Source organism: Halichoerus grypus, chromosome X, assembly GCF_964656455.1.
Source record: "Halichoerus grypus chromosome X, mHalGry1.hap1.1, whole genome shotgun sequence".
NCBI lineage: Eukaryota > Metazoa > Chordata > Mammalia > Carnivora > Phocidae > Halichoerus > Halichoerus grypus.
Genome location: NC_135727.1, coordinates 16,533,999 through 16,605,599, shown reverse-complemented (window position 1 = coordinate 16,605,599; position 71,601 = coordinate 16,533,999). Strand labels below are relative to the sequence as shown.

The following is a 71,601-nucleotide window of genomic DNA, read 5'->3' as shown; positions in this document are numbered from 1 at the left end:
TAACGTCCAGACTTTTTAGCTGTACTTCATGGGAGGAATAGGGGAAAGCAGATACATTCTGAAATTCAGAATTTGGGGGATTTGAAGATGGCAGCTTCAGGGACTGCATTTAAGACCACTCCCTTAGGGATATCTACTCAGTGACTCTCAACTCTGGCTTCTCATTAGGCTCACCTGATGAGCTCAATTAAAAAAAAAAAGTCCAGCCACCACCTATCCCCCACCCCTCAGATACTTTTCTTCCATCGGTCTGAGGTAGGACCTGGAAATCTGATAGCTTTGAAGGCTCCCCAGACCTTACTCATAATAGTCCAAAAGTGGAAATAACCCATACATGCATCACCTGAAGAATGGATCATCAAAATGCGTTATACCCATACAATGGAACAACATTCACCATGGAAAGGAATGAAGTACCGGTCCATGCTACAACATAGGTGAACCTTGAAAACATTCTGTAAAGTGAAAGAAGTCAGATACAAAGGGCCGCCCACATATTATGATTCCGTTTCTATGTAATGTCCGAAATAGGCAAATCCATAGAGCCAGAACTTAAGGTTGTCAGGGCTGGTGGGATGGGGAAGACATGGGCAGTGGCTGCTAATGGCCCCGGGGTTTCCTTTTGGGGCTGAGAAAATGTTCTGGAATTAGACAGTGGTGATGGTTGCTGGATTTTGTGAATGTGCTAACCACCACTGAATTGCACTCTTTGTTGTTGTTGTTGTTGTTGTTTTGGGGGGTTTTTTTTGCACTCTTTAAAAGGATGCATTTTATGGTATGTGAATTCTATCTCAATTAAAACAAATTCCTCCTACATGATACCCTGTATGTTCCAACACCCGGAGCAATGCCTGGAACAATGTCTCACATGAAGTTACAAATGTGGACAGGAGTCACGGAAATTTGTAAACCTCTAGGTACAGCGTTTGTATTTATTTCTGTAGGTCACAAATGTAGTGTCCTAAATTTATCTGATTAGAAGACTCACCTGAGAGCATGTTAAAAATGTAGGGTTCTAGGGGCGTCTGGTTGGCTCAGTGGGTGGAGCATGAGACTTGATCTCAGGGTTGTGAGTTCGAGCCGCATGTTGCATGTAGAGATTACTCTAAAAAATGTATTAAAAAATTAAAAAATATATAGAGTTCCAGACCCCTTTGGTGAGGATTTCTGGGTTATAATCAGATTCAGGTCTGGGGTGGTGCCTGAATATCTGTTCTTTTAATAAGACCTGGAGTGATTTTGATGTTCAGTAAGGTTGGCAAACACCATCCCTCTCTCTCTCTTTTTTTAATAAAGCTTCCTTTTTTATTAAAAATTTTTAAATTGAAGTACAGTTGACACAGAACGTTTTATTAGTCCCAGGTGTACAACATAGTGATTTGATAAGTCTATACATTATGCTGTGCTCCCCACAATGAACAAAACACCATCTTAAGTGAAGGGAAGCCACTGAAGGTTTATTCTCTTTTAATTGAGAATTGTTATTTTCTGAAATGTCTCATTGTTTCAATACCTTATTAGAATAAAATTAATTTAATCAGAATTTTGATTTACCACACGTTTGCCAAAGAGCTATTCAGTGCCCTTATATGTGAGCTATGTTAAACAATGGGAAATGGGCTGTGTATTTTTAAAGCCCATTTGATGCTGAGTCTAATTATGTCTCTGTAGTTGGTTCCCACAGTTAGCAGATGTGAATTGATGTCAACTGTAGATTTCTAACTGCTTGCTTATTGTTTCCCTGTCTTGTTCCTTTTTCCTTTTATCCATGCATAGCACATTTCTAACATTTACATCATTTATGCAGTGTTTCTCAAAATGGAAAATAGCTTTCCTGACAGTATTAAACACAAGTTTTTTTCACTATAAGGGAAAAAAATAAATAAAGTTCTCCAGACTTACCTGCTTCCCAGAAAGAACTTCTGTTAATGCCATTTATATATACTTCCAGACGCTTTGTGCACATATACAAAAATGGAATTATACTATGCCTCTGTCTTTTTCACTTTGGTGAACATCTTCTCACGACAGTGCTTTCAAGAGCTACCTTGTCCGTATTAATGGCTATATGGTGCAAAAATTAGACACGATCAAGTGTACCCTGTGTGGGCTAGAATGTTATGTGGGTGAAAGTTGGTAGCAAAATGTAGAAACGACCAAATGGTTTTCAATAGAGAAATGGTTAAATCAATGATGGTGTAACTGTGTAACTCTTAAAATGAATGAAGTACATCTGCACGTGCTGTCACGGAAAGATAACCAGGAAGCAATGCTAGGTAAAAAAGCAAAATTGAAAAAAAATAAAAAGCAAAATTACAGAACATAATGCGTGCTGTGATCCTAGTTTTGTAAAAAAATGTTTCTTAAACATATCTATTGTATATGTGTGTATAACGTGTACCTCTGTGTGTGTATATATTTTTATATACCTAGAATACCTAGAATACACACATATCTCGAATACACACTTGCACCCCTAGAAAAATGTCTGCAATATAACAGCAAATGTTTACAGTAATTTCCTTTGGTGAGTGAGATGTTCACTTTTTTTGTATTGTATTGTAACAAATCTGAACTTACTTATTACAATGGACAAGCAAAGTATAATTTCTAAAAGTATATATATATATTCAGAATATATGTCTATTTGGAATATATAAATTGCAGCTTGAACTGTATAATTCCATCTGGAAGCTGTGCTTTTGTGAAAGTTGGCAGTTTTTGAGGAGTTTGCAGTCAAATGCTCTACCACTGAGCTATACCCCCAGTTTTTGAGGAGTTTGAACATGATTCAGGCTGGGCTTTAGTTTAATCTGGAGAGACAAGCACCAAGGGAAAGGACAGACGGCAGAGACACCCTAGAAAGGAAAATCTATAGGACCTAATGACTAATTGTATGCAAATAGAGAGCTCAGTTACTGAAGGAACCTGGGATACCAATTGCTTGGGTAGGGAAGCTAGAGGAGGAATTTTTTAAATTTTATTTTATTTTATTTTAAGTAAGCTCCACACCCAATGTGGGGCTTAAGCTCAGAACCGTGAGAGTAAGTAAGTTCCTCCAAAATTTAGTGACTTAAAATAACAATAATCACATATCATCTGTATGGTTTCTGTGGGTGGGGAATTCAGACTGGGCACAATAGGGAAAACTTGTTTCTGTCCCATGATTTCTGCACCCTCAGCTGGAAGATCTAGAAGCCGGGAGCTGGAATCATCTGATGGCTTTCTCACTCAGGTGTCTGAAGACCGATGCTGGTGTCAGCTGGGACCTAGCTGGGACTGTCTGCCAGAATGCCAACGTGTGGCCTCTTTGTGTGGCCTGGCTTCCTCACAACATGGTGACTGAGTTCCAAAAATGAGCATCCTGACAGAACGCAAGAGAGTGTGCGTGCGTGAGAGAGGTCCAGGTGGAAGCCATATTGCCTTTATGACCTTGCCTTGGACATCTCCCAGCACTGCTTCCACTGCATGCCATTGGCCAGTGTAGTCACAAGCCCACATCCCCGGATTCAAGGGGCAGGAAGCATAGACCTCATCTCCAGTGGGAAGAATGTTAGCCACATTGTAAGAGCACGTGGGTGGGATCCATAGGTGTGGCCATCTTTGGAAAATACAATCTCTCACACCTACGTCATACCTTAAGGTGAATTAGACTATTAATCTCTCAGTGGATTATCACTTTTAGAGAGATCTGTATTTAACTAAGAACCCCAGTAGTTCCCCATGCCTTGACTTAAATGAATAAGTCGCTAAATGTGGGGAGGCTACGTCATTAAGGGTGGGAGGCATGATTTGAGGAAGAGTGCTTTGGTCTAATATAAAAGACTTAATATAAAAATAAAAAAGACTCATAGGTCTTGAACACGGCACACAAGGTTCTCTATGACCTGGCCCTTGCCTAATTCTTGGGTTTAATCTTCCAATTATTCCTAGATTCACAGCTTAAATACAAGTTATGCCAAATTTCTAGAAGTTCATCAAGAATACTCTCTCGGGTTGGGTTCCCCAGAAGTAGGGCCTGAGTGAGACAAGGATCTGGGTGCTTGTAATTTACTGAGGGAGAGCTCTCAGGAAGAAGGGAAAGAGGGAAGCACCATGGGGCGGGGAATGAGGCTAAGCAAGGATGTGGTCTCATTTGGAGTCTGGCTCTGGCCAGATCCCAGATCACTATGAAGTGTGAATGATACCACAAGGTGATCCCACTCTGAGGCAAGGGGACTGTGTCCACCAGTCATTGGCTGCAGGTTGGTGGAGGGGAGGCAGGCAGGCTGCCTACGTGGCATGGTGCCTTACCTCCGGGTCAAGGTGGCTCTCACCCCTCAGGGCAATTTTCCGGAGAAGGGAGAGAGGCTGTGAGCCTTTAGCAGCCCACATTCACAGCAGCTGTGGGATGGGAGCACTGGTTACGTCAAGGGCCATCATGCACATTAATCTGTTTCAAGACCTCAGACCCTTTATCCTGGAACACAACTGCCTCTTTTCTTCGTCACTGATATCACCTCTTCCAGGAGGCCTTCCCTGATAACTAGCTGGCTACACCCTACCCTTCCGTGCTCACATAGAATCCTACGCGACTCTCCCCGTAGCTCAGCATTTACCACGCTGTACTGAAAGTATCTGCTTATAGAACCAGCCTCCCCCATGGAGTAGACACTCACCAAGGCAGGAACCACGTTCTATTCATCTTTTTGCCCCAGGCAGTTGCAGAGTGCTTGGCAGAGCTGGCCTAAATAAATATCTGGTGAATTGAACACCAGGTAAGTGGCTTCTTAAGGTGGTAGCACAAGGCCGCCAGGTCTGCTGTCAAGAGTCTTCCATCCCCAGTAGTAGGAGGGAAAATGGGAAATCTAGTTAATATATTTGTGAAAAATTAAGTGATTTATGACAAACAAACTAGCCGTGGGGCTTCTCCCTACACCTAAGTACAAATACTGTCCTACTATTGTTGCATTTTTTTTTTAAGATTTTATTTATTTATTTGACAGAGAGAGACACAGCTAGAGAGGGAACACAAGCAGGGGGAGTGGGAGAGGGAGAAGCAGGCTTCCCGCTGAGCAGACAGCCCGATGCGGGGCTCGACCCCAGGACCCCGGGATCATGACCTGAGCCAAAGGCAGACGCTTAACCAACTGAGCCACCCAGGCGCCCCCTATTGTTGCATTTTAAAGAATATGTTCTAACATGGTTTAAATGTTGTCTATTTTAAAAAAAAAAATAGTGGGGGCGCCTGGGTGGCTCAGTCAGCGAAGAGTCTGCCTTCGGCCCAGGCCATGATCCTGGGGTCCTGGGGTCGAGCCCCGTGTTGGGCTCCCTGCTCAGTGAGGGGAGTCTGCGTCTCCTTCTCCCTCTGCCCCTCCCCCCGCTCATGCTCTCTCTCTCTCTCTCTCAAACAAATAAATAAAATCTTAAAAAATAAAAATAAAATTTAAATAATAGTGTTAAGATGAGGAGGGGAAAATGATGAAATCTCTGCTTTAGCAGGAAAAGAAGTAGTTTTTTAAAGTGGGTATGGCTTGGTGGAAGCTGGTGAAGAATTTGTCACAGCCCTAACCTTCCCCAGAGGTCCAAAGGGGAAACTGAAGGTATTTACTACTGGCTCTTCGGATGCAAAGGGCCTGAATGGAGGGATAAGGAGGGAGATGAACCTGAGTAATGTCTACAAGGTAAAAGCTCCCTGGGACGCAAAGGCCTGGTGGATGTGGAGGAGGGCAGAGGCGGAAGGCTCCAGGTTGCTGGAGGCAGGAGAGGCCTGGGCTGGTTTCCCTGCTGTTGTGCTGGGGTCCCTGTGTGTGTGGTGTTTAGCCCGGGAGCACCACACAGTGAGGATGCTCCTGCCTTGCGAGTTTCAAACTGAGGTTCCATACGCTGGGGGAATGGGGTGGTGGCCTCAGGGCTGTGAGGTGGAAGGAGGGGAGCACCGTAGAAGATCCCAGGACCTCAGCCCAGAGGCTCCTACGCCCTGACTGGTGACAGGAAGTTCCCCAAGTGGCAAAACCTGCTGGGGAGCTTGTCTGGGGGCTGCCCTGGGCCAAATTTCATCACCGGCTATTTTTACTTTTAGCTTCCCCCACCTCTCAGAGTAACCGGGTCTATAAATGTCCATCCGACTTGCTGTGTCTGAGCCCAGGGCAGAAGGGAGCCGCTGACAAGGATTGTGCTAGGCCCCTGTGCCCCGCAATCCATTGCCCTCGATTGGCAGAGGCCTGGATCCCGGACGCCCCAGGCTTACCTCACCAGCCCTCCTGCCATCAGGTTTCACAAAGAAGGTTCCCTGGGCCTGGGTAAATCAGATCACGGCCAAGCCAGGTCCCACACGACCTCATAGGATGGGTTATCGCAGGCCAGTCTTTGGGGGATGAGAGGCCAGTCTCCAGGCTGGTGGTGATGCCCTGGGGGCGGGGGGACCGCTCACACCCTGCTCTCTCCGGCCCCTCTGCACCCTGCTGGGGAGCTGATTCCTGCTGGGCTGCTTCTTATCCGTGTCTGGGCTCTCCGGCCCTCTGCTCATACCCTCTCATCCCGCTATTGTTCCTGCGGAGTGGGGAAGGAGCGCTTGGGCTCTGGGATGAATAGGCCTCACCTCGCAGGACTGCTGCCCTGAGTGAGGTGTGCAAAGCACCAAGCACCAAGCACCTTGCCAGCCCCGCACTTAGTGCTTAAGAAATGAAGCACCCACAACTCTGATGTATTCCCCCCCCCCGCCCGAGTCTGCCACAGTGGGGCGGTGTCTCCTCCCTCGGAGGCTTATTTTTATACTTGCCTAGGCCAGCTTGCCTCCTACTTATACTCGGGTGTCCCTCCTTTATTTTCTCCACAGTGTTTGTCTCATGCACTAGATATTTACTTGTTTATTTATTCTCCATTCCTGAGGGCAGGGATTTTGGCCTTTCTTGTGCACTGATGTCTGTCTAGCTCCTGGAACAATACCCGGTGCATAGTAGATGTTTAATAAACACTGTTGGCTGAGCCACCCCCAAATATGCATCTCTTCGTTCATGCCCAGTCTCAGTGTGTGGCCCCGCAGTTGCCCTGAACTGCCCTGCTCAAGCCAGAATACTGGTCCTCCTCGGCTCCTTCCTCTTCCACACACCCACATTCAATCAAGGAATAAGACCTGATTATCCTACCACCTAAGGGTCCCTGGCACCCATGTGCTTCCCCTCATCTCCTTGTTAGCATGACAACCTGACCCAGCCAGAAGAAAGAAAGAGACGCCTACTTTGTCTCCTGGATTCCATGTTTGCCCTCATCTAACCCATCCTCCAAGCCGCAGACAGAACGATAGTACCCAAACACAGTCCTTCAATGGTGCCTCACTGCTCCCAGAATGCAAGTCCAACTCCCCCGGCAGGGCCTACCAGGCCCCGCACGGCCTGACTCCTGTTCACTTCTGCCAAGCTCATCTCCAGCCACCTCTGTCCCCATCCTGCTCCCCCGCCCTCCCTCCCCTTTAATACAGAACTTCCCTTTTTTTTCTACTGGGTCTCTTTCAATGTCCCTCACCATCTTGTCCACCTCACCATTCCCTGACCAGAACACTCTCCGTCGTCCCCTTGCACCGTGCCTCACGTCCACCGGCCCACCTCCAGGCTACTTTGTTTCTTGTGTGTCAGCTTCAAAGTCATCTCCTTAGGAAACCTTTTCTGTGTGTCCCCCTGACCTCTCCACGCCCTCTAGAGCGTATGCTCCTTCCCGTGGACCCATGACACCACGCTTTGCCCCTCTCCCAGCACTCCATAGACGCCGCACCTACTCTTTTGATCATTTTCCCCAGTAGGATGTCATCTGCATGTGCATGGACTCCACCTGTTCTTGCTTTGGTTTAACACTTACCTAGAACTTACTCTGTGCTAAGCCCTTCTCGAAACTCTTTACAAATATTCATTCATTTGTTCCTCATAACAGTCGTATGAGGCACGACTCTTACTACCATTCCCCAGACAACGAAGCTGAGGCAGAGAGAGGTCAAGTAGCTTGCACAGGGTCACGGAGCTAGCCCACGGCAGAGCTGGGATTTGAACCCCCAAATCCAAGTTCTGAACCCCTGCAATAGACCATTTCCCTTGTTCACCAAGGGATTCTCGATGCCTGCCATATAGCAGGCGGGGCCAGGAAATATCTGGAAAAAAGAAAGAATGCATGAACACCAACAGGAGAAATAGCCAAGTCTTCTGCGGGGCCACGGGGGGAGGGAAAAGTGGTAGCCGCAGACTGAGACAGCAAGTGAGTTTAAGAGTCTGAGGAGTTGAAAGCAAGTCGTCCAGGGGGTAAGGAAGACACCAGTAGAAGTGGCAGGTGACGAAAGAAACGCTGGCCTGGGAGGGGGAGCTCAGAAAGGCAGGTGACAGATAGCTCCACAGTCGACAAAGGAAAATATAGAACAGACCGTTGGATCTGGCCAGGAGCTGGCCCCTGGGGACCTCGGGGCAGTTTCCAAAGAGTGCCAGGGAGAGAAAGCAGACTGCACGGGCCAGCCAAGGAGGGAGCGGGAGCGGGGGCAGCCCGGCAGATCTTAGTCCCCTCTGAGCCATGACTGGCAGGACTCAGGAACGGGGAGTAATTGGGTTAAGTAAGGTCTTTTTGTCAAGATGCCAAGGTGATTAGGCCAAAGGTAACAAATCTTTGGAGAGCGAGAAGTCAGACCGGCTCTCCCCAAAACAAAGGTGGACTGCACTGCACCATGGCCAATGCCAGGAAATATGAACATGGGACAAAGCGTGCTAACTTTTGATGTGAAGGGAGTGAAGGCCAGGAGAGCAGTGCTTGGGAGGAACTTTTATCCTGAAAGCTGTCTGGTAACCCCAGACATGAGGTAGAAAGATCTGGAACAGGGGGAGTATGGTGAGGCATTAAAATGAATTGATTTAGAGGCTTCCGGTGAACGAAAAGCAGATAAAGGGCAGAGACATGAAGAGGAAAGAGGAAACTATTTTCAAGAGCTAGCGAGTTCAAAAAGCATGAGAAAAGCAGAAAGAAGACAGGACGGTTAGTGCAGGTCATAGAGCTGCCATGAACAAAGCATCCTGTTACGTGGCTAGAGGCCTGGCAGTGAAAATGGGCCTGAGACTGGAAAGCAGGCGGGGAGAGGGTTTGGCTGAGGAAGGCAAATAGTGAGCAGTGGCCCAAAGCAGTGTCACTGCAGAAGGAAGCCTGAGGAGAACCACGGGGAAGCAGCAGGGTTTTTGGTTGGTTGGTTGGCTGGTTGGTTGGTTGGTTGGTTGGTTGGCTGGTTGGTTGGTTGGTTGGTTGGTTGGCTGGTTGGTTGGTTGGTTGGTTGGTTGGTTGGCTGGTTGGTTGGTTGGTTGGTTGGTTGGTTTGCGGGGCAGGGTGGGGATCATCAGCTCAAGGGCTTGGCCCGAAGGGGCCCCCTGGTGCCCAAACCCAGGGAGCTGCCCTGCTTGGGTGGAGGGTGGCAGGCAGGGGCCAATAAGGCAGGCCCAGGAAGACAACGAAAGAAGGGACAGCCAACAATTTCTTTCAACAACCATTTGCTGAGCCTGTACTCTGTACCAGGCATTGGTTATAGGCTCTGCCTGCTCTCCAGGACTTGACATTCCAGAAGGAGGCAAAGCCAAGGCACAAATTAACCTATAACCCAAGGGGGCTGATGGTCCGGAGCGGAAAAAGATGAAGAAAGGGCCCTTGGGGGGGGCGGGGTTTAGCGTTGATGTGTGCCAAAGACATGTGATAAAGGGGTCTACGCGGGCTCAAGCATGCCAAGCCGTTTACTTTCCTCCAGGAAGTGAGGAAGAGAGGTTTTACGCTGAGGGCTGGGGGTTTGGTTTGATCTGGATAAGCCAATAAATCCACTAGATGGTTAGTTTTTTAATATATTTTGTCACTTTTGTATTTTATAATGAGACACAGAGAGTTTTCAGATTCTATATTTACATCATTTCAATTCCATTGGCCCTTATGCTGAGAAAGATCAATAACGTGCCCTGGTAGGGGGAAAAGGAACCAGGAAAAGGCATTTACCTGCACAGGGAGCATATCCTAAGGACGGTCCTGTGGGGCCTGCATGCCCTCAACCCCGGGATCACTGCCGCACTGGAAGCACGTGTGCTTCCCCAATACTGGTAAAGCATTTCTGGAAACTGTTTCAGCAGTATTCACCTGGGAGGGATTGTTTTGAATAGTTTGTATGTCATTTAAAAAAATTTTTATTTACTTATTTATTATTATGTTCAATTAGCCAGCATATAGTACATCATTAGTTTCTGATGTCGTGTTCAACGATTCCTCAGCTGCATACAACACCCAGTGCCCAGCACATCACGTGCCCTCCTTAGTACCCACCACCCGGCTACCCCATCCCCCCACCCCCACTTTGTATGTCATTTTGTAACATAATCTCTTGCCTGACTGTAAAAGTAGGGCACACTCATTGTAGAGAAGTTGGGGGGAAAGCATAAAGAAGATTTTTTTGTGTCATCTCAAAATGCCATCGGGGTACTGGGGCATAGATCTATCTATCTAACTACCTATCTATCATCTATGATATATTATAAAAATATACATGTTTATAATTAAATATATTTATTACTATAGATAAATGTTTTTGTATAAATACAAATGCATAAATAAGGAGTGTGATCTGCCTCAATTCACAAGTGATATTTATAAATTATGTCAATATATTATAAAATATATTAAAATGTATAATAAAAAATATATTATGTATCTGATATAAACTCCTAATAGGAAACCTTTTTTAATTTTTAAAATTTAAAAAATTTTTTTCCTTTTTTTAAAATTTAAATTCAATTAGCCCACATATAGTACATCATTAGTTTCAGATGTAGTGTTCAATGGTTCATCAGCTTCATACAACACCCAGTGCTCATCATGTCACATGCCCTCCTTAATGCCCATCCCCCAGTTACCCCATTCCCCCCCCACCTCCCCTTCTGCAACCCTCAGTTTGTTTTCCAGGGTCAAGAGTCTCTCATGGTTTGTCTCCCTCTCTGATATCTTCCCATTCAGTTTTCTCTCCCTTCCCCTATGATCCTCTGCACTATTTCTTATATTCCACATATGAGTGAAACCATATAATTGTCTTTCTCTGATTTACTTATTTCACTTAGCATAATACCTTCCAGTTCCATCCACGTCGATGTAAATGGTGGGCATTCATCATTTTTTTTATTTTTTTAATTTATTCATTTGAGAAAGAGAGACACAGTGAGAGAGGGAACACAAGGAGGGGGAGTGGGAGAGGAAGAAGCAGGCTTCCCACAGAGCAGGGAGCCCGGATGCAGGGCTCGATCCCAGGACCCTGGGATCATGACCTGAGCTGAAGGCAGACGCCCAACGACTGAGCCACCCAGGCGCCCCTATTCGTCCTTTCTGATGGCTGAGTAATAGTCCATTGTATATATGAACAACATCTTCTTTATCCGTTCATCTGTTGATGGACATCTGGGCTCCTTCCACAGTTTGGCTACTGTGGACTTTGTTGCTATGAACACTGGGGTGCAGGTGCCCCTTTGGATCACTACATCTGTATCTTTGGGGTAAATACCCAGTAGTGCAATTGCTGGGTCGTAGGGTAGCTCTATTTTTGACTTCTTGAGGAACCTCCATACTGTTTTCCCATACTTTTGCATTCCCACCAACAGTGTAAGAGGGTTCCCCGTTCTCCACATCCTCGCCAACATTTGTTGTTTCCTGTCTTGTTAATTTTAGCCATTCTAATTGGTGTAAGGTGGTATCTGGTGTAAGGTGGTATCATAAATAAGGAGTATGATCTGCCTCAATTCACAAATGATATTTATATATTATATCAATATATTATAAGATATATTAAAATGTATAATATAAGATATATATCTGATATAAACTCCTAATAGGAAATATTTTTTAAAAGACTTATTTATTTATTTTAGAGAGAGAGAGAACGCCTGTGTGTGAGTGGGGGGAGGGGCAGTGGGAGAGGGAAAGAGAATCTTGAGCAGACTCTCCACTGAGTGCACACTATTCCTTCCAACCCAGAATCCCTCCCTCCTGCCTCTGTGCTCCATCCGTGAAACCTTCTGAACTTCTAGACTACTGGACCATTGCTTCCGTTGCGCTTTTTACTTGCATCGCTTGTTTGTCCCTGGTTCAAATACTGCCATGTGGCCTCTTCTGAAATCTTATTTTTCTGAAAATGTTATTGAATGTATATGTAGGTATATATATACATGTGCATACATACATATATATACATACATATATATATACACATATATATTACAAAGAACATATGAAATTGTAAGCTCATTGACGTTCAAGGATTCCACGTTGCTTATAGCATACTGCTGGGAATCACACTTCCATATTTAAAAGTTGTGTTACATGAAGTAGTCAGCCAAGCGTGGTTGGCCCCCTCCTGAGCCTCTCCATAGAGCCAGACCTGAGAATATTTCTTTTTTTTTTAAAGATTTTATTTATTTATTTATTTGAGAGAGAGAGAGAGAGAGAGAGAGAGAGAGAGAGAGAGAAACAGCATGAGAGGGGATAAGGTCAGAGGGAGAAGCAGGCTCCCCGCCCAGCTGGGAGCCCGATGCGGGACTCGATTCCAGGACTCCGGGATCATGACCCGAGCCGAAGGCAGTCGCTCAACCAACTGAGCCACCCAGGTGCCCCTAATATTTCTTTTTTTAAAAGATTTTATTTATTTATTTGACAGAGAGATAGAGAGATCCAGAGAGCAGAAGCGGTGGAGCGGGGCGGGGGGTGGGGGGAGGTGATGGCAGAGGGAGAAGGAGAAGTAGGCTCCCCTCCTGGCTGAGCAGGGAGCCCGTTTCGGGGCTCAATCCCAGGACCCTGGGATCCTGACTTGAGCCAAAGGCAGACACTTAACCATCTGAGCCACCCAGGAGCCCCTGTTTTATTTTTAAAAAGATTTTATTTATTTATTTGAGAGAGAGTGAGCGCACAAGCAAGGGGGAGAGGCAGAGGGAGAGGGAGAAGCAGACTCCCCACCGAGCAGGTTGCCCAATGCGGGGGCTGGATCCCAGGCTGAGATCATGACCTGAGCCGAAGGCAGATGCTTAACCGACTGAGCCACCCAGGCGCCTCCTCCCCTTTTTAAAGAGAGAATATTCCTCATTGTTGCCCTAATTCTGGCAAGCTGCACTTTCCCTTACTGAAAATCGAATTTAATGCCATCTACCATAATTGTTTCAAAGATTAAATAAAGCTAACATGGGTGCCTGGCACTTCATAGGTGCTCAATAAACGTGAGCTGAATCAGAACCGAGGTTGGCAAACCTCCCATGTGTAAAGGCTGTGCACACGCAACCATGGGTGGAATTATCCCTGGCAGGCCAATACTTAAAAAGCTCAATGAAACTGAAGAAACGTGTGCATTCAAAAGGCCGGTTTAGGTAACTGTGTTTAAGCTTCAGCTTTCTTTCTGAGTGGTTATATGTGGAATGCAAGGCCAGCAACCGCCTTACAAATACTAATCAAGAGTGGGGAGGCATCGAAAGGAATGCGAGTAGGTCTTGCCAGGAAAGAAGTTTGCTGCTTCTGAAATGTTTTGGTCTTAGCCAGTGGCAGGATTGATCGATTGCAGTTCGCAGAGCGTCTTCCGTGCAGCCTGTCCAAGCATCTGCTTCTGTAGTGCTGCGCAACTGTTGCTCAAATTCACTCTCCCTTTCGAATCATCATCTCTGAAGAGCCTGCGAAAATCCCTTCAAACCACCCGAAGTATCCTAACAGCTTTCAAGTCCCTTAAAGGAGGGTCCTTAACATTTCCCCTTACCCCCTGCCTGGGTTCAAACTTCAACTCCCAGGGTTCGCCCAAGTCCCTCCCCTTGCCCTGTCATCTAATGAATATGCAAATACCACATAATTGGCAGCCAATGGCGTGGGTTCTGGTCACATGGTGCCCATGGTAGGTGAGCGGACAGAAGTTGTGTGTCGGTGAACAGAGACAGCTCTCAGTCTGGGGCGAGCGCTTGAGTGAGCGTGGACGGATGCTTGGGCAGTAGTCCCTGCGGCGGCGGCGGCGGCAGTAGTGGTGGCAGGGGAGGGGAAGGGGGAGGGCCCCGAGGGCTACACACGCTCACACTTTCAAGTTCCCTTGGAGGGAGAGGAGGTGGGGCTGCAGAAAGAGGAGGCCAGGAGCAGTTCCATCCGTCCCGTCCCGTCTGCCCCTTTTCTTCTTGCGCCCTGCACCTTGGCTCTGCGAGAGTTGAGGGTTCGGGTGGTAGTCCGCGGCAGTGAGGGCAAGAGGGTCAGGAGAGTGGGCAGCGGAGCCAGGGGTGCGGGGGAAGATGCCCATCCTGCTGTTCCTCATAGACACGTCCGCCTCTATGAACCAGCGCACTGACTTGGGCACCTCCTATTTGGACATTGCCAAAGGCGCTGTGGAGTTATTCTTGAAGGTAAAGGGAGGGGAGGGGAGAGCTGGGGAGAACTCCCGAGGGATGGGGGTGGTGGTGGATCTAGGTGCTTCTGTAACGTCCGTATCGCCCCCTCCTCCCTCCTTCCCTTCGCGGCCCCCTCCGTCATCCCTCGTCACGCAGCTGCGCGCCCGGGACCCGGCCAGCCGCGGAGACAGGTACATGCTGGTCACCTACGACGAACCCCCGTACTGCATCAAGGTAAAGGGGCCCGCGAGGGCGTGGGCGGGCGGGAAGTGGGAGCCAGGCGCCCGCGGCTGCCGCCCCTGCCCCCGCCCGAGGCGGTGCTGCGGTGCCCGGCGGGGCGCGCGGGCCGGGCGGGGGCGCGCGGAGGGCTTGGCGGAGCGGCGGCGGCGCCCGCGGCCGGGGCCGGGGGACGCGGGAGGGGCGGCCGCGGGGCAAACGGCTGGGTGGGGGGGTGGGGGGGCCGCCGAGCCGGTGGCGGCGCCGACCGCAGCGGCCTCGGAACATGGCGGACATTTTGCTTTTGTATGAGCCAGAGAGGGAGACTGAGGGCGCTGCTGAGATGGAAGGGAGGGAGGGGAGGGAGGGGAGGGAGGGGAGGGGAAGGAGGGCCCGAGACCCGGAGGGAGGCCGCGGGGTGGGCCCGCCCCCTCGGGGTGCACCGGGCGCGGCGGCGGCGGCGGCCGAGAGGCCGGGCGGGCCGAGCGACTCCGCCCAGAGGTGCTGCCGGCCCGGCGCGCGGGCTCCCCGGGCGCCGGCTCCTCCTCCGGCCCTGCCTCCCCCCACTCCCCGCGCCTCCCGCTCTTCCTCCCGCTGCCCTCCCCTTCCTGCTGAGAGCGTGGCAGAGCCAGCCGCCGGCCCTCGGAGAGGAGACGGAGCCCGTGCACGACCGTGGTCTCTACCCCACCCCTCCCGATGGCAGATCTGCCCGCGGAGCGAGCCTCCCCAGCCTCAGACCCGGAGAAACTTCTCATTTCTCCCCCCGGGATCGGTCCGCTCCAGCCCGCTCGCGGGCACCTCCGCTGTTAGTGTTTCATTGCCGACTCCGGCGAAGCCGCGGCGGGCTGGGGCGGGGACGTGCTGATTGGAACTCACACGGGGCCCGAGCTTTTTAGGGACCTGGCCTACCTATTTACATCCTAAATTAGGTTGCTGTTAGCCACGTAGGGATTTGTCCCGGGAGAAGAAAGGAAGGGGGAGGACTCGACTGCGCGCGGCTGCAGTAGCCAAATTCGATGATTTGATCCACGGCACTCTGACCTACAGGCGAAAAGGAGGGAGGATTTAACCTCCGTGGGGGTAGTTAATTTATGTTCCGAATGGTGAGGAGATAAAGAATTTCCTTGCCTGCAGTGGCCCGATAAAGTAGAACGCAGACTATCAAATCAACCTGCATGAGAGTCCTGCTTGCATGTTGAAATTTCAGAAATGTATTATTACCATAATCCTTGACGTCTTTTGCTAGACGCCTTCTTTTTCTCAGAATCATCTTAATAGTGCTGGGGAGCAGCAGTCTGGATGTGTTGTAATCCGTTTTCAGGCGAGGGAGGTGTTTAAAAGAATGGAACCTACCGAAACCGAATGGTTGGCCAGAGAGAGTGTGCCTTCAGAAATAAAACCAAAGGGAGGCTTTAATCTTGTAACTCGGAGCTTGGGTTAGCAGTTCGATTGGTGGGTTCCGCTCCAAACTGTTCTGGATTGGAGGTTTTGTTTTCAGTTTTCGATTTATCTATATTAAAAACTGCAGCGAGTAGACAGCTTTCAAAATGCCATAAGCTTTTAAAAAATGTCAGTTTCCCAAAAGGGTGTGACCATTTTTTTTTCCACATAGAAAAGCAGATGTTTGTACATCCTAAGTCTGAAAGCTTACACCCTTTGAGTACTAATGCAGATAAGAACCCACCATCTGTAGTGTGGCCATTGGAAATTCTCCTTAATTTGAAGTAGTAAAAAGGATAAGCCACAAAGCAGTGTGGCTTTTTTTTTTTTTTCTTGAAAGGATAACTTATTTAACATTTTTGATACAGAAACATTTCATGGCAATATTTACAGAATCTTTGGAAAGGAAAAAGAAAGTCTCCCCCCCTCCCCCTTAACAACCATCATGCATCTTAACCACGTATACATATTACTTTGTGTTCTTGCTTTCCCCACCTATTTTGTCCCATGAATTATTCCGGGTTGCCACATAGTCTTCATACTTAAAATTTTTAGTGGCTGCGTAACTTATCCATGGTATTTTGGAGGCTCCAGATAGTTCTGGGAACAGAGGGGAAAAGTTGGATCTTGTTTTTAGTGGAAACTTCATCTGTTAGCTCATTTTATCCTGCCATGTTATAGATCACATTTTTTCCCCTTAAGGAAAAAAAAAAAAAGCGTCCTTCCAAGTTGAATTTGATCCTTGTTTTCTGCCGTAGGTCAGGTATGGGAAGGCACTTTGGGTAATGCTTTTAATTACCGATCATTAGTTGCCTTCTTATTTAGGCTTGATGCTTTTCCAAGGTTCGCTCAGGGTTTTCATTTTCATCTCACAAGATAACTCCATGTGCTAGAAGATGGCTCATGGTTAATGATCTTAATGATGTTTCTGTCATGTTGCTGTGTGTACCTGAATCACTAATGATACGCATCTTTGGTAGCATTTTCTTTTTCTGAGTCTCCTCAGCCACTCCCTCCTTGCCTTACCCCCAACCCTCCCCTCAGCATGTGGTAACTATTTGTTCTTTGGCTTTTAGGATCTAGGCATTTGGGAAGGCCTGACATTTTAGAACATCTGGTGAATTTTTCTTAAAATTTAGTTGAGTCTTTCATTAGCTGATAGCTGGGAGCCAGAAAGGTCTGTTTTCCGTCACATGGATTATCAAAAAGGTCTTTCTTTGATTGTCAGCGGGCATCTTAGTTCCTACTTGAAACTTCACGCTTTGTTAAGAGCCTGGGTCCCTTCAGCCAAGTGATGTTATATATAGGGCTTATTGGTAGCTTATTTTCTGCAGAATACTGTGTACTGTTATTTCTCAGTTGCTCTACAGTTGGAGGGCCATTGTTTATCTCTTCTCAAAATAACTGCTTATTTCTCAGGTCTTGGTTATATACAGCTCCGAACACTGCAGAGAGAATTTTTTTTTTTTTTTTCTACTAGAAGATTCAGTTCTGTTTGTGGTGTAACAGGCAGGAGTTGTGCATTTGGTTGGGAGGTTTTTTTCTAATAGGCGTGGAACTATTCCCAGTGTATCCACTTACAGGCTCTGACAATAAATCTTGTGAAAAGTTACAGTGACTGGAATTCTTCTCTAATGTATACTGTTGGAGTACATGAATATAGTGTTTCACCTAGGACTTAGTAACTTCTTACTGCATATCCCCTAGGAATGGCTATGTGCTCTTTTAAAATTAGTCATACCTGTTACTTGCAGTCGGCTTGGCAGGGATGGAATGAGGTTTGATTTGGGGACCGTATGAAAAGCATATGGAATGCAAGCATTTTGTGCGACATCTGTTTCACGCATTGCTTTGTAGACAGGTTTGATACGCAGTGTCGCAAGTGTTAACACTACTTTTATAAAATACAGCTTTAGTGTACACAGCTGGGATGAAACCCTGTTTAATATTTTATTTTGTTATTTTTTAAAGATTTTATTTACTTATTTATTTATTAGAGAGAGAAATAGCATGAAAGGGGAGAGGGTCAGAGGGAGAAGCAGACTCCCCGCTGAGTGTGGAGCCCGATGCGGGACTCGATCCCAGGACTCCAGGATCATGACCTGAGCCGAAGGCAGACGCTTAACGACTGAGCCACCCAGGCGCCCCCTGTTTAATATTTTAAATTTCTAGTGTAACCATATAAGACTAATACGGGGTTTTTTTTAAAAAGTGGGGCTTGTTTTGCATACTGGTTCTTAATAGTTTGGCTGAGGTTCTGCTGTCTTGTATGTTTTGTTTTGCTATGAATCATAATTTCCTTTTATTCAGTGAATAGCTGAGGTAAGCTGGTCGCTGCTACTAGTTCTGAGCAAGCTGAAGGCTCCGAGAAGAAAGTGAGCCATGAGACTGGGGGATATAATAAATATTCAACATAGTTTGATGTTTGAAGCTACTTTCTTGAAATGATTTCTTTTTTATTGAAGGAAATGCTTTTTTAACATAAAACTGAGTCACTTTTCTAAAAATAGCTGAAACACATTTATAAATAGTGGGCAGAAGTTGTTGTTTTTTTTGTTTTTTTTTTTTTTTATAAATAGGAAGAGATGTTTCAAAGAAATATCCTAAGTCTGTAATTTGAAAACACAGAGCACTTGAAAAAGTGACATTTTCCCTTGAGTGTTGCTTTTTCACATCGTGTAGCTAGTTTTGTTCACTGGTACCTGCATGCCCGAGTCAACATGTGTCAGCGAAGGCAGCAGTTTGGCTTACAGATTTAGGAAGTAAACTTAATGCTCTTTAAATGATCTGTGTTCCAAACATGTATTGGTATTTTAACTAAGGTATCACTTTTTCCTATGCCCCGGAGTATAGGTGATGGGCCTTATTTGGACAAAAGAGTGACTTAGAGGGGAGCCTTTCACTGTGGCTGGAAGCTAAGGAAGTGCTTTTGGGTGAACTGGTAGCAACAGGGCCTGTGAGAGCACCCTGAGACAAGAAGGTGCACTCGAATCTCAAAATGCCACAAAGGGGGTGCATTGACTTCTATGATGAACTGTGTCTCCCCTGACCTTGCTTCCTTTTCAGCTTTCATTGGCCATTCGGAAGAATGCGATGATAGGCATTTTGAAATAAGAAAAGGGGAGAGGAACCATTCACACAATGAAAAGGCAACCTACTGAATGGGGAGAAAATACTTGCAAATCATGTATCCGGATAAGGCATTAATGTCCAACATCTATAAAGAACTCATCCAACTCAATAGCAAAAAACCAATCATCTGACTTAAAAATGGGCAGAGGAGGGGCACCTGGGTGGCTCAGTCGGTTAAGCGTCTGCTTTTGGCTCAGGCCATGATCCCAGGGTCCCACATTGGGCTCCTCGCTCAGCGGTGGCCTGCTTCTCCCTCTCCCTCTGCCACTCCCCCTGCTTGTGCTCTCTTGCACTCTCTGTCAAATTAATAAATAAAATCCCTAAAAAATGGGGATCTGAATTGACATTTCTTCAAAGAAGACGTCCAGATGGCCAACAGGTACATGAAAAGATGCTCAACATCCTTCAGCATCAGGGAGATGCATATCAAAATGCATATCAAAACCACAATGAGGTATCACCTCACATGTGTTAATTAATGACTATTATCAAAAAGACAAGAGATAACAAGTGTTGGCGGGATGTGGAGAAGAGGGAAACTTGTGTGCTGTGAGTGGGAATGCAAACTGGTACAGCCACTCTGGAAAACAGTATGGAGGTTCCTCAAAGAATTAAAAATAGAAATACCCTCCGACCCACTTCTGGGTATTTATCTGAAGATAATAAAAACAATCACTCAAAAGACACCTGCACCCTCCAGCCCCCTAGGTTTATTGCAGTATTATTTACAATAGCTAAGTATGGAAGGAACATAAGTGTCCATCGATGGATGAGTGGATAGATAGTGATACATATATTATTCAGCCACACAAAAGAAGGAAATCTTGCCATTTGCAAAACATGGATTATGCTCAGTGAAATAAGTCAGGCAGAGAAAGACAAGTACCATGTGATCTCACTTATGTGCGGAAGCCAAAACAAAAACAAAACCCAAGGAAACAGATCAGTAGTTGTCAGAGGCAGGAGTTGGGAGGTGGGCAAAATGGGTGAAGGGGTCAAAAGTTACAGACTTCCAGTTATAAAATAAATAAGTCATGGGGATGTAATGTATGGCATGGTGATTATAGTTAATAATAGTGTATTGCATATTTGAAAGTTGCTAAGAGAGTAAATCTTAAAAGTTCTTATCATAAGAAAAAAAGAAAATAATTTTGTAACTGTGTATGGTGATGGGTGTTAACCAGACTTATTGTGGTGATCATTTTGTAGTATATACAAATACGAAATCAACATGTTGTATTCCTGAAACTAATATAACGATATATCAGTTATACATACATAGGTACGAAGTAAATGCTTACAGACTTTTGTCCAACCTATGAATTAAATATAGTTTACTGGAAAGAATTTTCTTTTCTTTTTTAAAAGATTTAATTAATTTATTTATTTGAGAGAGAGAGTATGCGAGCACATGCTGGGGTGGGAGGGCAGAGGGAGAAGCAGACTCCCCACTGAGCAGGGAGCCCTATAGGGGCTTAATCCCAGGACCCTGAGATCATGACCTGAGCTGAAGGCTGACGCTTAACCGACTTGAGCCACCCAGGCGCCCCTGGAAAGAATTTTCTGAGTGAGGTACTCTGAGTGGTAACACTTTTCCTTTATACAAGGAATTAGAACTTTAGTGAAAGCTTATCCAGAAAACCCTTCATCGCTCAAGTATATGCCACTCTATCTGTACTTTTGTTGGTGGTTTTGTTTTGCAGTGAACAAAATTCCATGTTAAAAAAAAAAGCAAGCAAAGTTTTCGGTAGAAGATTCGGCACGAACTGGCGGATGATGGGGGAGTGCTGACAGAATTGCGGAGGCCAGTCTGTTCCTATCCCAAACCTCTCCTCTGTCCATTCGTTGTCGCTCAGCTGGTCTCCCTACTTCCGCTCTTGCTCCCCACTGATTCCTCCCCCTCCTCGCCACTAAATTGGTCATCCTCAAAATAAAACAAAGTAAAATAAAGTCATCCCCCTACTAAAAGATTTTACTTCAGTGGCTCCCCCAGTACATTTCGGAGTAGAATCCAGGCTCCTCCAAGGGCTCCGTGATCTAGTTTACCTTCCCAGCTGTGCCTTCTCTTGGACCTTAGGCTCCAGCCACAGTGAGAAAGTAGGCTGTCTTCCCCAGACTCACTATGCCTCTTGTTGATCCCTCTGCCTGGGACACACTTGGCCTGACATTCTATATGTCTTCAGTCCATATTCTCCAAAGTCATCCTGCCCCTCTGCTCCACCTCTACTCCAAAGGGCATAACAACTCCCACTGTGATCCTGCAACACTGTCCGGACCTCAACTCCAGCAGTCAGCACGTCATACGGTGATTCTCAGTGCTCACGTGAGCTTTTTAAGGCCCCATATTTGAACTTCTCTCTACTTGTGCCCCGGGCACCTCAGGGAGTGCCTGGATTTTAGCAGGTACTCAATGAATGGGGGAAAAAGATCTCAAGCAGTATGAAATGTGACGGCTACCCAGTCCTGCTCCGGTTTCTGCTACTCTTCCTTCAGAGGGTGATCGCTATTAACGGATTGACGTGTTTAATGTTGATGACAGCTAGCGTTTTCGCTTAGGTTCAGGTTTATAATTTGGGAGAATTGTGTCTTTGACAAGACCAATGTATGTGCATCCCCTTTCTTTTGTTGGTTGAAGTATAACTTATCTACTGAGATTCATCCATCTTAACGACCTGACTCCGTTTTACAAACCTTTCTACGTTCGTGTAACCACCGCCCCAGGGCCAGCTACAGAACATTTCTGTCACCGCAGAAAATGCTTCTCGCTTCTTCCTGCAATCCCTTCCTCCCCTGCAGGTAACTGTTGGTCTGGCTTTTATCACCACGGTGGTGATAGGATCAAAATGGTGTTTACAGAAGAGAAATCTGACAGTGGATCACCACCACAACCGTCTAGGGCCCTACGATCTAGGCCTGAAAGACCTGGCCCAAGGGGAGACCAGAAGGGTAAAAGTCATGGTCCTAGTCATCAAGGGTCATGAGAATGGTCCTTGGAAAAAAGGTGACTGGAGAATGTGGCTGAAGGTATGGGATGTGCCAAGAGCAGTGGACCCTTAACCAACAGATTGGAGGTGAGGGAAGGGGGTGGGCAAGATACAAACAGAATTCAGGTTCTCCAGTCAGGATTGTAACTAGCTGTGACTGGATCACAAAAGGGCTTTGAAACCTCCAAGCCAGAGTGTGTACATTTTTCCGGGGATGAAGAGCTAGGAGACGGAATTGAAGAGAAATGGGGCTAGACTTGTCTGTGCGCTTGTTCGGTGATTATTCCCACTAGTGGAGAATGAGGTGGGCTGGGGAGAGGGACAAAGGAAAGGTGGGAGGGGACCCAGAAGATGTGGTTGAAATTGCCTAGTTTTGCATTAGTGCTGACCACCTGAGAGCTCTTGGCCTTGAGGCTGGGCTTGGGGTGGGAGGGATGGCAGAAAGGCAGGGCACATGGGAGGAAAGGGCAACTCCTGTCCTCCGCAGGTTGCCTGTGCTTCAGGAAGATAATTAGAACTGCTTCTGAGACAGGGCTCTCAGTTTCACAGAGCGGTCAAACATGGCGTCCAGTTCCCTTTTGCCAAGAGCATAAATGAGAGATCCAGGCGGTCCCTTTGTGTGTGTATTGGGAGGTGGGAACACACTATCTCCTGGATACAATGTTCTAAATGGTGATTAGGTTCCCAGACCTTCCTCCCCAGGAAAGCCTTTTTAACCCTTAATGTCGCTTAGCCCAGAACTATTGTGTTTGTCATTGTTTCTATGGGGAAATGGATTTGGGTTTCCAGGGTGATTTGTTAAAAACACATCCGTCCCCTCTTCCTCACAACTCCTGGTGACTAGTGAGTGGTCCCAGGGAGGGGTAGGGACACTCTAAGGGCTCCAGTAAGGAGGGTGAAGGGCTGAGGTGGCAGTGAGGGTAGGCATAGCTCTTCAAATACACCATTCATGTTTTATTTTTTAAAATCTTTTTAATTCATTTATTATACACACACACACACATATATGTATTTTAGAGAGGGAGAAAGAGAGAGGGAGGGGAGGAACAGAGGGAGAGGGAGAGAGAGAATCTTAAGCAGTCTTCATGCCCAGCAGGGGCTCGATCTCATGACCCTGAGATCCTGATCTGAGCCCAAATCGAGAGTTGTACGCTTAACCGACTGAGCCACCCAGGCGCCCCTCCATTCATGTTTTAGATCGGCCATATTTACACCATTCAGTGCAGCACCTACTGGGCACATTTGGTGATCAAGCGCTTGAAAGGCGGCTAGTCTGAATCAAGATGTGCTGTAGGTGTAAATTAAACACTTGATTTTGAAGACTCAGTACAAAAATATATAAAGTATCTCAACAATTTTTGGGTTGATTACAAGTTTAAGCAATCATACTCTTCGTATATTGGGTTAAGTAAAATATACTATCACTTTCACCTATTTCTATTTTTTAGAATGTGGCTACTTAAAAATATAAAATGACATATGTGGCTTGCACTATATTTCTGTTAGACAGCAGTGTTAATTTATATTCTTTCTTAAGATATTTATGACGTTCATGTCCTAGAAACTATTTGCTAAGGAGGCTCTTTTCCCTTGAAGTTCTGTTTAAAATTAACAGCATAATGGACTCATTTGTGCATGAAAGGTTATCATACAGTTCAGAGTTGATGGGTTGATAACCCTCGGCCCTGGGGCAAAATATGAAAGCATCCCATTCTTGTTTGAATTGAAAGCCAGTTGGGTCGCTTAGACTTTTGGATGCAGTTGGTGATCCAACTGGTTGGGTTAGAAGTGTTTTCCTAGGCTAAGTACAATAGAATATATGTGTGAACTCCTAATGTAACTCCAGGAATGCAGAATTCTGTTTGTAATATGTGCTCGCCAGTGGCCCTAAGTGTTGCATGCTTTTAGTGTTATTAGAAATATGGGACATAGCCCTGATTCGATTTACAGAGCTTCTTGGCCCAAGAATCCTTAGGAACAGCATTCATCAAGAAAAGTAGGATAAAGGATAAATTCTCTAGCTTGGCATAGTATAAAACCTAAGAAACAAAGGGGGGTTTGTATCCCTGCTCTTATTGAAGGCATTCTCGATGTTTCCTAGCCAGAGTCCTTGTCTTATATCATGGGGTGTCATCAGTAGCATTAAAAGGAGGGGGGGAGGTCCAGGTCCACATGATAGGAGAGCTCCCGTGATTATTCCTCTCTCTAACCTTGGTCCCCCTAATGGGGGTTACAGAAGTGAAGTGACTACGTTATCTTGTTGCTACTGTAATGATTCCCACTTAAGGAAGAAATAGCAATGTGCAATCCTGAGTGTGGACGAAAGTGCAGATGTACTGCTGAAGGGCACGTATTTTATAGACGTAGTTTTGGGACCTCCTAAAACCCACTGTGTTGTCATCGAAAGTGTTATCTGGCTTTTACAGATATGATTGGCCTTATAACTACTTTCTTATAATTGTGAACAATAATACAGTGGCTTTCTAATAATAGCAGCTGACATTTATTGAGTAATGCCTATGTACAGGGCAATTTGCCAGTGAATATAAAGCACTTATTTCATTTATCTTCCCGACCAGGCTAACTCAGAGAAACCGGGGCCCAGAGGTTACTTATAACACAGCCGAATAGTAACCCGGGTCTGTCTCTACTCCAGAGCCTTCGCTAAATGAGCCACTTCACTTTTCCTATCAGTCATGGGAGAGCATTCCTTTTAATAACTTCTCACTGGTATTTTCCCATTCTGATACGCGTCCTGGAGCCATGTTTTTTAGACAGAATCATCATGCTCTTATTTATAGTTGTTCTTGATATAGCAGTGCTTGGTATTAGAGCAAAGCACTCAGTGAATGAAAGTTATGACTGCCAGGGTTACTAGTTTTATTTTATTTTTTTTCCTGACTACTTCTAGGTGAATATCACGGTGCAGTCGTTTGTGAAATGGTTTGGCGTTTGATGTCCCCTGGTTCGGCCCCTACCAGGACGGCGTGTGGAGGTGGTAGAGATTGAGATAGTAGAGATTGAGATAGTAGAGATTGAGATAGTAGAGATTGAGATAGTAGAGATTGAGATAGTAGAGATTGAGATAGTAGAGATTGAGATAGTAGAGATTGAGATAGTAGAGATTGAGATAGTAGAGATTGAGATAGTAGAGATTGAGATAGTAGAGATTGAGATAGTAGAGATTGAGATAGTAGAGATTGAGATAGTAGAGATTGAGATAGTAGAGATTGAGATAGTAGAGATTGAGATAGTAGAGATTGAGATAGTAGCTGTATGTTGGGGGTGGAGCTTGAGGGCCGGTCCTCCGGTCCTCCGGGGCTGAGTCCGCCCTATAGGAAGAGTGGGAGGCTTGAAAAAGCAACAGGGCAGTCTCTGCCTAGCTAGTGGCTTCCAGAATCTGATCTGCCACTTTCACTTTATGAATCTCCTCATACATGTTTTTCTCCTAAGGAAAAGAAAGATGTTCAAGATACACCACAGTAACCATTTCGTTTCTTCTAATCCATAACCTGTGGGGAGGCAGAGTGGTTTTGTAAAAGGCTGGAAGGTGCCAGAAGCACCTTTGCAGTGTTTTATGCATTGGCCTGTGCCTTAGCTAATGCTACCTTCTTGATTCCCTCCACATCACCCAGCCTCCCCAGGCCTCTGACCCATGCCATAACCAGGTCACTTGTATTTCTTCCTGCTTAGTTAGGTTGGGAGAGGTGGACTTCAGAGAAGGAATGGAGATGCACCCCCCCGCCCCCGCCGCCCCCAGCCACTGGGGTCTTAACCGGAGAAAAGGCGTATGAAGACTTTCATGCTGATGTGCCTGATGTCGGGAGGAAAAGTGGAGTGCCATTTCTTTTCTTTTTTTTTTTTTAAGATTTTATTTATTTATTTGAGAGAGAGAATGGGAGAGACAGAGAGCATGAGAGGGGGGAGGGTCAGAGGGAGAAACAGACTCCCTGCTGAGCAGGGAGCCCGATGCGGGACTCGATCCCGGGACTCCAGGATCATGACCTGAGCCGAAGGCAGTCGCTTAACCAGCTGAGCCACCCAAGCGCCTTGGAGTGCCATTTCTTAAACCATGTTTGCCTGATTATACTCGTCATTAATGGCATTTGCTCTCTCATTATCTGTATCCTGACCTGTAGGTTGAACAGTTCAGTAAACTTAGTACCAAGAGCCAGACTCTGGACTTGAATGCTAATGAACAAAAGACCGAAAGCATTTGTGTTTGTGCAAGTAAGGAACAGTACTAGTGAGAAAAGTAAATATGATTTCTCAAGGTCTTAGGATTCACTATATAGCTGCTTGGGCCAATTTACTCATGTTTATTCTCTTTGCTCTTGACTACGTTTGGAACTGTTAATACTCCTTCCTTCCAGAAACTGACTGCCCCCTCTATATTCTTTCCCTGTCTTCCAAATCCACTCTCTTGGTCAATGTATCTGACCTCATTCATGGTTTCTAATATTTCTTCCACACGGATGCCTCTCCATCTTCAGCTTCTTACCTAGCTGACTACAGGACATCTCCACTTGGCTGTCTCTCCTGCCCTTAGCTCATGGTAGGCACATCAGGAAGACCCTGTGGCCCTGAACCTATCCCTTCTTCCATATTCCCCAGCTTTTAGTCACCCAGGGTTGAAAGCCAGGCATTATTCAGCTTTGACCCTGTCCTTCCATTTCTTCTAAGACCTGTCCATCATCCCTTTGAAATATCTCTTACATATGTTCCTTCAACTCAATTTCCGGCTGCCATCACTTGAGGCCGGGTCCTGACCTTTTGAGCTTTGACCACTATAACAGCCTTCGACTTGGTCTCCCCAGTGCCTCCCAAATTCCTACGCTTCCCACACTGACCGCTAACTTTCTAAAAAAGCTGGTTTCATCATATTCACTTCCTTCCCCCGCCCAGGCCTTCAAAGATTCCCCGGGGCCTATGGGTGCCATCCTGGGCCCTCTGGGATCTGCTCCATGCGTGTGTATAAAACGTATTCCCCATCATTTCCCCACAGGAGCCCCGTGCTTCAGCCAGACCTGTCTCTTCCACCCCCTGAGTTGGGTCTCCCCATTCCTAATGCCAGCCCTTAGAGCATCAGTTAACCAAAGGAAGGGGAGATGCAGAGCCCAGATAGCTGGAGGTTGGTGGGGGGGAGGAGAGAAAGTGAACTGGCAGCATTCCAATAAGGGTGTGACTTGAGGGGGAGGATGTGACAGAAGGTGCTTTATTATAATGATGAGAAGTTGCAAAAGGAAGAGGGAGGAGGGTGGAATATGACCTTTGGAGGTTGCTTAGCCTGAACTAGACCAAGATGTGATTTAAATCGGCCTGCAGTTGCCTGAGGGCACGGCTGTGTCCTCAGGAGCCCCGTTTCTCTTTGCATTTGTCTGTGCCCAAGGGAGCCTGCGTAACTAGACAGGAGACAACAGGATTCTGGGGGAGACTATCTAGGCTTTAATACAGCCACGGCATTGGAAAGTGGGGGTCCCTCCTGGTGTATTTCTTGTAGGAGAAAGCTGAAGATGGGCAGGTCAAAGCTCTCTCCATTTTTCTTAAAAGCTCACACGTCTGTGTCGACACGGTGATCTCCACCTCATAGTGACGCTTCTGAGCTATGTGTTAGAAGTCTGGTTAAGTCTAGGTCCTTTGACAAAAATCAGTTTCTAGAAAGTGGTCACGGTACATCCTGCCTAGTAGGTCACCCCACCTACTGTCATGTACCTGTGGCGAGGGGTGTCACTTTAGCACGTAGCCACAGTCTGCCGCTGATTAGATAGATACATGACCCTGGGCAAGTCACTTTCCTTTTATAGGGTCGATTTTCTTATCTGTAAAATGAAGGGGTTAGACTAGATTGTTTCCACTGTTCTTTCCGGAAAAAGTATGGGACAGACCGTATAACTGAAAGGCACGCAGGGGAATAATTGAGGCATGGAATTCAAAATTGCCTTAAATTTTAGAAAAATGGGGGTGCCTGGGTGGCTCAGTCGGTTAAGTGTCTGCCTTCGGCTCAGGTCATGATCCTGGGGTCCTGGGATTGAGCCCCACATCAGGCTCCCTGCTCAGCGGGAAGCCTGCTTCTCCCTCTCCCTCTCCCCCTGCTTGTGTTCCCTCTCTCGCTGTGTCTCTCTCTGTCAAATAAATAAAATCTTAAAAAAAAATCTATTAAAAAAAAAGTCTAGGGGGGCCTGGGTGACTCTTGGTTTTGGCTCAGGTTGTGATCTCAAAGTCCAGGCTCTGTGCTCAGCAGGGAGTCTGCTTCTCCCTCTCCCTCTGCTCCCCCCGCGCCCCCCCTCCCCGTTCGTGCGCTGTCTCTCTCTCTCAAATAAATAAATAAACAAATAATCTTTTAAAAAATTAGTCTGGAGGAAAGAGATGCTATTTAATCTTTGGAAAGTCATGAGCGGCCATTCTACGGTCTCCTCTGTTCAAGTCTTTCTGCAGTGTTTTGGTGGCTTAGTCTCACTTCTGTCCTTGTGTTTTTCCAAGGCCACCTTTGTTAATTTTTATTTTGTGTATGTGTTCATAAAAATGTCTCCTATCAGAACCCAAAGTCTCAACAGTTGAACACGTGATCTGCACAGTGGCTTTTTTTTTTTCTGATAATAGGTCAATAGCTACAGTTGAAATGGTCTGAGAGTGAGAGAGGTTGCATTTAACACTATATCTGATGGAGTTTGGCAAATTCTTTGCTACTCTTAAGTATTTTTCCTTTAGTAACAGTACAACTGATTCTCAGAGAAAAGTTTCCGAAGTTCGGTTTCTATGTGTTAGCATCCTCTGGTGAAGATCAAATTTCTTTTGATCTTACCATGCTTTCAAGTGAGAGGTGTGCTACTTCATAATTTCATCCCGATTCTCTGGGGTAAGAATTGAAAACTCATAAATGCATTTTGCAGAATTTTATTTATTTTATTTTATTTTTTTAAAGATTTTATTTATTTGACAGAGAGAGACACAGCGAAGGAGGGAACACAAGCAGAGGGAGTGGGAGAGGGAGAAGCAGGCCTCTCGCCGAACAGGAGTCCAACGTGGGGCTCGATCCCAGAACCCCGGGATCATGACCTGAGCCGAAGGCAGACGCTTAACGACTGAGCCACCCAGGCGCCCCCATTTTGCAGATATTTTAGACTAATCTTTAGGATAACAATCCTATCCACTAAAAAATCCTATCCACTAAAAAAAAAAAATCCTAAAATCCTACCCACTAAAAAACAAAACAAAACAAAACAAAAAAACCTCATACTAGGTATTCTAAAGAGACCGGTGACACAAAATCGTGAATTTTGTGTCAGTAGAATCAAACTGAATCATTTCTTTCCCCCGTTTACTCAAAAAATAAGTGCTCATGGTGGCACCTGGGTGGCTCAGTGGGTTAAATGTCTGACTTTGGCTCAGGTCATGATCTCGGGGTCCTGGGATCAAGCCCCACGTTGGGCTCTGTGCTCAGTGGGGAGTCTGCTTGAGGATTCTCTCTCTCCCTCTCCCTCTGCCCCTCCCCCTGCTCGAGCTCTCTCTCTCTCAAAGAAATACATAAAATCTTTTTTAAAAAATAGACACTCAGGAGGGCCTTTAGCCATCTGCTGGAAAAACAGTCTTGCAGGCTGCACACTGTCAGATACATTTTTACTAGTTCTTAAGAAATTGTAACTTTTTTACCAAGTAGAGGACTCAAGTAAGCCAGAATTCTTGTGTGTGGTCTTGACTGGTAGTATTTCCTGAAGCACGTGGGTGGAAATTAATTGGTGGACTGAAACACAGAATGGTAGCATTCAGAGTTCTCAGGGAGAGAACCGATTTAATCAAATAAATGCACTTCGAGCATTTTAGCAAGTTCAGGACACTAAGTGCCCCTGGGGAAGTGACTTTGACAACAAGGAATCCAAGATAACCGGATATTCTTAAAACCAGTAATTTTATAAGAAAAAGCTGTATTAGTAACACAGAATGATAGACCACCTCTTTTGAACCTGAAAGTGTATCAGTACCTCGAGTCCCCCAAAAGTGAAATCAGTCCAAATCGCTAGAGTTTTGAGGGGGAAAAAAATGTCAGGGTCAGAAAATAGAATACCAGAAGAGAGTTTTAAAGGAGATACAAGAGGCAAGACAGTTCCATTCTTTTAATGATATGTCTTCCTAATGTGTAGTTCACCATTTTAACAAGCTCCTTTCTAAGTGTGCGGCCTGTAAATACAATTTCAAAAGAAGTTTGAATGTTTTAAGGTGATTCAGCTATCACAGTGGTCTGTTTACATAGGAGGGCAAGAAAACCTTGTCTTATATCTCTCAGAATTAGAGTCTGTTTTTGTTGTGAGAAGAAAACTCCAGAAGTTTTAAAGTTTTAATTCGCACAGATATTCCATATAAGGCTAAGGGCAAAGACCAAGGGAAAAGTCATCCGTCTCCTCGGGAGACAGAGTTGATTGGAAAAGCAGGGCTTCCTACTCTTCACGTCATTCTGTCTCGCTGGTCAGTTTACCAACGCAAGGACGGTACGCGGTGACAAAGTTGATAGAACGTCAGATGGGAGAAGAAAGTAAGTTGCTCGAAAAATGCGATGGAAATTGATTTAGTCTGATCGTCTGAGTTGCTGCAGAACCAGTTTGCCCCCAGCTTGCGGAGAGCAGATGGAAAAAAAAGGAAAATAGTTTATCTTTCAACAGGAGAAATGGTGGCCCTGCTAAATTTAAACTCCTTGGCTTTAACTTGCGACATCTGGGAAAATAGTCAAATCCGTTAATCATCTGGTTTGTAACCACCTCGAAGAAGAGCCCGCGGTCCAGGATAGCCCTCTATCTGGGATTATGAAGGGCAAATATTACCAGGCTGATTTCATTTCCTTTAATAAAAGATTTAAAAAAAAAAAAAAAAAAAGAAAGTCTTGTCAAGGAGAAGGAAGCAGTGTGTGTTGTCTCTCCCTGAATCCCAGGGAGGCCTTTTTATTCATCACGAAGGGCTTACTAACGAGCTCTGAAGACTTGGGCTGAGCGGAACTATTATTTTTCAGGGGAGTGTCCAGATAGGCTTGTGACAAGCTCTATTTTTGCTCTTTGAGAAGATTCTCTGCGATTCCCTTTCAGTAGCTATCACCCTAGAGAACTGGAATTATTCATTTATTTCTTGATTTATAAGTATTCCATTTACATAGTTTTTAAGGGGGCACTTCTCTTGTGGAAGGTGAGCTGTAGCTGCCCTAAGTCTGTTTTTCGGTTACGTTAGAGGGGGAGATTCACAGCCTGTTCATTAAGTTTGCACGTGAGACTAAGCCTAACAAGGTCATTTATATTTTGGAAAAGGATTACAAGTGCCCTTTAGAGATGGAGCAGGGCTTTTCCCAAAGGGCTCTAGCGCCACTCCCACATCCCCTTCAAGGACAGTTGATCTGCTTTTATCTCTGTGACTTGTTTACACTTCCTGGCACGATTTCGACGGAGGAAAGGGTTCTCCCATTTTAAAAAAGAAAAATAAATAAAAATCAATGAATCGGAGAAATGGTCTGGCCAAAATGGGATGAAGCTCAGGAAGGAGAAGTGTTAGGATGGTGAGATTTGGGGGGAGCCACTAAATAGCACCCCCTCCTTTCCCTCCTCCATTGAAACCAGTGACGAAATAAGACACAGGAGTCCAAGTAATGGCTGTCTTCCTGACAAAGGCTAGACTGGAGGACACAGCCTAGGTGCGTGTTCCCCAAAAGCTCCCAAATTGTTCACACGTTGCTAGACCTCCCCTATAGAGCCTACCCCTTAAGCAACATATGTCAGAACATACCAGAAAATTAGAAAGAGTTTCAGCAACAGGCCTACAGGGAGCATGCCAGTTTCCTGTTGCCACACCCAGCAGTCAGATAAGAAGATGGAAGTAAGGCCGCAGAGGAGAGTGGAAAGTATTTCTTTTAGGCTTCGCCCTTCCAGGGAAAGGAGTGCAGCTTCTCTCCTTTCCGTGGTGATCCGAGGGGGCACTGACAGACTGAAAGGCCCATACTTTTTCTGTTGGTATTCAAAGACGTGTTCAGTTGACTCTACAAATTTCAACCAGGCCTGAATTAACATGTTTATTAAGATGTGAGGTGTTTTCTTTCTGTAAGTCAGATTTATATAACGGTATGGAATTAGAAGATAGGAAATCTCGAAGGGACCTTAGCGGTGGTTTTTCAGCCTTTTCATTGCTTAGATGAGGCAACAGCCCTAGTAAGGGGTAACCGACTTCCTCTGGACCAGTTGCTTCGCTAGTTAGTTACGGCCAGGATAGACCAGGGTCTTCCAAGTCCTAGGTCACTGCCCTCCACACCCAACTGGTCTGCATTTAGACATCAGGGAAAGTAGGCTTCAGTGAAAAGAGATTTGGAAGTTTCAATAAATGCATGAACTTTTAAGCTTTTAATGCATGAACTTTTAAGCTTTTAATGCATGAACTTTTAAGGCCTGTCTATGAGGTGAATATGTGGAATAGGTAGAAGGTTCTCTAGTACAGTGGTTTAAATTGGCGGGCTCTAAACTTAGGCTACCTGGGTTCAAATCCTGGCTGTGTCATTTACTAGTTGTTCGACCTGGACGAGTTTCTATTTCCATTACTATAAAATGGAAATAAGAGCAGCACCTACTTGATGGGGCGGTGGCGGTGCCCGGATGAGGAGGATACTGTGTTTAGTGTAAGTGGGGTCCTGACACGTCGGCCCAGACACGCATTACCTCTCATTATTATTCAGCACCATCATCATCGTCGTCACCATCATCATTTGACTTCTGGGAGACTTTTTAAAACTTGACCTGGGAAGACCGTAAACTCTTAATTTAGGATTTCACTCATGCCAGGTTAATCCTTTGTCCCAATCCTCTGTTCCTTCGGTGTCCCGGGCTAGAAGTTTTGTCATCATCTTTTGCTCTGTCTCCTGTAGGCCCATGCATGGTGTGTCTGTCACCAGGTCCTATCTTGTTGGTTTGAAGTATTGCTCAGTTAACCCCTTCCTCTTCTTTCCCATCCTAATTCGGGCCCTGATTCCCCCAGGCCTGGATTACTAATTCAAGCCTCCTAGTTTCTTTTTCCTGACCACAGCTTCTCCTACTTAAGTCTTACTTCTTCCTGGTTTAGGAAAACAAAAGAGGGATGGTAATACCATGCCTGTTTTATAGGGTTGTCCTACACAAATGTGAAATGGGAAAGTGCTTAGTAAGCTGCAAAGCTCCATAAGAATGTGTGGAACTCATCATCATGAGTCAAGATTTTACAGACATGAGAGTAGGGTACCTTTGGAGTAAGTTGAAAGAAAAGACTGTATTAAGAAGGTAAATGGGGCGGGGGGGGCGTCTGGCTGGCTCAGTCGGGGGAGCGTGTGACTCTTGATCTCGGGGTTGTGCGTTCGAGCCCGACGTTGGATGTAGAGATGACTTAGGAATAAAATCTTTTAAAAAAAGAAGGTAAATGGGCTGTCCTGAATTCATTTATTAAAAAAAGTCAACTCCGAGCAATGAAGAGTATAGTGAGAATGAGAATGAAGAATATAAACATCTACTTTCTGCCACTAGCTCTTTATAATTATCTTTTGGGAAGAAATTTGTCTCATGAATAAGGTTCTCTAAATATTGAGATTAATCCATAGGCTTTTCCCTCCTCAGCATTGTGAGGAATGCATTTAGGGACATTCGGTTTTCTCTTGAAGGAGCTAGACTGCTCCGAAGACATTTATTGCTTTGGGGTAGCACATGTGGCCCCCACACTTTGTAGTACCGAGGTGGGAGTAGCATCCAAATTTCTTGTACTGTTCCACTCACCGCAAAGAATTGGAATTGACCTAAAAACAATGCCAGTGATTCAGGTGCAGAAACGATTTGTAAAATGCTTTCAATTCATGGTATAAGGGGAAACTCAAAGGGCAATTATTCTGACAGATTGATTAGTAAGATGATGAACAATCAGGACACATTATTTTAAATATGGATGAGTTACAGGGTGCTTGCTTACGTGGTACTCATGTCTTATCTCAGCCCTTCCCCAAATCAAGTAGTCAGCTAATTTTTCTTTGCTCATGCCCTGAACTACTTTGTGACTCCCGGGAGTTCAGTGCTCGCTGTAGTGAAGTAACTCCGAAAAAGAAGTCAACTTTATAAAGTGGCTTGTGGGTGAACGACGGGCCATTCTCAGATTTGCCCAGGCCACAAAGCTCAACTTAATGGACGACCTTTCTCCCTCACCCAGCCCTTCTAATTAGCTCCTAAGAACTTCTGACTCCGCCTCTGAAACACTTTGTTCATCGGCAGCCTCCTCTCCCTCCCCGCCGCTGTTGCTCAGGCTTTCATCACTCTTCCCATAAGCTATTGCAACAGTTTCCAAACCAGTTTCCCTGCCTCGAGCTTCAGCCTCCCCACCAGCCCCCAATTTATTCTCCAGCCCCCCAGCGGAACGATCTTGCTAAAATCCAGATCTGATCGTGCCCCTCCCCTAATTAAAAACCTCAAGTCATTCCCAGAGCCAACAGATAAAATCCAAACTACAGAGCACAACGTACAAAGCACCGTACAGTGAGGGCCCCACTTACCGGCCTCGCCTCCCGCCATGTACCCAGAGCAATGATAATCAAATTACTTGCGGTTCCCCACGAAGCCCTAGCCTTCTATGGACGCTCGTTCTCTTTCTTGGCGCGCCCCTCCACTCCCACCATCAGGGCGGGTTGCCCCATGCTCTTCCGCAGATGCCCCGTGTTCGGTGAGAAGCCCTCCCCGACTTTCTGGCCGCTTGTCCCTTCAGCCTGTAGAACTGCATTTCTCATTCCTCTGTGGCAGGAGTTCCTCGAGGGCTGAGCCCTTTCCATATCCCCGGCGTGTAACGTTCTGCCCAGTGCGGCCAAGTTGGCCCGTGCAAATGTGTTGACTGAAGGAAAGACTTGCTCTGTCCCTGCCAATGGCAGACCTTTCTCTTCGGCCACAAGGAAGAAAGCTTATTTTTGAACTCAGTGTGATTTGTAACCTGCTGATGTTTCTAGGTATTTGGTGAGGACAATTTCCACCACAAGCCTTCCTTTTAAGTAAAGCGGAGTTTGTCTAATCCAGCAAGATTTTCCTGGGGCCACAAGGAATTGTTCTCATGCTCTACTTTGCCGGGGCGCTAGAAGTCATATCCACAGTGTGGCCAAAGGAGCACGTGGAAAGGTTTCACCTTTAGATCCTTCGCTCTATAGGATATGTTAGGAGTCTTTTTTTTTTTATTTTAAAGATTTTATTTATTTATTCATAAGAGACAGAGAGAGAGAGGCAGAGGGAGAAGCAGGCTCCCCGCTGAGCAGGGAGCCCGATGCGGGACTCGACCCCAGGACTCTGGGATCATGACCTGAGCCGAAGGCAGACGCTTAACCGACTGAGCCACCCAGGCACCCGTTAGGAGTCTTTTTAAAGGACAACTAAGCACATCTTTAATTTCACAGAATCCCAGACTATTGGACTGGACTAGATCTTAACCAGGTTCTGGACTGTTCAGCGGAAGGGGGCGCCATTCTCACGGATTCCAACGGGAATGACCCCTCCCTCGGGTTGTGTTTTGCGCAGCCTCACGCAGTGTCCCTGCTTGCTTAACCCTCTTCATTTGCAGAGCATACAATTTAGGTCCTCAGAGCCAACAGGTTCGCTCCAGGTCACGCAGACTCTGCCCCCTCCCCCCTCCCCAGTCTGTCTCCCACTCATCCTGACCCAAACTGCTTCTGGAGACTGGGAAACTAGCGAAGATAGTGTTTGCTGTGGTTGCGTGGATAATGGACAGGATGCCTTCAGCTAAACATGACCTTTAAATGCTTTATCGCTTATTATTTGCTTTTGCTTCCACATCCAGCTGTACTGGCCCAGTTGGCATGACTTCAGCATTCAGCATCTCACACTGCTGCCCTCGGGGCTGCCGAGACCCAGGTGGCCATTCCTCCCACCAAGTTGCCAAGCTGTGTGCTGTTTGCTCTGTCCCTGGCTGGCCTTCTCTGTGACCCGCTCTTAGCTGCCAAGTCTTCTTTTGGCTTCTCTTCTTTGCATTTGGTGCTGCTTTGTTTTTGTGGCCGTGACTGACCAGTCACCGTGATCTTTTCCTTCTCTTCTACAAACCATTCAATCAGAGCATGTTGGCTGCTGGCCTTGGGTCTCTGGTTCTTGGCCGCTGTCCATGGTTGCTGCGGGTGCCGAGGGGGTGCTGCTTCTTTGCCAGAACTTTTTAAATTTCTTTCTCCCCCCTTTCCTAGATTTGGGGCTTTCTGAATGTTTGAAGATGCCAGAAGGGTTGTCTCCAAATAGTTGTGGCTCTATTCCTAGAATTCCCCCTTGACTCTTATTTAAAGTGAAAATATTGTTTGGGCAGAAGAATCTTGGTTAGAAAAGTTCAAGTAGATCAGACAGTCAAGAGCAAGTTGTCTCTATCAAGGACAGTGCATTTAAAAATAGTCCTTCCTCTCCTCCTCACTTCATGCTCATCATCCATGTCAAAGTAAGGTAAATACTGAGGTGTTTGGGTAGGTTCGATTGGACCTGAACAGAAGATTGGACTTCTTGAGCCAGAGCCTTCCAGCCGTAATGGACGAATGCACTGTTTGCATCTTTGCTGTCGGTCATTAATGCTGACAGATCTTTCTGAAACTGATTGCTTGCTTTAGTTCCACTTGGTCAGTCAAGACATAGAATAGAATTAGATCAAGGAACTATTAATTTGTTAGAGGTTAGTGGTTGCTTGCACTTTATATATTGTTCATTGTATAATCGGGAATTTCTTTGTAAATGTTTGGTTTTCAGGCTGGTTGGAAGGAAAATCACGCAACATTCATGAGTGAACTAAAAAATCTTCAGGCTTCTGGACTGACTACTCTTGGTCAGGCTCTAAGATCCTCATTTGATTTGTTAAATCTCAATAGATTAATATCTGGAATAGACAATTATGGACAGGTAAAAAAAACTTTGAGTGAGTACAGCTAATTTATTTTGGTGACTTGGGGTAAGAGTTTAAAATTGGGCGTGGTTACCGAGTTTTCTGCTACTTTTCACAACTGCCAAAAGGAAGTCCGTATCTTTTAAATACCTGCTTTAAAAAAGATCCCTCTTTTGGGGCGGGGGCGGGGGGGGTCCTTGTATGTGGCTTGATCATATAAAATATGTAGTGAAAATTGCCTCCCCATCAGATCATCAGCTATCTGAGAATGGAATGAATAAATTGCTGAGAAATATTGGAACGAGGCTTTTAAGGAGAAATTTTCAGTGTCCTGAACTCCCTCGTCTCTCCCAATTCAATGGAAAAGCTCTAGAATAAGAGAAAGGCAAGATAGCATCTGGTGCTCCTGTTGTCCTTACTCTAGAAAACTCTGCGCACAATAACCAGAGTCACTGTCCCGGCTCCAGAGCATAAGTCACTACTGAATGATATGAATTCCTCAGTTTATTCTGAATGTTACCTCAGCAGGGATCCTTATTTTGATTCCCACCCGCTTCAGTCCCTAATCTTTTCCTTCTTATTTATCCAGGCAAATTTTATCACACACTTGAGACATCCCTAGATGTCTCGATGTAAAGGCAAGGCAAATGTAAAAAAAAAAAAAAAAAAAAAGTTTAAATACGATTTTATTACTTTACATGGCTCTAATACTTTTTAAATGTATTTTAGGGGAGAAATCCATTTTTTTTAGAACCATCTATTTTAATTACCATCACAGATGGAAACAAGTTAACAAGTACTGCTGGTGTTCAGGAAGAGGTGAGATTTCATTTTTTTTTTTTTTTAAGTTTCGCTTAAATGGCAGAGAACATGCCGCTATTTCTGTGGGAGGCCCGCATTGCCAGTTAAGAATAAGTTTGATCAAACCTTCCATCTTCACGAGCCCTGAAAGATTGTTGAGTCCATGAAAGAAAAGTGACCCTGTTAACTCTTTCTTCACTGTTGCACGGGTTGTTATGATGAAACGTCTCAACTTTTGCCTTATCAGCTTCATCTCCCTTTGAATTCTCCTCTGCCCGGAAGTGAACTAACCAAAGAACCTTTTCGTTGGGATCAAAGGTTATTCGCCCTGGTGTTGCGTTTGCCTGGATTGGCTTCTATGGAACCAGAGCAGCTAGGCAGTGTACCGACTGATGAGTCCGCCATCACTCAGATGTGTGAAGTCACAGGAGGTATTGGCAATATCTCATATTTCTAAAGGAAGAATCCAGAGCAGCAGGGTATGGTTCCTCTTAAGCGCCATATTCTGTCTTGTCCTGCTTTCCTCCCGAATCTTATAGCTCTGCTGCTTCTTCTCGTCATGAGTGTGAGGTTGGCTGCCAATGTAGTTATGATCCGTTTGAGATGTATTTTAGGATTTCAAATGCTTATATTGTTAAGTCGCATTTTATTTGATCAAACTCACACTGTTTGTTCTTCCTTCTGGTATAGGTCGCTCCTACTGTGTTAGAACACAAAGGATGTTGAATCAGTGTTTAGAATCTCTAGTTCAGAAAATTCAGAGCGGTGTAGTTATTAACTTTGAAAAAACGGGACCAGATCCACTTCCTATTGGAGAAGGTACAGTAGATGACTTTTTTTCCTTTTACCCTGGAGAATGATCGGAGATGGGGAAGACATTAAACGCGTAATAGACATGGTCTTTACTGTCTACACACATTCATGGGGTTACACACATCCCGTCCAAACAGCTGCCATTCATTCATTGCCTGGGTGGTCAGATTCTAACAACTTTAATTCAGTGTCAAATCCTCTTACGAAAATTCTTCCTTTTCCCTACCCTTTTCATATCCCCTGGTCCTAGTCTGGCGATACACTGCATTATTCACCTCTCAATTCACGAAATATCTAGAGAATCACTTCGCAGTGCCACTTAACCAGTAACCTGGTTTTGGTCTTGTGAGCCCCAAATGTGCCAAGCAATCTTTAGGAAATCCGTGTTTGTCACCGCATGTCAGCAAGAGATTGTGAATATTTGTCCAGAAACTGCTTAATGTCCTATAAGATCCTACACCGGGATTTTCCCGCCCACTTTTTAACTGCTGAAACTTTTCTCTTCAAGTGACATTTTACAGAAAGTTCAACATCGCAAAATAGTTGAGCGCAGAAGTACTGTTGTATAGGGGAAGGGTCTTCTCCCTCATGTCATCCCCGCGCCGCTAGCCTCCCTGGGAGCACTCTGCAAGGCCGCTTCTCCTCGTTCCTGGGCGCTCACACACATCATTACCCATGGTGCTTGTCTCACCTGATCCATACATTGGCATTGCGTGGCCACAATCAGTGGGGGCTGCTCAGAAAGACACATGCTTCTGTCTGAAGCCATGGATCCTGTGGTTCCTGACCTTTTTGATGTTTAGTTCCCAGAACCCTTTAAGAAGCTGTTGGAAATGTAAAGACTGCTCTCCCTAGAATAATGGACATAGGCCACACAAATACAATTTGGTATTTAATTCTAGGGTTTCTTGGACGCCACTTTAAGAACACCCACCACGGAAGACTGAGGACTCACAGCCTATTTGAAATTCATTAAATTAATTGAGGAAGGACACGTTCTCTTGCTAATGATTGACGGTTCCATCCATACTTCTGTGTTCATTATCTTAATGTGAACTGGGAACGGTTCTATGGAAAGCCTATTGGATTTGGTGTCCTGTAAATAGCTCAGATTTTCTTTCTAGTTCCATTTCCCCTTTGTCCAGGGTTCTTAGCCTTTGAGATTCTGAAGAAAGCTAAGAACTCTCTCCTCAGAAAGATGCACATCCCCAGAATTGTGAGCTCAACTTCAGGGGGGTCTCTTGGTCCCCTGAAGCCATTACATGTATTCCCTAGAGATTCATAGACCCTAGTAAATCTCCTGGCGTAAAGTAATTACTTGTTTTTAAAGTGACACTTAAATAAGTAAATCAAATGACCTGTAATTTAAGAAATATGACTCAAATCATTAAAACGTCTCTTTTACAAATATAGACTATTGAATCATTGCATTAAAGGTTATATAACTCTGCCTTGCCCTCTTTTGGTGGACAAATGAAATATGCTAGTTTAAACAATTCAAATACATTCGGGATACATCCTTCAGCATTATACAATGCCCAGCTTCCATGGAATTTTAATGGTGGCTGGGGAAACTATCATGAATTTGTCCATAATAAACTCGATGCATTTGCTTTATGTTCCCTCCCCCAACTATATATGTAGATTGTATCGTCAACATTCCTTCTATTCTTTGAGTGCATCTGGATTGTTTTTATTTTGCCTTTGTGGTCATTGGGTCTGTTTAGTAAAGAATACTTTTTTCCCCCCCATCTAACTGGGAATAGAAAGAAAATCTAAATGGAATTTATGACCTACTTTGTCAGATCCCAAAAATGTAAAAACTATACCAAGGGATGAGCAATTTCATTTACCTAATTTGAAAAAATAACTCTAGTGGTTTGGTGGGGGTAATTTATGTGTCCAAATTCAGAAAATTGAAAACTAATTTTATAATAGTTTTCCATATAACTAGGTGTTCGGGGCATAGTTAAGGATGGGGGTGGGGTGTTGGATTAGAGGGATGGATTAGATGAAAAATGCTAGAGAGAACATTCAGAAATCCTGATAGAGTCTTTGATTTCTCTCATTTTTTTCACGAAGTACCTTTTTGGCTTGTTTTGTACTTTGCCTGGAGCTGGAAATTTTGTGCAAGAAGATCAGCAGCTGTAAAAAGAAATTGATGCCTTAGTATCTGTCTTTGTTTACCTTTTAGATGGACTTATGGATTCATCCAGGCCAAGCAATTCATTTGCTGCTCAACCATGGCATAGTTGTCATAAGCTCATCTATGTACGACCTAACTCTAAGACTGGTGTTCCTGTTGGACACTGGCCAATTCCAGAATCTTTCTGGCCAGATCAGAATTTACCTTCACTAGTAAGTGTCATAAAACAAAAAGGTAAACATCATTCCGGATTTTCAGTTTGCTGATTACAGTGACCCTTGTAAAATGGCTTTGAGGCTTTTTTTTTTTTTTTAAAGATTTTCTTTATTTATTTATTAGAGAGAGAGAGAAACAGCATGAGAGGGGAGAGAAGGAGAGAGAGGGAGAAGCAGGCTCCCCGCTGAGCCAGGAGCCCGATGTGGGACTCGATCCCAGGCTTTTAAGCTATACCTTTTCTCTCTGGCTGGAAGTCTAAGCTTGTACCTAAAAACAAGAGAGGACTTCCTTGGTCTTCTGGCATTCTTTCTTTTAGTTGCCTTTTGCCACTTGAACTGCCCACTTTGGATGTTAAAGCATTGTTATTTTTGATGGCGTCGCAATCTGTGGCTTGGTTTTTATTTCCCAGCGGCTGACTTGATTGACATGGGAAGCGCCATGTCCAAAGAGCACTAACATTGTTTTTCGTGTACATCCTCAGGAAATGAAAACTTAGCTTGCACCTTGCCTAGGTTCTAGAAACACATTCAGAACAGAAGCTCTTCTACTTCCTCCTGGGGAGTCATTAGACACCTAGTGGAACTTTGTGGACCTGCTTTTCATCTTTTTGTAATCCATGGACTTGCGTTCCTTGGCAGTGTACCTTTCGGTGATGGATAATTAAGCAGTATTTGAAAAATGATCTCTAAGCGAGGACTTTTCTTTTTGTTCACTGCATTTGGGAGAAGAGGGTTTGATATTGTAGTTGTTCCTAGTACCAGATGAATTGGCTTTTTTGGGGGGAGAGGGGTGTCTACTAATGAGGGAAAGCATGTGGAGCCCACTCTCCCTTCATCTTCCTCCCCCAAGCCTCTGCACAAAGGCCAGAGTGAGCCTTCTGGTGTGGGGGGAGGGGCACAAAACGATCACTACGCCTTCAGTTCAGCACCTTCCTGGTTCAGCCAATCTACATCCTGTGTGCGTTTTAGAAATTTCTGACATGAACTGTATTTTCTTCTGGATTACTCTTTCTAGGCTCCTTTTCCCAGGAGATGCCATGAGAATATAGGACTGAAGAGCCACTTCCACCCCTGCTGTGGGGGAGGGTATATCTCCTCCGCCTTCCCTCAGGGCTCCAAGGTGACACACTGGGCAGATCTCAGTGCCCAGTCGCTCTTAGCTCCAGACCCCAGAGTGAATGTTTTAGTTACGGATTTATGTCATTATTGCTAGTGACAGGGCTTCACTTGTGTCTTTATGGCTTTTTAAAAATCAGTTTAAATCAAAGAAGCCAGAAGTATTTCTCAGGTTTAATTAAAATGAAAATCAGGAGGGGCGCCTGGATGGCCCAGTCAATTAAGCGACTGACTCTTGGTTTCAGCTCAGGTCGTGATCTCAGGATCGTGGGATCGAGCCCTGTGTGGGGCTCCACACTCAGAGCAGAGTCTGCTAGTCCCTCTCCGTCTGCCCTTCCCCCCATGCTTGCACGCTCTCTCTCCCTCTCTCTCTCTTTCTCAAATAAGTAAAAATATTTAAAAAAATGAAAATCAGGAAAAACTGGGATGAAAGAAATTCCAGCTAACCCACACATCACCCCTGTTACCATCCCCCCAGCTTTAAAAGCACATTTGATGGCTGTTTTCCTCAGCTCCTCAAACATCTTGTAGGTGTGTAAATCACAAAGGCAAAGGAGTATGTTTTTCCCCTTTATAAGGGAAACGGAGATGTTTTGTCATATTCCTATTAGCCTGAGAGATCTCTTGGCAAGAAGAGGGGGCACCACGTCTCACCCTTGTCCCGGGGATTTGTCCTATCTCCTCATCTCTTCATCTCTACCAGTCCACTCTGGTACCTTTGCAGCCCGCCCAAAGCATCCTCGGCTCTAACTGGTCTGAGACAAGCTCGCGGGGGTGAGAAATTTCCCCTGGTCCTGGGTGTTGTAACTGGCTCATTTTTGGTACTTGCCTTGCTCTTTCCACGGCTTTACAGTTTTTCTGCTTGCTTGTTAGTGGCTCTAGCCCTGTCATTAGCTCCTTTGACAGCTTCATGGATTTCTTCTTCGCTAGCAGCATCTGGACTATCTGTAATCTCATGGTACAAAGGAATGAAGGGCAGGTCATGCTTGGAGGTTGCAAAGTGGATCTGAAAATCGGGGTTCATTCTATGGATCATTAGTGACTTCCCAACCGTATTCAAAGCACTTGTCATCTTTACTTCACTGAAATTGTAGTTATGAGTGTTCTAATTCACCTTTCCTCCTCCCAATGCCAAGTAGATGGTAGAGCTAAAGAATCCCTGTGCCCTCCCCAGATGGACGCTGTTGGCGATGCCCTCTTTTTCAAAGCACTGCTCTATATCTCAGCGATGGTTTCACAAAACACGGAAGGGGTTGCGGATTTGTCAGAAACGTAAGCTCGCTTTGGTAACGGACCGTATCTTCCCCTCTTGTCTTTTAGCCTCCACGAACATCTCATCCTGTTGTGAGGTTCTCCTGCGTAGATTGTGAGCCAATGGTAATAGACAAACTTCCTTTTGACAAATATGAACTTGAACCTTCACCCTTAACTCAGTACATCCTGGAACGAAAGTCTCCCCATACCTGCTGGCAGGTACTTACCCTTACCTGTTGGCCAAATGTCTGTAACCACTCTGGGAGCTGGGAATTCTTTTAAGAAGTTTCAAAGGTGGCTTCTGCAGCTGAGGCTTCGTGTGAACTTGACAGATTGGAAGTACAAGATCAATTTTTTTTTTAACGTTTTTCTTTAAATTCCAGGTAGTTAACGGTACAGTGTAATATTAGTTTCAGGTGTACAAGATATTTTTGACACAAAAAAAACCCCATAAGCCCTGAGACTACTTTTTGTGTTTCTCTTCCTGTACAAAGCACATCGGTGTGTGTAACATGGATTTTACTCGGATGCGGCAAGTGCACGTGTTACCGGCTCTTCCAAACAATATACTTCAGCCGGAAGGGCTTGCTGATTTATTAATAGACTCACCTTTGGATATTAGTTTGTAAAAATCCAGACATGGCAGTCACACAGACCTTTTATTGGGATATAATAAGGAAGTCCTACGCTGGAAGTGTGTTTGTTCTATTTCTAAACGCCGGCACCATATAGCAATCAGTAATTGTTAGCTTCTATTTACGCAAGAAACACTTTTAGACTGCCATCTGTTTCATCCTAAAATGTGAGATTATTGCTACTAGTTGTCTTTAAGCTACTTAAATTCTCCGAAGATGCTAAAACTGGGTAGGAGAAAAGAAACATACTTGAAGCAAGAATGTAAAAGTGTAAGAAACAGAACAATCTCATAAATATAATACTGAGCGGAAGATGCCAGCCATCAAAGATCCCATATCCTATGATTCTATTTTATCTACACTCAAAAAGAGGCAAAGCGGGCTGACTCTGTCAGAAGTCGGGTTGGTAGTTTCTCTTGGGGGTGCAGAGCAGTGACCAGCAAGGGACACGAAGGGGTTTCTTTCTGGTTGTGTTCTATTTCTTGATTTGGGTGCTGATGACACGTGTGCTTTCACTTTGTGAACATTCATTGAGCTATATACCTATGACTCAACGCACTTTTCTGAATGTATGTTTATGTTAACAGTACAATGCCCCGGAAATGTGCTAGGAATGTAGAGATACGGATGACAGAATGTTAACTCAAAACCACGATAGGAGGTTGACTTCATGGATTGACACAAATTTTGCAATATAAGCAAATACAATTACAAATCATACCTTTTCCCTAAAAAGAAGCCCTCTTTTCTGTATAGCACATTTCTTGTAAAGCTTCTCCAGAGGCACATAAGACATCCTGCCCTTGCTTCCTGCACCACCCCTCAAATAGGCCATATGCCTATCTCCTGTACCTTATGTGACTTTGGTTTAGTTTGAAGGCAAGGAATTAGTGGGAGTGAAAAGGAATAAGAGGAACCAGGAGCCAGGAAATTTGGCTAAATCATAATGGAGCCTGGATTCCAACCCTACGTCTGCCACCAGTAATGTGGTCCTGGGCCAGACACTTACTTTCTCTAGACGAGATGGTCTCTAATGATCCCTTTGAATCCCCCTCCCCCCATTCTATGAATCTGCAGGTGATAAGGAATTTGGAAAAACTCAGGGGGCTTATGAGAGGGAAGGGAGGGAGGGAGGGAAGAAAGAGAGAAAGGGAGAGAGGAACAAAAAACAGTGTTTCACCTCTCATGGGCCTCCTAGGCCTGACCCCCGATGGCTGTGTGTAACATTTTTAATCCTTTATGATGATTTCCCCCCTCTTCTGTTCTACATACTTAGGAAATAGGGGGAAATCCACCATGTGTTGCTACACTTCTTTGTTTCTATTAAGGTTCAAATTATGACATGAAATCTAGTAGATGAGTCCTTAAAGTTCATTGTTTTGTGGGGTCACAAAAGACACAGAAAAGATTTATTCTTAGCTACGACTAAATATAGCAAGAGTTTAGTCAACTGGTAGGTGATATGGCTGGTACCAGGAATTAGCAAGGTGAATGGATCCTGTTCACCATCACGGTTTGACTTTTGCCTTCAATGATCCTGCTGAAGGACTTCGGGAAAGGCAAAGGTCTAGGTCCCTAACTTGGGCCAAAGAGGAAACAGGGAACAGAGAGGAAAAAATGGTACCCAGAGGACATCAGCCCAGCATATCGAGTGTACGGGACCTGACCGTATAATCAGGAATCATCAGCGAGGAATAAGATGGTAGTCACATGGAATAAAGATTAATGTTTTGATCGTTACTGAATGTTTGCTCTACCAGCATCATGTAGAAGAGAAAATGCCTTCCAGATTGAACCAAAGTATCTCCTTGCTGCCTCCAAATAATTAGCACCGGTGTCCGGCTCATAATAGGCCACTCGATAAGTATTTACCCGATGAAAAATGCTCCATTTTTCTCAAGTCCCCACTCTTGTCCCCACTTGTTCTTTTGAGAAGTCCATTTGTTTTCATGGCTGGTATCACTTAGTGGTATTTCAGCCTCGTTTGCCATTGTGCTAACCAAGTAAATATTTGGGTATTGTTGATGTAGCCCGTGGTCTCCGAATGGTGACCGCATAGTCCGGTTTCAGTTCTTAATATAACGTATAAAGAATTGCAATCAGAACGTTCTTATTTAGTATGGCCTATTTGGACATGACCCCAGGCTAAAAGCGCTATTGCCATTTTTACATTATAGTTAAGCTGTGCCTTAGGTGTCATTCTGGAATGTTGCTGGGAGTTTGGTTTCACATAAAATCCTCATTGTCATAACTGTGTCTGATCTCATGTTGTTAGGTATTTGTTACTAGCAGTGGAAAATACAATGAACTTGGCTATCCATTTGGTTATTTAAAAGCCAGTACGACTTTAACTTGTGTAAACCTCTTTGTGATGCCGTACAACTACCCGGTTTTACTCCCTCTTTTAGGTAAGTAAAGTATATGCCACTTCATCGTCTTTAAGATGCAACAGAAATGAAAAATAGGAGAACGGCTAAGCGTTTTAAATGTAGTCAAAGAATAATTGATATCAGGGTATAGAAAAGGCTAAACACCGGTTTGGAAGGATAGAATTTGCACACTGTTTTCTGTTCTGTTTCATTTTGTTACTTCTGTTTTTTTTGTTTTGTTTTGTTTTGTTTTTGTTTTTGTTTTTTTTGCATCAGACCGAAGAGACACTTAGCCTCTGGTGTGGCTCCTGTCACATTTTAGGCTGCGAGCACCAGTGCTGACGTTCCCCGCCGCGCCCCCCAGCCCCCTGCCCCCCGTTTCAAGTGACTTGGCTTTTCCATTGACTAATTTGGGACCAAAAATTCCATTGATTGGGGTTAATGCTCCAAGAATCTGATGGTTTTCTCCAGAAAATAGGGCTTCTGTGCGGGGTATTGGCTCCCACTCGTTCCCCCATAAAAGCATCTTAAATGCTCCGGAGGCATCTGTTATAGGCAAGTTAAGGAACTAGGTACGAGCGTCAATTCTGCAATCACTGTAGTCGGAGAAGCTGTCGTTTCCATGGTAAAATTCTACAAGGAGCGACTCCAGAAGCTGCTACCGAGATATCACTGAAAATGTGTGTAGAGATTTTTTTTTTTTCTCATTGAAAGAGCTGCATCTGTTTGGAGCAATATAGTCGTACCATGTGGTAGGTATCCTTCTAGTTGTAAAGTTGGGATCATTTTTATTCGATGGGGTTTCTTTTTCTTTTTTTTTTTTTTTTAAAGATTTTATTTATTTATTTGAGAGAGAGAGAATGAGAGACAGAGAGCATGAGAGGGAGGAGGGTCAGAGGGAGAAGCAGACTCCCTGCCGAGCAGGGAGCCCGATGCGGGACTCGATCCCGGGACTCCAGGATCATGACCTGAGCCGAAGGCAGTTGCTTAACCAACTGAGCCACCCAGGCGCCCTCGATGGGGTTTCTTAATTTTTGCAAAAAGTTTCAACCTTTGAGTTTTCATCTAGTCATTAAAAGCATAAGATTTTTAGTGCTATAAGTAGTGTTTGTACTACATGTACTGAAAAAGCAATTCTTTCAAATGTTGCAAGTTAAGCAGATTAAGAATGGGTCATTATAAATGGATTAGCATGATTATTTTGTATATAGTCTACGAACTTTCTTAGTCCACTCTAAAAATGTCCTCTCAAAGGTGATTGTCATTGATACAAAATATAGGTTATGTCTTTGAGATTAATAAGGGTACCAATAGAAAGTACCTATATTTTGTGGATTTGTTTAAATTATTTATAAGTTCAAATAGATTTATTAGTTAATGATTTCTTAAAAAATGTTTTTACATGGGGGTAGCTGACACACAGTGTTACATTAGTTTCAGGTGTACAACATAGTGATTGGACAAGTCTATACCTTATGCTGTGCTCCCCTCAAGGGTGGCTGCCCTCTGTCCCCATACAGCGCGGGTACAATACCATTCACGACGTTCCCTATGCTGTGCCTTTCTTCCCCGTGACGTGTTCATTCCGTAAATGGAAGCCTGTAGCTCTCACGCCCCTTCACCCATTTCACCCCCACCCCCCACCCCCCTCCCCTCTGGCAGCCATCAGCTTGTTCTCTGGATTTATAGGTCTGATTCTGCTTTCTGTTTGTTTATTCATTTGTTTTGTGTTTTTAGATTCCACATATGAGTGAAATCATACGGTTTTTCTATTTTTTAAGATGACATCTTATTTTCAGATAACTATAGACTCTCATGCAGTTGTAAGGAATAACACTGGTGCAGCCACTGGGGAAGACAGTATAGAGATTCCTCAAAAAGTTAAAAATAGAAAAAAAAAGTTAAAAATAGAATGACCCTATGATCCAGTAATTGCACTACTGGATATTTACCCAAAGACTACAAGAACGCTAATTCAGAGGGATCGTGCACCCCTGTGTTTATGGCAGCATTATTTACAATGGCCAAGATATGGAAGCAGCCCAAGTGGCCATTGATAGGTGAATGGATAAAGAAGAGGTGGTATGTGTACACAATGGGATATTACTCAGCCATCAAAAATGAAACCTTGCCCTTTGCAACTACATGGATAGACCTAGAGAGTATAAGGCTAAGCGAAATAAGTCAGAGAAAGGCAAATACCATATGATTTCACACCTATGTGGAATTTAAGAAACAAAACAAATGAGCAAAAGGAAAAAAAGACAGAGAGGCAAACCAAGAAACAGACTCTTAACCATAGAGAACACACTGCTGGTCACCAGAAGGGAGGAGCAGGGAGATGGGGGAAAGAGGGGATGGGCACTAAGGAGTCCACTTGTGATGAACACCGGGTGTGCATGCACGTGTTGAATCACTACATTCTATACCTGAAACGAATATAACACTGTATGTTCACTAACTGGAATTAAAATAAAAACTGGAAATTAAAAAAAAAGAAATAGGGGCGCCTGGGTGGCTCAGTCGTTAAGCATCTGCCTTTGGCTCAGGTCATGATCCCAGGGTCCTGGGATCGAGTCCCACATTGGGCTCCCTGCTCAGCGGGAAGTCTGCTTCTCCCTCTCCCACTCCCCCTGCTTGTGTCCCCTCTCTCGCTGTCTCTCTCTGTCAAACAAATAAAATCTTTAAAAAAAAAAAAAGAAAAAAGAAATAACGAAGAGAGAGGTGACACCAAAAGCACAGGCAACAGAAGCGGAAATGAACACATGGGGCTCCATCAAACTTAAAAGCTTTTGTGCAGCAAAGGCCATAATTAGCAGAGTGAAAAGGCAAGCTACGGAACGGGGAAAGATTTTCAAATCTTAGACCTGGTCATTTTCGCGGGTGTGTGTGTGTGTGTGTGTGTGTGTGTGTGTGTGTCTGTTTTCTGTTATTCAGACTGGGTGATTTCTCCTGTTCTCTTTGCCAGTTTACTGATTATTTCCTCTGTCCCCTCCGTTGTGCTTTTGAGCCCATCCGTTGAGCTTTTTATTTTCGTTATCGTATTTCTCAGTTCTGAGATTTCCATTGGGTTCTTCTTTCTATCTTCTGCTTTTTCCTTTCTCTTTCTTTGATGAGGCTTTCTGTTTTCTCATTTGTGTCACACCAGTTTATAATTGCTTGTTGAAACCTTTTTTATGCTGGCTCCTTTTACATCTTTATTGGATATTTTTTTTTTTATTAAAGATTTTATTTATTTATTTATTTATTTGAGAGAGAGAGAGAATGAGAGAGAGCGAGTACATGAGAGGGGGGAGGGTCAGAGGGAGAAGCAGACTCCCTGCCGAGCAGGGAGCCCGATGCGGGACTCGATCCAGGGACTCCAGGATCATGACCTGAGCCGAAGGCAGTCGCTTAACCAACTGAGCCACCCAGGCGCCCTTTATTGGATATTTTTAATGTCTCTGTCATTTTGGTGTCGGCATCTCTTGATGGTCTTTTGAATGCGTTGTGAGATCTTCCTCGTTCTTGGTACGTTGAGGGATTTTCAGTTGACTCCTGTGCCTTTTCAGCATTATGTTAGGAGTCTCGATCTTATTTAAGCCTTCTGGTTCAGCTTCCTCTCTCACTCCTGGCAGAGTTGGCAGGGTCCTGCCTTGTTAGTGCCGGGAGGGGGTAGAAGTCCAGGTTCCCCACTTGGCCTCTGTTGACACTCAAAGGGAGGGGCTCCTCGTTACTGCTGTGGGGGTGGGGTGGGGGTTCTGGATCCTCACTAGAATGATACCTCCCTGGCTGGGAGAAGCAGGAGTTCCTCACTACTCCTCCCCACGGGGTCTCCATTGACACCGCAGGGGTTGAGGTGACCTTATTACTGCAGGGCTTATTATGTGAAGGTGCCCCTAACCAGGGTAGCTGCTCTCCCAGTAGAAATTGAGATGTACAGCTCTTCACAATCGCGAGACCCGCCCTCTAAGCCTGGGCTTTGCTGGTCTTGCGGGTAATGGCAGTCAGATGTGGACATGGCACAAAGGTTAAGAGGAAGCATCCAGTCCTTCCTTTGTGCACCTGCTGTGTCTAAGTAGCCACGTGATGCCCACTCTCACACTCCCCAGTACTGGGTAAGGTCAACTCCCAGCACTGTCTGCTTGGTCACCCGTCAGTCTGCCTCTTCCCCAAATGCCAAGTTCCCCTTCTCCCTGCAATGGCTTCTGTCACAAGAGGTACATGTGCCACATCTGTCCCTGGTCCTCCTTAACCTCTGACACCAAGGATCCAACCCTGCCTAGAGCATCACCATCCCTCTGCAAACATCCCAAGCCAGAAACCCCATTGGCATCTTTGATCCCTCCCCCTTCCCCCATGCCACGCATCCATTTCAGGGTCAGTCTGTCCTTGACTCAGTTCCCATTCTGCCCTTTGCCTTTAAATATCCATTTCCAGGCTTTTCTGTAAGCTGTGTCTTCCCAGGGAGCACAGGAGTTTTCACACCCTTAGAGGCTGGAGGTCCTTGTGCCCCCGAATCCCAAACTTAGGTTTTGTGTTGAGTTCTGAAATAGACACTCTCAACATTTCCACCATTACTTCGCGTTCTGGGTTGTGTAGCCCCATAGCGTTAAGAGTATGCGCTGTAGAGCGGCGCCTGGGTGGCTCTGTCAGTTAAGTGTCCAACTCATGATTTCGGCTCAGGTCATGATCTCAGGGTCATAGGATCGAGCCCCGTGTCAGGCTCCTCGCTCAGTGGGGAATCTGCTTGTGATTCTCTCTCTCCCACTCTCCCTCTGTCCCTTTCCCCTCTCTCAAATAAATAAACAAATAAATCTTAAAAAAGAAGAGTATGGACCGTAGAGCGTAGCTGCCCTCATATGGATCCTGGCTCTGCCGTTTGCTAGCTTTTTGACCTTGGATAAGGTACATAGCTTCTCTGTGCCTTACTTACTCCATCTGTAAAATGGGCGTAATGATAGTACGTATCCCAAAGGCATTTAGTTGGGATTAAATGAATTAATGCAGTTAAATTGCAAATAGTAACTGCTCAATAATGCTATTAGCATTATCATTACTATTGTCATTATTGATATCTATGTTATTTTCATAGCTATTGAAGGCACTGCTATTCCATATGAAGGACATTATATAAAGATATAGGACAGTTTTGCAATTTGTTGGGCGGGGCATTTAGTAAAAAGGCAAGTTAAGTCACATACACTTCCTAATGCCCAGAAACATCACTGTATTACTGCATAATATGATAACTGTCCATAAAGGTCACCCTTGTTTTTTTTTTTCTTTATTGATTCAAGATTTCCGTCAAAAGTAGTTAACAGAAGTTTAATTATTTAAGCACTAAAACTTACCTGGAATGGATAAGTGAGGCTTAATTGGATCAATGAGCCATCATGAGAATCCTGTCGGTAGGGTGGTAACCAGAATATCACAGTTGGCAAGAAGATTATCTCTCAATAAGGAGATCTTTTTTTCTATCGAGGGCCAATAACTACATAAATTAAGATATCTGTAGCAACTTTTTTTCCTCAGCTATACCACATTCAGTTCACCCGTTTTTTTTAAGAGTATTTATTTATTTATTTATTTTAGAGAGACAGTGTGTGGGGGGAGGGGCAGAGGGAGAGGGAGAGAGAAATCCAAGCAGACTCCCCACTGAGCACTGAGCACAGAGCCCTACACGGGGCTCGATCTCACGACCCTGAGATCACAACCTGAGCCAAAACCAAAAGTCAGATGCTCAACTGACTGCGCCACCCAGGTGCCTGCCCCTGTTTGTTTGTTTTTTTTTTAATTAAGAACTGAGATTTGTGTAAAAAATAAAATTCAGCTCCATATTAAGACCAGTGTTCCAATCAGGAGAACAAAAAGAAACGGAGGCACAAGAAGGTGAAGTGGTTTCTCAAAGCTCACTCTGCTAAGTGTGTGGCTGAGCCTGGAACTCAAGCCCACCTCTTCCCCCCCCCTTTTTTTGCAGCAGGAAATGGGGAGAAATGAATGGAAGGGAAAATGTTAGTAGTTTTTGAGGTGTGGGTCGTATCACTTTACTCTCCTACACTCTGATCTCTTTGTCTTTCAAACGTTGACTAGCTGAGTGTTTATGACATCTTCACTGTCCTGTCCTAATACAACCTAACGCCATGGAAATCATTTCCTGCCCCGCGGAGAATGTGACTCAAGCAGCCTTACCCCAGTAGCTCTCTACCCTTAATCTAGACTGTGGAACATTCTCTTTCTTCCTCCCCCATTTCAAAAACTCCGACAAGAAATAATTAGACTAAATTAGACTAATTGGTGGAATCATTGCAATCGGCATTGTTTGAAATTCTAAGACTATTCTTGACTCTCATTATCTAATCTATTTATATCTAAATGTCTCCCCAGTCTTGTGGTATTTCAATTTGTCAGTTTCCAAAAATCTGCTTAATTCCCAACAGACTCCACATAAAGACCCAAGTATAACAGCATATTTCCACCGTCTCTCGTTCCTTTCTGTCAAGATATGAATGGTCTTTAAAGGACCTGCATGTTACAATGAGCCAGAAATCTCTTCAGATCTGTTTTTCTTTGTTCTTTCTACCCTGCACCAAAAGAACAAAAGACCCACATTTTATGACTTTGTAAATTCATTTAAATTAGTTTCGGCAGGGGTGAATAATTTATTATAGCAGTAAAAGGAAGAAAATGTGTAGTTGCTTTTCTTAACTAAAGTAATTCAGCATTTCAAAGAATAGGCCTATTTGTAGAGAAATTATGCATATGGCATAGGGATGCTTTTGTCCTTGGAAGTAAAGCATTTGGATTTTTTTGGATAAGAGCCAATGAAACCTGAAGAAACAAAATAGAAGATGAATTTAAAATATCTTTGGCATTTGTATTAAGTGGGGCAGGTTCCCGTTGATGTCTGGCGATACCAATTTTGAATTAATATATAAAAAATATTTTTTCATACCCTCAGAAGGAAATAATGACATGGTTTGGCAATTTTCCTGTAGTGTCTATATGCATTTAGATTATGAAAACAATTAAATTTAAGTTTGAAAAAGGTAGAGGGGATGTCCGCTTATTTAAGGACAGTATCTTTAGGGGTATTAACGCACATGGTATTCAAGAAACATATTTAGTTGTACAGAGTTTCGAACTCCAGCCTAACATCTCCACTAGCTTGTACTAGTGCCATGACCTAATTGTTAGCTAATATTTGACAGACCCAACGTTTGGCTCGAAATGCCTGACCACTGAAATGGAAGAAATGAAGGAGGGCGGGGAATAGGACTATACAAAGTATAGGCTGATGAAGGCGAATCCAAAGCATAATTTAGAGCTCGCTGTCATTGCCTAGAAATTAGAGGCTTTGCTTTTGTAAAGTCTCTTTACAACACCCTCCGTTTATTTATTTATTAATTATTGACATATAATTGACACATAACGTTACTTTCCCGTGCGCAATGTTAATGAGTCAGTATTTGTACATACTGTGAAAAGAACACTGCGAACACTAGTTCACATCCATCACGACGCGTGATCACAAATTTCTTGCAATGAGAAATTTTAAGATCTTCCGTCTTAGCAGCTTGCAAATACGCAATACAGTATCATTAACTAGAGTCACCATGCTGTACATGACATCCCCCAGGACTTACTTATTTTGTAACTGGAAGTTTGTACCATTTGATCACTTTCAGCCATTTCGCCTACTCCCTACACCCCCACCCCGCCTCTGGCTGCCACTGATCTGTTCTCTGTCTCTGTGATTCCGGGGTTTTGTCCTTGTTGTTGCTTTAACACCCTCCATTCGAATAAAAGAAATATTCCGTCAACCAGTGACCATGGATTCCCCCTCAGGTGAAAATTAGTACAGTCATGTTACCAATATGTAACGGGTCAGAAAGATATTTCATGTGTGGATCGGAGTCAGGGCTTAAATATTGAATTTTACGTAGCTTCACAGATGGCAGAGGAATATCTAACCTGAGAATTTTTTTTTCTAGAAAAATACTCCATATAATTTTGGTAAATAGTACCAAAAAAGACAATCAGATCAATGAGAGGTTCATCTAATGTAATTAAAAGTTGAGATGTCTAGGAAACAATATAGCAGATGCGGGTTGCTTGATTTAGATCTTGGAATTTAGGACTGGAATCACGTAATACTTTGTTTGGTTTTTCTCTTACAGATGACTTGTTTAAAGTTCACAAGCTTAAGCCAAATCTGAAGTGGCGACAGGCTTTTGACAGCTACTTAAAAACTCTGCCTCCGTACTACTTATTAGTATGTATTTATGTGTATATATGCATTAGCTGTATCAATGATGATTCTTGTCACCAGAAATGTCAGTGAACCAAACACTGGACCCTTGAAATAAGCTCGATATTTTTATTGCTAAATATTTGTGTCGCCACTGTCTTCTCAAATTATGTGGAAGAGAATTGTTTCTTTATTTTATTGCCTTTAACTGCCATGGTTATTTTTTAAAACAACACGTCTATCTATGTTTCTCTTATTAAAGTAACCTTATGAAAGTGGGATTTGGGGATTTAAGAAAAATAGGTCTGGACTCATGTATGATACCAACTTCCCTTTTTAACTCTAGAAATTTTCAATATGGGGTTTCCCTCTGAAAAACAACTCTGAAGGCCATATATTGACGTACTGCCTGGTAAATGTGTCCGAGACACAGCACGAAGCAGGGGCACTGGTTGGGGGAGGGGAATCCAAAAAGAACAAAAAGCTACTTGGCCTCGTTTGGGTTTCTACAATTTGGGGAAAAACAGTCATGATGATTTTGAACTGGTCCTATAATCGAAATCAAGATGATCAAAATCATTTCAGAGGCAGATGTGGCAAACTTTTGGCCAAGTTTCTAGAGGTGAAAAGGCAGAATCTTAAAGGGTACCAATGGTGTCACTGGGAGGAGAAATTGGGGTGTGTTAGTATTTACCATGGCAGGAACGGGGTGCACGATAAAATGCAATATGAAATGATTTTATGATTTGGGAATTAAGCCTGAAAGCAATTTACCTGTTTGAATTTGCTGTTTCTTGCTCTTCTTCTCCCACTCTCTTCTGATTTTGTTACTTTCTGCTCCTTACTCCTCTGCTATATTCATTGCCACTTTTTAATGTTCCATGTTTGGTTTTATGTGCAGCACCTTGACTTCTAAGAAATGAATCATGTCCCTTTGCCCCTTATAACTGAACTTTGAGTATTTTAAGATTTATTCTATTCTTACTGTTGTGTATTTTGTTTCCTTATAGCCATTAAAGAAAGCACTAAGGATGATGGGAGCTCCAAATCTGATATCAGATAATTTAGATTGTGGACTTAGTTACAGTGTTATCTCTTACCTTAAAAAACTCAGCCAACAGGTAGTATTGGTAAAAACAAACAAACAAAAATCCTTTGCCCTCAGAAGTGCATTTCCTTATTCTTTAGTGTAATTGTAATTTTTCAAATTAAATGTGTATCTATTTCTCCACTTTATGGATTAGTAATAATGTGATTCTCTATGGCTTCTAGCTTCACCATTAAACTGCAGTTAAGGGTCTGTCAGTGTCATTGGATGCTGTGCCATTTCTCCTTTCGCTCGCCAGCTTGTGCTACCCACAAGCTGGTTGATATCTTGTGGCCTAAGAGGGGCAGAGGCTTAGTAAAATTATCTCATGGGTCACATTTTGTCTGTCCTCAACCTAGTTTCTCCTTAAGTCACGCTGGGCTAGAGCACCCCCCCCCCTTTTTTTAGGTCAGCACACGGAGGCATGGTGTGGTGGTTCAACGTCTTGCCTGACATTCGTGTTTAGGCAATAAATATCCAGATGCCTTTTCTTGGAGACGGGGAGATGAGACCAGTGTTCCTCATTGCTGGAGGGTGATAGGCCCCAAGGAGACCTGAAGAGTGGAGTTCAACCTCCTCTCTTCTTGCCCTCCATCTGTTCCTTTATACCCCCACCTCATTTACCATTATTCACCTTGTCCCTTGCCTGCCCCACTATTAGTACCTCATCCTCCACTCACCCCTACTTATCATACTTCTCACCTCTACCTAGCCCATTCTTGCAGGATGGAAATATTTGAGAGCTACTGAGTTAGAGCTTTACTGCCATACAAATGTGTTATGTTATATGACCAATTGCTGCAGCCTTTTTACTTTCTTCTTCTGCACAAGGGTATTCCCAGGTAGGGAGCAGTGCTAGCATTTGCAGTGGCCGTCAGGCTTTAAGGCAGATATGTTTGGAAGTTGGGCCTGTAGGAGACAGATAGTAGTAAGCCAAAGAGTGTCAGATGTCACTAAAGAACCAACCAAAATGACTCCACAGTTGGGGACGCTGACACACCTTGCGAGGACCTGGCACAGACAGAAGGATGGTCTGAGGTTTACCAGCTCCCACCTGGCCAGCATGCTCATAAATGCAAAAGAAAGTAAAGGCAAACCTAGATTTCTGGTCTACCGAGTGTCCCCACGACCCCCTTTCCTCTAATAGATTTTTGTTGTTGTTAATGTTTTGTTTTGGTTATTTATTGATTGATTGACCTGTTGATTTATATATATTTTTTATTTGATGTCTACCTTAGGCCTTTAAGGCTGTGTCAGCAGGGTATGGCCACAAGGAAGAATAGAGAGCAGAGTTGAAACTCATGCAAGTTCTGGGACCTTCTGGGACATGTTGTTTGTGTAGTTTTTCAAATGAGATTTCGGAACCATTTCTGGAAACAGGCCCTTCATTTGCTCTTCTCCCTTATTTCATGACTTAATTTTTTGCAAAAATAATAAACGTACTTAATTCCAATCATAGTGAGAATTAGCGAATATCTCCGACCTAATCATAAGAAACTCAAAATTCTTTTGGGCTTACGGGGCGTTGGTGGGATTCCTTCTTTTAGAGAAAAAGAAAAGATTATTACTAATTTATAATCACTCCAATTACTAATTTAATTACTAATTTAATAGCTATGTCGCCAGTGTTCCTTGAACCATCTCAGATGTATGTAAATCACAAAATGTGCCCAGTACACTGTCAAGCAATATTTATCAATGTGGTTTAACAGTGTCTAGTAAGAGGATTTTTTTGTAAGTTAGCTAGAAACTTACTGAATACACATTACATATTATTTATGTGGTAATGTTTGTTAAATTAAGCATTACTTTTTGGGGGGTGGTCCGATATTAGAAATAAACAATATAATTTTTTCCAGATGTGATGCCAATCTATGTAATCTGAATTTTAGCACTAGTTTACATTTGTAAATACAGAGTCTTAAACCTTTATGTCTGGGTCTGAAATAAATATGTTGACTTAGACTAGATTCCACAGCAACAAAATGTGATTTTAAATGTCTATGAATGGAAGTCTTAGCCACAGTTTCCATTCTCTCCATGATTCAATCATAATTTTGACACTAGACGAGAGAAAAAAAAATGTAGTAAGTCATTTACCTTTCTAGGCCCCCTCCCTGTTTGCTATGCACAGGGAAATATTTAATTATCAGTTTTTCTATGATTTACAATTGAAAAATTCTTCTGTGGGGTTCTTAAAGTATTACCTTTCTTAAGTAGTGAAAACAACCGTGATAATGTAGATCTTTTCTTAACATACTATGTACTTTCATTTTAGACCAAACTAGAGTCAGAACGAATACTAGCATCCGTGGGGAAGAAACCTCCCCAGGAAATTGGAATCAAAGTGAAAAACCATTCTGGAGGTGGCGTGTCCATGACGCACAGTAAAAATTTTAGAAAACTATTGAAAGAAATCATAGGGGAAAGTGCACCAAGACTGGCAGAATTGAATACCAAAGAATTTGCTGGCTTCCAGTTAGGGCTCTTAAACAAGGTAAACTGTGACATAAATCGTTCATGTTTGTTTGAACTCATCTGAAACATTTATGTCATATTACTTTAATTTTGAAATGATTACGATCCTGTTTTGGACTTCATGGTTATCCATATAGACCAGTCTAGGAATTGTCTTGCCCGCAGACGCCAAAATGGAATTAAATGTACAAGATACGTTCGGCGGGGAGGGGTGGGTAATGTCTGGGAAGGATAAAGGGGCGAGAGGACAGGAGTAGACAGGGAGAGCCTTCAGGTCGTACTGCTCCCCTCGCACCTGTGAGAGGAGAGGACAAGGAAGAGAATTGGGTTTGAGGAGTCTCGGGCAACAGAGCATCTGTGAGAGAGTCTTGGCCAGCCCTGCCGGGACCCCCGGACCCACGATTTCCCAGAGAGGAGGTCCACGTTAGGCAGAATGGGCCGGGCCAGCTGACATACTTGGAAAAGGATATTCCCAGTGCTTTGAATACTTTGTGGGTGTATTGGAATTCAGAAAAAGGCCATCGAAGGCAAATTGGCCACCGGCCAATTTCTACTACAGTTAGTTATATTGACTGTCGTTCTCTTCACTAAGATTTTAAGAGAGTAAGAATGACACTTTCGATGTCAAAAGCCCCAGGAGTGACTGAAATTATTTCTTCCCTTTCGAATAGGATTTGAAACCTCAGACATATAGAAATGCTTATGATATTCCACGTAGAGGTCTTTTAGACCAGTTAACCAGAATGAGATCCAATTTGCTGAAGACACACAAGTTTATCGTGGGACAAGATGAAGGTAAATGAACAAAGCAATACTTTTTGTTGATTAGGAGAGCGGCAAGCCTGACTTCCATGAAGGTGCTTACTGCATAATCGGTAGGTTATTTTGTAATATTTGAAGGCTTAGAATGCCTATTTTTGCTTAATCCCTACACTCCCCAGCACAATTTGCTTGTCCTCAGGTTTTAGGGGAGGTGTGCATTAATTGGTATATATCCTGCACTATGCATGTATGCTTCAGCTTTTGTAAGCCTCAAAACAGTCCCATGAGAGAGATACTGCTTTTATGCCCATTTTATGGACATGGAAACCAAGAGTGAGCAGTTTTTTCTTTTTTTGAAGTTTTTATTTTAATTCCAGTCTAGTTCACATACATTGTAATATTAGTTTCAGGTGTATAATTCAACACTTCCATACAAAGACCGGGAGCTCATCACAAGTGCCCTCCATCCCTGTCACCTCTTTCACCCATTCCTCCCACCCCCTCTGCTCTGGTAACCATCAGTTTGTTCTCTATGGTTAAGAATCTGTTTCTCTCTCTCTCTCTCTCTCTCTCATTTTAATGGCTAGTCCAGGTTCCGGGAGTTGGAAAGTGGCAGGACCTAGGTCTGTCAGATTTTGGAAATTGCACAACCCGGCCTGCCATGATGAATTCAATCCAGAATTCCTCATTTACGCCTGATAGTGTCTAGGATAATTGGTGATGGTATACAATTCCCCTTTACTCCCTTTTGTTCATTTTAAAATGGGTCATTTGTCTGTTAAAATGAGCAAATCTTAGCTTGGCCCATCTCCTGAAATTATACACCAAGTTTTGTGGTGAGGAGGAAGCTTCTCTAAGGAAGAGAGCCTGTAGATTTAATCACATTCTCCCAAGAACAGAAGGCCTACTAACCAAGGTTCTCCAGATGATAAGAGAGAACCATGGAGCCTAGGCTCTTTGAAATGCAGAACAAACATGGTGCCTCAAGTTGGGTGGTGGTGTACCAGATGTCAGCCCATTTTCAAACCTGGTTGGAAGCAGAAGGGAGTTGTGGTTGACCTCATGATCTGAGCTTGTAGGCAGTAGTGATGGTACCCTGAGTAATGAGTGGGTTGAAGAGAGATGCTTTTGGATCTTAGAATTCAAGATTTTATGCCAAGGCCCACATTGCTAAAGCCGACTGTGATCGTGTCCTCTCAAAAGGGTGGGACACTGCAGCTGTAGACCATGTGTTTTTCTCCCTATGATGTTACAGATTCCCTTCATAGTGTTCCAGTCGCACAAATGGGTAACTATCAGGAATATCTAAAGACGTTGGCTTCTCCTCTTCGAGAGATTGATCCCGATCAACCAAAAAGACTGCATACTTTCGGCAATCCGTTCAAACAAGATAAGAAGGTAAGATGCCGATTTCCGGGTCTGCCTACTTGGTGATATCCTTGCTATAATTCCTTTCTTCTGGGCACGATGAATATAAATCAGAGCTCCCTCTGTTTAAAAGATAAAATAGACTGTAGGGCTCTTTGTGCATGGAAAGCAGGTGCCTCCTGATGCAAAGGTGTGTTGCTTGAAGAAAATAATAGGCCTTGATTGAGTACCAAGTAAGAGCTGGTGTTTTAAATGATCACATTTAATGCTTGCAGTGCAGATGAGTGTTCCTATCTGCCCTTTCATAAGAAGAAATCAAGGCTTACAGTGGTCAAGTGGCATGCCCTGAGTAAACACAGCTGATAAGAGCCAGGATTTGAACCCACATCTTTCCAGCTCCAGAGTCTGTATCCATTCCCATGTCTATACGCTAATTCCTCTAATATTGAGATCACCATTTATTTCCTGTTTCCATGACTCAGATCTCTAATGCTCTATCTAGACCGTGATGAAGTGTTCCTCTTGAAATAGGAAGTACTAGGTGATGTTGCTTTATTTGGATTGTCCTACTAGAGATCTAAATGTGACGTGTGTGTGTGTGTGTGTGAGAGAGAGAGAGAGAGAGGGAGATATGCTGACTTGACCATTTAAGGATGAGGACACATGGGGATTATATCTGCACATACGGAGAAGACAATTGGTATTAAGGTGCAGACCATACAATAATCTCTCTCGTAACCAAACGAGACTGGAAGGTATCCCACTTCACCCCCATCCTCAATTAATTGGAGTTTTTCTTAATCTTTCTGTGCCTTGGTCTCCTCACTTGTAGCGTTGGGGCTATTTGTTACGCTTAACTAATAGAGCCCTGTGGAGCATTGAGTGAGTGCGTGTAATACTGTTTCGAACATGACCTGACATGTAGTAAAGCTCAGTGAATGTGTTCTCACCTTTCTGTACTGCTTTGCTTTGGAAAGTGCCTTGGAAATGTCATTTATTATGATTTTATGAAAATACTTTCATATTCTTGGGTTATCCTTGGATGACAACAGCTTTTAGCTACCCTTCTACACTTCTACTCTTATCCTTTACCCCCCAGAGTGAGAATCCCCCCACAGTGGACATATTTGAATCTCTGTGAGGTTGCTGTCGGGGGAATGACATTTTCTTTTTTTTCCATCAGCCGGCTGTCCACCATTTAGATGCAGCATTCTGTACGGTGATAATCAGTATTTCCTAATGATGCGTTTAAAGCGCAAAAGCACACAAAAGGGATTGTTGGTTCAGCATGGTTTGTCCTTCCTCAGAAAGGTCACTGCGGGTTTATTCCCATTCCGGTTCATGCGAGTTGCTCATTCCTCAAGCTTTCTGGGTAACCGTGATTGTACCGTGTCTGACCTTGGCGACCCGTTCTACTGGACCAGAGTGGCGCCGTCTGAGCGAGGAGTCGGTGTGGGGCGTGGCAGATCTCGGGCCCGTGAGCAGGGCCTGTGTTGGTGGTGGGACGCGTGATCTTTAATGGAATGTGTTCGTTGATGTCTTCTAGGGAATGATGATTGATGAAGCAGATGAGTTCGTAGCAGGGCCACAAAACAAAGTGAAGCGTCCCGGAGAAGCCAGCAGTCCTCTGTCACCTAAGAGAAGGCGGAGTATGTCCCTGCTGTTGGCGAAACCACAAACACCACCTACTGTAACTAACCACGTGGGCGGCAAGGGACCACCCTCAGCCTCGTGGTTACCATCTTATCCAAACCTCATAAAACCCACCCTTGTCCACACAGGTATAGAGTAGTGGTTGTGATTTCCTTATGGCTCCTAGACGACTAAGACACTAAGCAACTTTAGTTTCCTTTGTACTCATTTCTTTTGTATTCGCTTTTTGGTCGTTAAGTAAACCGTTATTCAGTCATCCATGGGGTAGGTGCAAAGGTGCCCCGTGGGGCACGGAGGCCCTGCTGTGGAGGTAGGAGCATGTTGCTGCGTGAGTCAGAGCGAGGAAGCAGGTTCCCGAAGCAGCAGGAGCGAACGGGCCCAAGAAGAGCATGGCTCTGTGGCCTCATCTCCCCTTCCTGCTCTCACCCAGTGCGGTCCGGCTCCGCCTCTCCCCTCTGCTGCCACGGGAGTCATCAGGGTCCCCCCCTGTGTCTGCCGCATGTTGCCATTGCTCCTTCGTGTCATTTGACGCAGTTGTTCACTCCCTCCTCCACGGAAACAGACACCACAAGCCCTGGTTTTCTTTGCCCTTTTATGGCAACCCCTCTTCATCCTCTTTTTGTGGTTTCTCCCCTTCTCTCCCACCTGTAAATAGTGTAGGGACCCGAAACTCCATCCTGGCCCCCCTCCCCTCCCTAGGTGACCCCGTGCAGTCTTAGGCTTTCCAGGAGACGCACATGTCAACAACTCGGGTATTTACCCCTCTCGACTACAACTTGCTCCAAACGCCAGAATTGAATTTATCGATGGACATGGTATCTCCACTGAGGTGTCCGACGGGCAGACAAAACTCAGTCGGTTTCACGTGGTTCATTGGAAAGCCTCACCTCCGCTCTCTCCAAAACAGCTCTCCCCGCAGCCGTCCCCAGTGCATGACACTTAATCTTAAGTGATGCCACCTGTTAGCATGAGGTCAATGAGCCAGATCGGGAAGAGCAGGGCACGATCCACTCTCAGGAGCAGTTGGGCATGGGCCCCTGCCCAGCCCTGGCACTATTATTTCCCCAGGGTTTCAGGTGAAAACCCTTGGAGTCACCATGATTTCTCTTAATTCTTCTCTCACTTCCATCCCTTAGCAAGTCCAGGCAACCTGACACCCAATAGAATTCCTGTATCGCCCCCTTTGTCTCCATCCCTCTAGTCTATGCTGCCACCATCTGTCCCCAAGCTACTACAGCAGCTTCTCATCTGATTTCCCTGCTTCCCATTCTTGGCCCTGTCTAACCCATTCACCGTGCTGTGGCCTGAGTGGCCATGGCCGCACAGAAACCAGATCGTGCCATGTCCATCTTCAAACCCGTCATCAACTCCCCCCTGCACTCAGAACAATCTGAGCTCCCGATGCTGGTTTCCACGCCCTGCACGACCTGGCCCTGTCATCCTCTTTTGCCATCACGCATCCTCTCTGTGTCCTTCTTGCTCTCTCTGCCTCTGTCCTTTGCTGGTCCACATGCCCTGCACCACCTGACCCTGTCATCCTTTCCTACATGTGTCCTTTCCGTGTCCTTCTTGCTCTCTCTGCCTCTGTCTTTTGCTCCACGGCCCCGGCTCGTCCCCTCCTAGGGGCCCTGCACGGCCCTCCCGGCAGCTGGACCTCCTCCTCTGCGTGTGCACAGGCCGCCTCCGTCTCCTGTTCCTGGCTCTGCCCAGGGCTCACCTCCTCAGGGGGCCCCACCCGACCACGCATCATGGACGCTTCCCCTCCTGCTCTCGCTCACATCCCTGCTTCCATCCTTCCTCACACGAATACAAACTGTGTTAATCCCTTTGCATTTTTTACATGTACCGTCTGCCTCCCCCATGAGGATGTAAGTTCCATAACGGTAGGGATTGTTTCCGTCTGTCTCATTCTTTGCTGATCCCCCGGCTTTGGCTCGGTGCCTGGCCCAGAGGAGGCTGAGCATATGAAGTACAGGGATCAGACTTGGGAGTAAAAGGAAACCCACTTCTTTGTCACAGAAGGCAGTGATGAGAATCATATACAGACAAAGATTTTTGGTGATGGAGTCCACCTAATGGCCACCTGTGTTTCCTCAGAACTTTTGAGGTAGAGAGGAGGGAGGTTGAAGGGGGCCCATGTGGTGTGGTGCCAAGCTCAGTGAAGCATGGTGTTTTATATGTCAATGACAGGAGTCATGACATCAAGTGAGACTTGCTGCTTTTCAGCTTGTAAAACACAGGCAGCCGCTAAATATGGATGCCAGGGATCTGAGAATGCTTATTCGTTGTACTCTCTGACTTGGTTTCCATATGTACTCAGAGCACCATGAAGAGAAGAAAGTGGTTTTGTAGTAGGATCTTCCTGAGCTCAGTTGGAGGGGTCTCAGACTCCCATCTGTACATCTTCTTGCTCTCTGAAACAAAGAATTTCCTCAGAACTGAGGAGCACCGGGATCTACCTGTGGGGTGGATAGAACGCCCCTACCTCACAGCTCAACTTCTTAATTTGGTTTCCAGATGTTACTGTCATTCCTGAGGTCCATGAGGAGAAGATGGAAAATGGTCAGATCCCACCTGATGGCTTCTTGTCAAAATCTGCCCCACCAGAGCTTATGAATATGGCAGGAGATGGTATTCCACACAACCAGTTGGATTCTCTGTCCGATGACTTCGCTAGTCTAAGGAAAGATGGCCTGATTCACAAACCTGGGACTAACGCACTCATAGGAGGAAGCAAAAACGGCAGTGTCTCTGTAGAGGATCGAAAAGCCTCAGTAACGTCGACTTTGGGAACTGTACCAAACACTTTGCAAATAACTCCTGCCATGGCGCAAGGAATCAATGCGGATATAAAACATCAGTTAATGAAGGAAGTTCGCAAATTTGGACGGAGTAAGTAGTGAAAGAACACACGTCAGTAATATGACGGAAGGTCCTCATTCTCTGATGCAGGATATGATTCATGCTATCTCTTGAGGTACATTTTTGGGAAGTATTGGGTTTTCACATCACTTAAAGTGATTCCTCTTGCTTTAACTAAAAGGACCCAATACAGAAGTCAGAATCCTGAAATTATTTTCACTGGGCTAAAAGGAAGGCACTAGCAGGCCGGTGTTCCTTCTGGAGACTCTAGGGAGAATCTGTCTCCTTGCCCTTTCCAGCTTCCACAGGCTGCCTGCACTCCTTAGCTCGTGGCCCCTTCCTCCGTCTTCGAGCCGGTCGCACTGGCGCCTTCTCTCCTGCCTAGCCTCTTCTCCCATCCTTACATCTTTTCTCTCTGACGCCGACTCTACGGCCTCCCTCTTATTCGGGTGTTTGTGACTACGCTGATGCATAAACCTGAATTATCTCCCCATCTCAAGATCCATAACTTAATCACATCTGCAAAGTCAAGTCCCTTCTGCCATATACGATAACGTATTCGCGGGTTCTGGGAATTAGGGCACAGACAACTTTGGGGGCCGTCACTCAACCTACCCCTTCTGTGCAGTGTTTACGAGAGTTTCCTTAGTAGCTAATGGGCAGATACTTTGATTTGAACAGTTAAAGCACAAATTATATCTAACTTTCCACCCGTGAAGAATGACTCCCGAGGATGTGTAAAGATTGAATTTTATTTCCCACTTGTGTTTTTTTTAAAATACTGAAGCTGTTTTCTTTTTTATATCTTCAGAGTACGAAAGGATTTTCATTTTGCTTGAAGAAGTGCAAGGGCCTCTTGCAGTCAAGAAACAATTTGTTGAATTTACCATCAAGGAAGCCGCAAGGTGGGTGTAAAGAGGAGACCTTCATTTTTTTTTTTTTTTTTTTTGTTAAGCAGTAGGGCCCAATGCAGGACAGGGGGAGGAATGAGCTCCGCTTTGCTTTTCTCCAACCCTGGCTCTCACTCAGAGTTAAGGCTGTCTCCAGAGGCATTTAGATTGATAGTATCTGAGTCCAACTCATTCATCCAACTCTATGGAATCCTCTGGGCTCACCACAGTCTGAGGCGGGCTTGGGCCCCCCCTCAGCTGGCACTGTCAGCATTTGCTAAGCCCCATCTTTACACGAGGATGCATTTTCGATCCCCATGGAGATCACCAGCCCAGCTTTGTCCCCTGCACGGTGCCTTGCACATTGGAAGTGCTTTTAGTATCTTTTGGTTAATAAAATTTCTCTTTATTTTTAGGTTTAAAAGACGAGTCTTAATCCAGTACCTTGAGAAGGTCCTAGAAAAAATAGACTCCCATCACCACCTCAACAATGTTAATCACATCAACAGCAGATCATTGTGTTAATGCAAAGACCAAGGAGAAAAAAGGGCAAGTTCTCCGTGCTGTAGGATGGAACAGGATATTGTTAAAGCTTCCTAGAATGTTTTAGCCAAGGGAATTGCCTTCCTGAGGCTAAGAAAAAGCCATGGAGCTTTTTTTTTTTTTTTTAAATGAGTATCTGGAAGTAAAAGCTGGCTTGTGCCCTAAGAGTTTTTCCCTTGAAAGTATTAGTTTGTTGTTCCGTTGTTTCTTTTCCCAGTTGAGGAAGGTGATGTTAGTAATATCAGCAGGTTCAATTCAGTAAACACTGTCACCCCTACTAGATGTGATAAGGGTTTCCTCCGTGGAGCTTTGTTGTTCTGGGCATTTCCAGAGTGACTAGGGGCCCCCTGTAACTGGAGCACTGCTTGGTGCCCTTACTACGTCCTCCAGAAAGAATAGGTGTTCAGAAGCCGATTGGTCATCTTGTGCGTACCGAACAAAGTTTTCAACATTGTTCAACAATTGTTTTCAACAATTCATAGTTGTGCCTTTTAAATGCAATATTCAGGACAGTTTGAATCAAAGAGTAAGAAAGCTGCTATTCGGGTAACTTATTTCTCAGTGGGAGGGGGCAGGGAGAGTCATAAACGATCTACCTCCAACTCTCTTCTATTTTGTCTAGAGAAATTACCAAGTGCACCTGAGGCTACCGCAGCCCTGACATTTGTTCTTGCATGTGACGCCAGAAAGTCTTCAGGTGGACTTGGACATTCTGTGCTTTGGAAGCACTAAAAGAAAAAAAAAAATCATGTATATATTTCCTTTAATGTTTATACAAAGGTTTATATGGAGCAGTATTGTGATGTCTGTATTAATTTGCAAAAATTTAAGTGTACCAAGAGATTTTGAGTTTGCGTATACGAAATAAATCATTTTATGGATTTTCACAAGTTTGGTAATGCTAGAGAAATTTCTAGTTTGTTTTAAAGATTTTATTTATTTATTTGAAAGAGAGAGAGCACAAGCGGGGGGAGGGGCAGAGGGAGATGGCGTTCTCCCCGCTGAGCAGGAGCCTGACTCAGGGCTCGATCCCAGGACTCTGGGATCATGACCTGAGCCGAAGGCAGATGCTTAACCGACTGAGCCACCCAGGCGCCCTGAGAATTTTATCTTTCCTGTGATGCGTTATTCCTTTCAGAAAACAGAGTACACATTGTTAAATGAAGATGTTAACATTAGGATTTAAGTTAATGTTTAAATCCTAAACATTAAATTGAACCCAGAACCCAGTGATGTTGGGGAAAATGGCAGAGCAGTGTACTCTGGGGGGTCAACCCCTCTCCAGACACGCTGAAAAACCTGTCGGAATGAAGGACTCTGGAAGATAGTCAAAGACGTACAGCAACCAAGCAAAACGCTGAATCAGGAAAAAAGCCATCGAATCATGATAAGAGAGTTTTGGGGCATTTGAACATATTCTTGCCCACCCCCTCCCTGTCTTGAGGATGGCAGCTTGTATTCTAAGTGTGGGTTCCTGATTCTGGAGGGAGGTGAGTGGACCTTAGTCCCAAGGAATTGTGTTTGTCTGTTTGAACCTGCCTGGGGGCTGCTGGAAGGACTGACAGAAGGGGAGTGATTTCTTCTGTTTGGCCCACCTCCTGGAAGGAAACACTGGGGAATGAATTACCTTGGAGCATAAGGGCTTTGACATGCTCCCGTGTGTACTTGGGTATCTAGAAAACCATGTGCATGCCCGGGGCAGAGCTCAGAGTCAGAAAAGATCTGAGAAGCGCATAAGACTTCACCTCTGGCTAAGCTTTAGGCTCAGCATGATAGTGGGTATAACAACTAGTCAGAGGATCAGTAAGGAAATAGAGCACTTGAACAACACTGTAAATCACTTAGATCTAACAGATACGTATAGAACACCCACCAACAACAGCAGAGTACATATTCTCAGGTGCTCACAAAGTACTCTCCAGGATTGTCCACATATTAAGCCATAAAACAAGTCTCGATGAATTTTAAAAGATTGAAATCATGCAAAGTATCTTTTTAAAAAAGATTTTATTTATTTGTTGAGAGAGTGAATTTGTGCAAGTGGAGGGGAGGGAGCAGAGGGAGAGGGAGAGAGAATTTCTTTTTTTTTTTTTTTTTTTAAGATTTTATTTATTTATTTGACAGAGAGATAGACAGAAGAGCACAAGCAGAGGGAGTGGCAGAGGGAGAGGGAGAAGCAGGCTCCGCACTGAGCAGGGAACCCGATGCGGGACTCGATCCCAGGACCCTGAGATCATGACCTGAGCCGAAGGCAGACGCTTAACCATCTGAGCCACCCAGGCGCCCCAAGGGAGAGAGAATTTCATGCAGACTCCCCACTTAGCGAGGAGCCAGACTCAGGGCTCGATCCCATGACCCTGAGATCATGACCTGAGCCAAAATCAAAAGTCGGACCCTTAACCGACTGAGCCACCCAGGCGCCCCTACAAAGTATCCTTTTTGTCATAATGGAATCAAACTAGAAATCAGTAACAGAAGTTGGATATTCACTTCATACCATATACAAAAATTAACTAAAATCAATAAGAGCTAAAGTCATAAAACTCTTAAAGGAAACTTTGGAGTTAACTTTCATGACCTTAGGGTTTGGCAATGGTTTCTTAAATATGGCACCAAAAGCACAAGCAATGAAAGAAAAATATAGATAATTTGACTTCATCAAAATTAAAAAGCTTCTGTGCATCAAAGGACTATCGAGAGAGTGAAAAGACCACCCATATATGGGAGTATTTTAAAATACTTGCAAAGCATACATCTAATATGGGTCCAGTATTCATAATATAAAAAGAATTCTTTCAACTCAACAGCAAAGAGGCAGTCTAAGGAAAAATAGGCCAAAATTTCTTTGAAAAAAATGTATCTCTAAAGAACATACACAAAAGGCCAACAAGTGCATGGAAAGATGCTCAACATCATTAGTCATTAGAGACATGCAAATCAAAACCACAATAAGATAAACACTTCACGCCTACCAGGATGATCATGATCAAAAAGAAACAGAACAAGTGTTGGGGATGTAGAGAAACTGGAACCCTCATACATTGCTGGGAATAAAGTACTGACACATGCTACAACATGGGTGAACATTGAAAGCATTATGCTAAGTGAAAGAAGCCAAACAAAATACAAGACAGGGCATATATATGTATGATTCCATTTATATGAAATATCAAGAACTGGCCAATCCATAGAGACAGAAAGTAGATAACTGGCTCTAAGGGGCTGGGGGGAGGAGGAAATGGGGGATGACTGCTAGTGTAGCTTCCTTTTGGGATAGTAAGAAAGTTCTAGAACCAGATAGTTCTGTGATGGTTGCACAACATCGTGAATGAACTTTATGCCATTGAATTGTACCTTTTAAAATGGTAGATTTTATGTGTAGCTTACAACAACAACAACAAAATGCTCCAGAGTAGTCCCGCTGCCATCTGATACCACTCGACGCCATATGGAGCAGAATGAGTGCCATCTCAGCCCTGCTCAAATTCCTGACATGCAAAATTATGAGATGTAATAATGTTTTATTTTAATTCCAGCATAATTAACATACAGCGTTATATTAGTTTCAGATGTACGATACAGTGATTTAACACTTCTATACATGACTCAGTGTCCATCACAGTAAGTGTGGTCTTCATCCCCTTCACTTAATTCACCCATCCTCCCTCCCACCTTCCTTCTGGCAACCACCCCAGTTTGTTCTCTAAATTTAAGAGTCTGTTGTTTTGTTTGTCTCTTTTTTGTTTTTGTTCATTTGTTTTGTTTCTTAAATTCCACATATGAGTGAAATCATATGGTATTTGTCTTTCTCTGACTGGCTTATTTCACTTACATTATACCTTCTAGCTCCATCCACATCATTGCAAATGGCAAGATTTCATTCTTTTTATGGCTGAGTAATATTCCATCACATGTGCCCACCCACCCACACACACACCCCACATCTTCATCTTTATCCATTTATCAATGGACACTTGGGTTTCTTCCATATCTTCGTTATTTAAAAAATGCTGCAGTAAACATAGGAGTGCATATATCTTTTTATATTAGTGTTTTTGTTTTCTTTGGGTAAATACCTAGTAGTAGAATTACTGGATCATATGGTAATTCTATTTTTGATTATTGAGAGAAGTAATAACGTTTTTTAAAAAAGTCATTGACTTCTGGTTTCTGGTCTGCATGTAAGGAGCTTGGAATTCATCACTCCATCCCAACAAGTGAAAGCCTGAACAGACTGAAAAACCAACAACTCTTCTTGGATCTGTAAGTGAGGGGAGGACACAGGGCAGACCACTGCTCCCAAGATTGGAGAGACAGGCAAATAACAGGGGGGGTCATGGTTTTTTGGAGCAGAGATTAATGATAGGAAACTACCATGAGAATGAGGGCCAGGGTAGAAAAACCTGAACTATAATCAACAAATTGTTGAATGCTTAGTGTGGACAAGTCTGAGAGTTAAAAACTCCAGTCTTTGATTGTCAAGATGTCAGTTCTTCCCAACTTGATCTATAGATTCAATGCAATCCTAGTCAAAATCCTAACATCTTCTGGATATTGATAAACTGTTCCTAAGATTTATATGGAGAAGCAAAAGATCCAGAAGAGACAACACAATATTGAAGGAAAAGAAGAAAGTTGGAGGACTGACCTTATCCAACTTCAAGACTTACTATGAAGCTGCAATGTGGTGTTGGCAAAAGAACAGACAGATCAATGGAACATAATAGAGAACTTGGAAATAGGCCCATAAAAAATAGTCAACTGATCTTTGACAAAGGAGTAAAGGCAATACAGTGGAGCCAAGACAGTCTCTTCAACAAATGGTGCTGGAACACCTAGACATTCACATACCAAAAAAAAAAAAAAAAAAAAGAATTTAGACACAGATCCTTCACAAAAATTAACACAAAATGGATCATAGACCAAAATGTAAAATAGAAAACTATTAAACTAGAAGATCACAGAGGAGAAAACCTAGAAGACTTTGGGTATGATGATGACTTTCTAGACACAGTACCAAAGGCACAATTAATGAAAGAAAAATTCACAAGCTGGACCTCATTAAAATTAAAAGCTTCTTCTCCATGAAAGACAATGCCATGAGAATAGAAAGTCAAACCACAAACTGGGAGAAAAGATTTGCAAAAGACATATGTGATAAAGGACTTTTCTTGAAAATATTCAAAGAACTCTTAAAATAATAAGAAAACAATACAACCCAACTAAAAAAAAAAAATGGTCCAGAGATAACAGGCATCTCACCAAAGATGATATACAGATAGCAAATAAGTATATGAAAAGATGATCCATGTCCTATGTCATTAGGGAATTGCAAATTAAAACAGCAATGAGATACGGCTACACTCC

The 71,601-nt window shown here is 44.2% G+C and overlaps 1 protein-coding gene across 16 annotated transcripts; it reads left to right on the top strand.

Moving 5' to 3' along the window:
• The first annotated feature begins 13,899 nt into the window (after window positions 1-13,899).
• LOC118554931 (integrator complex subunit 6-like) lies at window positions 13,900-67,124 on the top strand. 16 transcript variants are annotated; one of them, XM_078064826.1, is made up of 19 exons: window positions 13,900-13,953; window positions 14,293-14,378; window positions 14,520-14,597; window positions 36,880-37,029; window positions 37,742-37,831; window positions 38,061-38,244; window positions 38,504-38,632; window positions 40,821-40,984; window positions 43,424-43,576; window positions 46,268-46,400; window positions 54,521-54,615; window positions 55,602-55,712; window positions 57,957-58,175; window positions 58,828-58,951; window positions 60,174-60,316; window positions 61,833-62,067; window positions 64,457-64,831; window positions 65,613-65,706; window positions 66,108-67,124. In XM_078064826.1, exons 2-19 carry the CDS (start codon window positions 14,307-14,309, stop codon window positions 66,214-66,216), a joined length of 2,658 nt encoding a protein of 885 aa, XP_077920952.1. In that variant the 5' UTR covers window positions 13,900-13,953; window positions 14,293-14,306; the 3' UTR covers window positions 66,217-67,124. The 16 variants fall into 16 exon arrangements, 12 of the variants coding, with proteins under 12 accessions (XP_077920952.1, XP_077920962.1, XP_077920960.1 ...); XM_078064825.1 differs by lacking the exon at window positions 13,900-13,953 and having other exon boundaries at window positions 14,024-14,378; window positions 66,108-66,240; window positions 66,857-67,124; XM_078064824.1 differs by lacking the exon at window positions 13,900-13,953 and having other exon boundaries at window positions 14,024-14,378.
• Window positions 67,125-71,601: the final 4,477 nt, after the last annotated feature.

Bases quoted from the DNA above. Each gene is read 5' to 3' on its own strand.
- LOC118554931 (XM_078064825.1), top strand. From the start codon at position 14,268: ATGCCCATCCTGCTGTTCCTCATAGACACGTCCGCCTCTATGAACCAG. The intron at 14,379-14,519 runs GTAAAGGGAGGG...CTCGTCACGCAG, and splicing joins CTGTGGAGTTATTCTTGAAG to CTGCGCGCCCGGGACCCGGC. The intron at 54,616-55,601 runs GTATGTATTTAT...GTTTCCTTATAG, and splicing joins TGCCTCCGTACTACTTATTA to CCATTAAAGAAAGCACTAAG.